The sequence below is a fragment of the Dermacentor silvarum genome, chromosome 8 (assembly GCF_013339745.2).
Source record: "Dermacentor silvarum isolate Dsil-2018 chromosome 8, BIME_Dsil_1.4, whole genome shotgun sequence".
NCBI lineage: Eukaryota > Metazoa > Arthropoda > Arachnida > Ixodida > Ixodidae > Dermacentor > Dermacentor silvarum.
Window position 1 is genome coordinate 24,801,346 of NC_051161.1, and position 72,089 is coordinate 24,873,434.

Sequence of the window (72,089 nt, forward strand, 5' to 3'; positions counted from 1 at the left end):
AAAGCAGACGAGGAAGCCCGCTACTGGCGGTGGCGATAGAGGTGCAACTTTGATCTAAAGCTAAATAAATGATTGCCTACATGACCACAGCCGACTCCGGTAAGTCTTGTCGGTCTCTGGTTGCATCCTGGCTAAATTAGGCACCGGTCACTACGTCTCTCTCCTAGCACAGGTGTTGGTGTTCAATTGGACAGTACACTTAACCGACCTTTACACCCACCCTCCGACCAGTCAATCGATCTGCGAAGCATCAGCGAAGAGCTATAGTATCTTGGGAAGAAGTAATCGTCATCCACTTGAATGTAGTATGAAGCTAAAAAAGAAACCCAGTACGGGCTTCTCAGAAGTAAAGTTTTGCAGTTGATCAAATATTCGTCCTCGCACAGGGAACAAACCATATACCAACGCCTTTCCGGGCCGGTCTGTCTGCGACCTGAGCCAACCAGAAGGCTAGCAGATCACCGCCAAGTGAGGCCGAATTATTCGACAACTACAAGAACAGAGACACACTGACCGGGTGTACCAGGAGGATTTGTTTTTTTCTGACTACGAACATTTCTTTATGAGAAAACTGTATGGGTTTCCTTTGTGGCTTCGTTCTACAGTGGGTGGATCATGAACCGTTTCATGAACCCTCTTCCACCTTGCGAACTTCCGAAGAACTGACTTGCAAGACTGTTCTGAAAGACAGGAGGCTGACGGCAGTGTTCAAGATGACTACGCAGACATTTGCAGGGGCTAACCGCCATCTTGTGTGCCGCTCCACCTGCGGCAAATATCTTCTAAATGCATTTTACCACGCCGCCTCATATGGGATTCACTTCCCTCCTCGATTTGATGACCATCGCATGCATTCGATCTCCACAGGTGTCCGTCGCAGAAATAGCGAAGTGTTTTGCGAGAACTTTATGAAGAAATAAAAGAAGAAAGTGCGAAGTGCCCCGAGTAAATTCCAACTCGGGTCCCACAGCGTTGCAGCCGGAGGTTTTACCTCTCAGCCACTTCCTCCGATGCAACAGCAGAGAAAAAATACGGCCCCTGGAGAGCGCTGTTACACCGACAGCTGCTATGATTGAAATATTACGCCACGTTATGCAATTTACCTCTATACAAGCACCGAGGGGAAAAAACATATATGAAGCCATAAAATGCGAAAGGCAGTATGGGAAAGAGGACAAATAAATCACCGTGTTTCAATGCTTCACCACCGGGGAGCGCCCCTTCCACAATAAATGAGGGTGTTTTGGTTCCTTTTTGTTTTCCTTTTTTTCCTCTCTACTGGAGATTTCTCCACGCACATCTGCGAATGTTCGCTTTTTCCAATAGCGCATGAAACTTCGATAGGCTTAGTGCGAATAATTTAACCTCCTGAGACCCGAACACAACTATGTGGTATAATCGCTCTTCTAGGTGACTTTTATTGTCTACTGGTATGTTAGGAATTTGAAAAAAAATTATTTAAATACCACGGTTAGATGCCAAAAACTGAGTCTCCGTGTACGTCAACATCTCATCTCCGCATGTGTGCTATGGTAAAAAATGCATTTCATTGCTTAAACGCAGAGATGGAGATGGAACTGTGCATAGTACATTGTCATGTTGTTGGCACGTCCTGTATTTTCACGCAATCTTAGTGATTTCGAAACACACCTCAAAGTTGCTTTTGGCAGTCTGAGACGACACAGAGGTCTAGATCAATTAAGTGTCAAATTCCTCGACAGCGGATGAAGAGAATATGAGTAAACCACTTCGTTACAGCTACGCATGCACTGTTCTTTATACCCATAATTTATATTTTGCGTAATCACTTCCGAGTGAACTTATTAAAAAATGTAGAAGACAATGTACAAGGGGCCTTCAGAGGTTAAACGAAGTCAGCGGTAAGAAGCGACACGTACGTTGTAGAACCACCTTCATTTCACCTGCGACAAAGAAACGCACAAAAAACTGCCGCACTACGGTGAAGTCTCGCAATAAAGGATGCTGCACATGTGTGGGGAAGACGAGTGTCGAATCTAAGAACAGTTTCCTGTTTTCACTAGCGAGACGTCGCTTGACGAAATTATCAAAGTAAATATGGTAGGACAGCGCGAAGAACAACAACAGACTCAGTACGTAAGACGAGAAATGAAAAAATAACGTTTCACTGTAGTGGGTCAGCAGAAGAACACTTTCCGAATCGCCTTAAAAAATCTGGAAACAAGGTATATATATATATATATATATATATATATATATATATATATATATATATATATATATATATGGGCATAACAAACTGGACAACGGGATGAAGCCCCCAAGTGAAGTGACGCGCGGACTCGGAGAGCAGCCAACGGAAAACAAAAAGTGTAAAAGAAGTATGAAGGTATACGCGAGACATAATTTAGCAAAAGTAGGATGACGCTGAAACATAGAAAGCCTGCGCCGCTTTGAGACCTTGAGGTGACAAAATGAAACTGATTCTCTGTTCTGTACGTATTGGCGTGTCGTTTTATTTAATATTTTGGGGAGATTCAGGACATTATTAAACGCATCGAAATTCTATACTTCCGACATGGCTCGCTTGTGTTGAAGGCGTTTTGCGCTCTTCAGGGAATCGAATCGAATATTATCAATAAATTAATTCCACTTTCGAGGACAGACGCCGCAAGGCAGCTTCGACACCTGGCACGCAGTCTCTCACTGACCGAGTGGAACTCGCCAAACTTACGATTAACACGACTGCATCAATTAAACCCGTCACTGCAACTCCGACCTCCATTCGGACTTCCTAGACGTGAAGCTTCGCTTCTTTGTCGCCTTTGGTTAGGAGTTGCCTTCACAAAGGCATACTCTACATTAATTGGAGTGACCGACAGTGCAGCATGCGAGGTCTGCGGCACCGACGAAACTATTGACCACCTGCTGTGCCACTGTCCACGATATGCCCAAGAAAGACAAGAACTTGCTAACGCACTAAAAAAACTGGACAATCGGACGCTTTCCGTGCAGGTGCTGCTGGAACACCGCCCCCATCGCTCGTCGGCCCATAAAGCGGTGAAGGCACTTTTGTGCTTCTTGAGGACGACGGGCTTGTGTCAACGTCTGTGACTATTAGTGCACTAACACACGCGTCAGCGAACTAACCGCTCATTTCTCTTCTTTCCTTCCCTCCTCTCTCTCCCTGTCATCTTTGTGTTCCCTCTTCCCATTCCCCCGGTGTAGGGTAGCCAACCGGACGTTATCCTGGTTAACCTCCCTGCCTTCTGCCTTTCTCTTATTTCCTCCTCCTCAGGGAATCGACAACTATATAGGGTGTCCCAGCTAACGTTAGCCAAGCTGCTAAAGAAAAAAAAAGAAAAGAAAAAAAGCTTTACAAACTACGGTGCAAGATACGATCATAAGACCTATGGTGTCGGGGAGTCGGACATCTGGTGAGCGAGCACCGTAGTTCGTATATTCCTATCTTGCACCACATCTTTTAAATCATTTTTTTTAACTAGCTTGGACGCACGGTATATTGACGTCTTTGATATTAGAAACGCGTTGTTCTGCACGGGAGCCCAGCTAAAGTTGAAACAGCTGGGCTCCCAGCTAAATTGAAAACATAAAAAGAAAGCAGTTCGTTTTGTTTACGATAACTATGGACGCACATCAGTAACTGATCTGTTAAATAGGGCTGGTTTGACATCTGTATCCGAAAGAAATCACGTTTCCCGACTTAAGTTCTTATACCAAATAATCAAAGGTAATTTCAAGATTAATATTGACGGACTAATATCCTTTTCTTTAGGTTACACTACAAGACAACGTCATAATCTTGCAATCACCCCTTTTCATCCCCGCAATAACTGCTTTAAATATTCATTTTTTTTCCAAGAACAGTAACGGAATGGAATCGGCTTACTAACGATCAAGTACTACAGAAATCTCTGACGTCATTCACCAGCAGCCTCAGTGTCCATTCACATTTATTTTCACATGTATTCATTCCCTGCTGCCCATATAGTTGCTAATTTCTTATTGTTATCAACTTTATGCCCCTTACAATTTGTAATAATATATTCACTCAATATGTTATGTGTTCCTGAATAATTAAGATATGCGATGAACCGTTGCTGTACTCCTATGTTGCACTGCCAACATTGAACTTTTTTTTCTCTCCAATGCTGATAAATTCTCTTTGTTTACTAATCATTTGCGGTCTTTGTTTTTTCTGGCTTTTTTTTTCTAAATATTTGATCCATGCTTGTATCTGTACGCCTACCCCGCGAAAATCGCTTCCTAGGATTGTAGTATCAATAAATAAACATAAATAAAATAAAAAAGTGAACCAAGGCCATACGGCGTGTGCTGTCGCAGAAGAAGCAAAGAAAAGCCAAAGATATCTGAAACTCTTGTACAACACAAAGGTTGCAGCAAAATCCGCACTGTTCCGCGATTTCTCGCAGAGCGTTTACCTTGATTATACTGCCTTTTTTACCAGTTGCATTTTACAGTACATACTGTATACCGCAATATATTACAATTTGTGACTGTGCACTGTGTGAAGTCGAACGTATTAATGGGGAATTTACGCTGTGTATGACTATGTGGCACCTTCGCAGACTGTGTGACAGCGCCCACGCAGAAAGCTCTGCAGCGATTTTTTTTTTCTGTTATCTTTCGCAACCCTTTCCCTCTTCATCGGTGCAGGGTAGCCAACCGCAGATATCCTCTGGTTATCCTCCCTGTCCTTCCTCTCCTTTATTTCCCTCTCTCGCTGTATCTGCATTGATTGTATGTATTTCTATTTATTTGTACTGATTGCATATGCAATCATTATATTTACTGTACTTACTTACGTTGTTTTGCCAACTAATATTTACTTGATACAATATTCATTTATCTACCGCTGACATGTAGATCTTTTTCTGTATACTGTATGCTGTTCCGGGTGCTATTTCCTTGGCTGTCGTTCCAAGCTGTCTAAATGCTCTATTTCGGCGCTTCAGAAAAGACTTACGAATCAACTCCTTTTTTACAGAAAAACCATAAGTTCTAGGCTATAAACGCTGGTAGTGCCGGGTATTTCAAAAATAATTATCCCAGCCAATCATACATATTCTGAAGTCTATACGAGAACAACAACACTTGAGGTTTGGCTTTTGTCAAAGACGGCTACAGGCTCGACCTTGCTTGGGGGATCAAAGGCAGTAACAGCGATCAGTTCAAGTGAACTTAGTGCATTCAGTTTACCCTGGTTGTTAAAAGCCCAGATAACTCACATTGTGTATATAGTGAGCAGCGCGCATTGTGCAGATACCTACACTGTCTTTTACAATTATACTTTATTTATTATAAGCATTTGACTCCCTCGTACAGCACATTCACTGGCAAGCACATATATTTATGGCTCACAGGGCAATACGTAGCAGTAGGCACGCAAAGAGCGAAAACATCAAAGATACAGCGTGTCTGCTTCGGCAGTACCCATGACAAAACTGGAGTTTCGACGTTAAACGCCGCTCGTATAGCTAAAAACGGCGCTCACGGGGCGTGATTGAACAAGGTGGTGGGATATATCAGAGTAACTCCAAGAAGTGAAAGCCAACGTACCCAACGCTAGTCGTTAAGTAGATACTTACACAGACGCGGCGTAGTTTTCAGGCACCTGAAGTGTGCAAGTAATCATGAATAGCTACCGTGTGGTAGAGACTAAGAAGTTAATCAGACGACAGAATCTAATTGTCTCTCTCAGCTATATACTCCCTTGATTGTACGTATGTGTCAATTTCTTTCTCACACTACGTGCCATTGCGCTGGTTGGTGCAAGCTTATGCCTCACTTTTATTAATTCCATTATTCGGCCATGGATGAAAGTTCTGCAAAAGTAAAGCCGAAGTGGAGAAGCTGTTCGTTCTGCAAGCGCTGTTTGCCACTGCATGGACTCCGATGATACTACGCTCCAAATCACGACTGGCTGGCATCTTCTATTTCGATCAATTGTAGAGTAAGAACGTCTTTTGTAAATATGGGCCATTATTCTTCTACATCGCTGTCATTTTGGGCTACCAAGACTGAAACTGAAGCCACTGCCTTACAAGTGTAACACACAATGGGGTTTTGTGCAGTGCAAAACACTTGAGAAGCACGTGTTTACACGGAGCTAGGCGACGGTTCATACCACATGCATGGTATGTGTTTCTTTAACCATCAGCGACAACCTTTACCGCAAAAGCGTTAAGGGCCCCGTGTCGCACAAAATCTGGCGCCGGCGTAGGCGCCCGCATCGTTGGCGGAAATAATCATGCCCTACCACATCATCCCGAACCACCCCGACCTGGCCGGCCCTTCGCGTGGCGCAAAGTGTTAGCGAACAAAAATTGAATTTCTCAAGGTAAAATCCGTCAGAAAAATCGTAAAGTACGACTTAACCACTACCGACAGACGCGATAGCGTCGTAATGTAATTTTAATGAACCAAAAAAAAAAATGCCTGATAAGCAGCCTGTGATCTTTGAATGCTATCTCGTTCCACTCTTAAAGACGAAGCTTAAGTGTCCTCCGAATTTTTGTTTTCGGGACAAGCTTGCAATCATGCTGTATACAATATACATTGCTAACGCGTTTGTTGGCTTTAGAAGAATGAAGCACTGCCACCTATGGTTCAGCGCTACTATCCCTTGAGAACCGTGCCACCACTTGTATCGATCCCACCCAAACATCGCCAAACTCCGGCGCGGTCTTGTACTGAGCAGCCGAGTTGCTTCCAAGACACGCCGTGCATCAGTTATCTTCGTTCCTGCGTTTTTTTTTTTGTTTTTTTTTTCTTTGAACGCTGTAGATAGACTGCAACGTAAACTACTCGTCTCTTTCGAGCTTTGCTCGGTTCTCTCTGGCGTAACATAGTGAGCCAGAGAACACGACGCTACACGCTACCTTCGGTATTTGTTTTGATTGCGATTTTTTATTTTGTGCCGCCCCGCCATCCGGAAACTGGCGGCGACGCGTCGTTATTCCCCTTTTATGGCCGTGACGTACGAGCGTAGCGTTGACACAGTCTCGTTAGACGCTCGTCCCTGCCTTGGCAATGGTCGTCTCGGTGAAAGCACAGCCGTTCTCGGCCCTCCTTTCGTTCAAGTCCCCGGGATACGGCGTCCCTTATCTTGTGAAGGTTCGTCCTTTCTGAGCCTGTGACGCTACCTATGCACCGCACGGAGAATCCGCTAAAATAATAATACCAGCAATAATCAGTTCGTCTTCCCCTCTATATATACTAGATCAATCGCAGTCTTGGCCCTTTTTTTCCCCGCTGCTCACCGTGTATGGTAGCAAACTGCACGCTCTCCTGCTTAGCCTGCCGAAACTTCTTATCTTTACCTTATCTCTTTATTTCTGTCTCACTCTTGGCATCTCCTCTGGTTCATTTTTACTGGCTACATGGCCGCCTATTCGCAACTGTTTGAGAAGACACGGCAAACTTTAGTTACGGGAGAACAACTTCCCTTACCGGTATTGGTTGCCCGTGGTATTATCGCGTTTTACCTATGACCGGCCATTTTTGCCCAGTCAGCAGTAAAAGTTGGCAGACATGAAAATTGGCAATCGAATCTTCTCGCTGCTCCGACTTTGTTTAGGAAGCTGGATACGAATATCCCGGCAAATTTCTCCCCAACGGTGCAAGGTGGTCTCTACAAGTTTAGCTGATCGCATGACCTCTCGGCAATAATAATAATAATAATAATAATAATAATAATAATAATAATAATAATAATAATAATAATAATAATAATAATAATAATAATAATAATAATAATAATAATAATAATAATAATAATAATAATAATAATAATAATAATAATAATAATAATATAGATAGGTAGATTAGGCAGTTCTAACGCACACAGTGGAATAAAGGTGAAGCGAAGCTATCCCCCCCGTGAAGTGGTTATTTAAATGCCTCACGAGTAAATGCCTTGCATACAATTATCGTTACTTTCATCTCACGCAACGTGCAATCTCATCCAACGTTTATGCACTGCAATGGGCACAATCTGCTGAAATGCAAGAGAGAGAGAGAGAGAGAGAGAGAGAGCAAGGAGAGGAAAGGCAGGGAGGTCAACCAGAAGAGCGTCCGGTTTGCTACCCTAGCACTAGGGGTGAGGGAAAGGAGGAATAGAAAGAATAAAATAGGGAGAGAATGAGTAGTGAGTAGTGAATGAGTGAATGAGTGAATGAGTAGTGAGTAGTTTTCCCACGTGCTGAAATGCAAAAAAAAAAAAAAAATACGCATACGCACTGTGCCACATGCGCATAGAAAGTGCCACACTTTCTGTTTTGCCTTCTGGTCCTCTGGACTCTATTCTGGGTCCCCGTCCCCACCAAATATGTGCTACTATAAACAGTACGGGCCATGGTACAATTTAAGTACGCTGCTGTGCTAACCAGCAGTCACTGCACCATTATTCTTGTCGGCATCATCATCCTTCATCCCTCTTTCGTTTCCATTTCTCCCTTCCCTAGCGCAGGGTAGCCGGTTACAATGCATAAGGTAGCATGCAGTTTTGACGTTCACAAAGGGAAACAATAAATCCGTTCATTATGCAATCACAATAACCAGGACACAGCTCTAAAATTAAGAAGTTTGCTACAGCATTCGTGCAAAGTGTCACAGAAGTATATGGTTCAATCCCCATAGAAACAGTGTTCGTTTGACACACCACGACAGAAATTCAGGCCTACAGCATCGTTCGGTAACAGACGGAATATGAAAACGAGCACTGGACAAATTGTTCGGGGGCAACATAAGCTGCTTCACAACAAACAACATCGTGAGCTCTAGCCTCCACCGCCGCGTATTCAGCTCTTTCTACTAAATGACCGAATTGCACAGCGCGAGTTACAGCAATGTGGTCGGTACTTTGCGTCAGAACACATCAACCGTGGGTCGCTCATGGCCCTGCTTAATTGTTAGACTAAACAGAAGAACGCGCGATGCGTGATTAGGCACAGCCTGCCTTCGTTCAGGAGGTCGGTGCCGCTTGGAGCGCTGTAATCGCTGTCGACTGTTGTCGTAACGACCGACATATCAGTCCACAGCGACTGCGCTCCGGTTAGAAACGCTGGTGAGACCGGGCGAGCTCATTGGAGGCAGAATCTCGTTCTAGATTCCTTCGAAGTTTCCAAGAGTCCTGTACGGTGGCTTCATCCTCCCTTATGGCCCCAACAGATGCGGCAAACTCGAAATGGGCCATACGCTTGCGGAACAAACGAGAATGGTCTACACTTTAGAGGCCAGAATTGCGCAAGTCGCTACAGGCAGTGCTTATTGATCGCCACGGAAATAACCTGATTTCCATGCGGAGTTGTGATGAAGCAACACACTCAGCGTCTCGCTCGTCGTCATAATAATGAGCACGGCTGATTAGTGCAATCAATAGGCCTTGGCATGAACTTCTGTTCCCCCGTATCAGCGTGCGCACCTAACCGCACAAGTTTGTGTTTAGTTACTTCCAAACGGTTCGTATTTGCAGGAAACATTTAGTGCAATAAGGGAACGCGAACAGCGCCGGACACCCTACTTTTCACAATTCATTTGGAACTACTGCTTTAGAATAATGCTGATTGAAGTTGACAGGTGCAGCATCACATTCAAGTAGAGTACTCGCTGCCTAGGCAAGACACGTGCAAGAGGCGTGTAATGCTCTCTCTCCAGCTAAGCTAATTTCGTTTTCAATCGAATACGCTATAGCGAACAAATTCCCGTGATACTTTTAGTGACTTTTAGAACCACTGCCTAACCCTAAAATGACTGCTTTGTCGTAGATTAATACGAGTGTAATAAGGATCGAAGCACTCAAAGTCTGAAAAAAGAAAATACTAAGTAAAACCAGAAATAAAACAAGAAAATCATATCTGTTTGTTCTTCTCCTAGTGCACGTGCTGATCACGCTTCATCGTCACGTAACAATGGGCACCGCCACCTGAGATACGCGTTATCAATGATGCGATGTAGAAATTCTCGGCAAAATCGTGATGATGATATATGGGGCTTTCTGGCGCAAAGCAAAATTATCTCCAAAGAGTGCCAGCGAAATCACGCAGCTCTCTCATGCTAAAGCACCTTTGTGAACTGGAAAGGCGAAAGGTGCCAGCTGAACTGATTGCCTTGAGGGAACCCTTGGATCCAGAACCGTTACTGTCCCACCCAAGGCGGGCCACGGAGCCTGTAAATGCTGGCGCATGCCGTCAATGTAGAGAGGGCAGGGGAGGCAGCTGCTCAATGAATCGCTTTCCCCTTCATTGTATCTCCTCGTTCTTTTCTAAATGTCTTTTTCCTTGGTGTTCTTTGTCTTCTCTTCCCAATAAAGTGACCCCTCCCTCAGCCGCATGCAATGCAGAAGGGACGTTTGAAGCATCAACTGTAATATGGGAGTGCTGACAGAACTTATTGGGACGGCTGTTTCCTCTCTTCGCCGTTTCGTTCATTTCCCTGACGTGAGCCGCTTCTAATCTCTCGTTGACTACCAAAATCAGCACTCTAGGGCTTAATAGTGACACTATTATTGGGGCGGCGCGGTTCTGAGTGCCTTATCAGAACTGCAACTAGCAGCGGCGAAATTGCAAACACCTCAGCTCATCAGCCCAGGAAGCCGCGCGAGCTCTTCTTGAATACCTGAAGGTGAAAGACTTGAGTTCCCTACTGTACAAATGCAGGATATCGTTCAGTGCAAGCGCGTAATTTATGCTATTGTCATCACTCACTCGTTCATCTGTCCATCCCCCTTGTCACATGTAGGGTAGCCGACTCTACAAAGCCTAGTTAACCTCGCTTCCTTCCTTCCTTTCCTTCCTCTCTCTACGGCACACGACAGCACACGGCGTTAGAGTTCTTCACAAAGCCCGAGAATAGCTTAGCCTCCCTGCACTAGTTACACTCTACTACTGTGATGAAGTGAAGCACCGTAAACACTTTGTCACTTTGTGGATAGGAAAGCGAAATATCTCTAAAGAATGGCCTCAACTTCTTTATTCATATTTGAAAGGAATGTCATTTGCGCTCTTTTCTTTACTGTGTAATCTTTCTTTCTCTCTTTCTTTTTTTTTAGCGAGCGCCTTTCTTGTTTCTTTTTAGCGAGCATCTGCCACAGGAAATCATCAATCCTTTTTTTTATTATTTTTGTGTAGCGAATTTCCGCCGGTCAGCGTCAGAACAACGGTCTTCTACTATACCCTACCGTTCCTCTGGAGTCAACCGGGGGTATCAATGCTCACGCCAGCTGCTGATTTTGTTGTTCTAATTTGTTTTGTATTGTGCGTTGTTTGGCGTCTCCTCTATTGATGTTTTCGTCTCCTCGTTATTTTGTTTTACGTGCGGGACTGCCCTATCCTTCTTCGTGGCATACCATTCGTTCTAAAACAAGAAACAAGCTCGGAGGCTGCACCAGTGCAGAAAGTTCTAAACCTAAAGAACCGCAGCCGAATTCGCAGAGCTTTGCATTCGTAAATACAAATCTGCCATTGGCTGGTCAGCTTCGCCAATATTACGTCCGGCATCATAAATGGCTACAGCATTTGCTCTGACGGACAATACAAACAGACTCCTTCGCTAGAATTGTTCGTAACAGCAAATTCCGGCCAATCTTCACGCTCGACACACCATTAGCGAATGCAGCCAGGCAACGGGAAAGAGCCCTAACGGAAATGCTTATGAATTCGGTCACAACTTTTGCCGAATGGTCACGCTATGCCCTTTTTATTTCGTGCTGTCCGCTTGTCCAAGAAGGTCTATCGCAACACGTAGACGTTGTAAAGTACGAAACATAAAAAACAACTGCATCGATGAAAATGCAGTGACGGTGACTGGTGTTGCAACAGGCGGATTTTAGAGTGGCTTACTTGTCCTGCTATTTCTCCCCCTGAGCATCTCCGACGATGTTAACACCGGCTTTCACCAAGCGTTAATCCATGCGTTGTCTTGGAGAAAGGCAATCAGCAACAGCAACAAGTACAATGAGTTCGATAGCTATTTGTTATTTTTTGTAATTTTTTTCGCGGTGCAAACGGCCCACGGAGAAGGAGAGAAACAGGCAACTCCAAGCGCTGTCATTCAACAACGTTAATTTCGAAAGTGGCACGCGCTCTAGACACGTTTATGATGCGGTCTTCACGAATGGCGGCTGATAAGAAGACAAGGGTGGGCTATTTGATATTTGCAGCGCACGTTAAGCGAAAGTGCGACAAGCCTGTTTGTAACAAATACCGCTCTATGACGACATGATTCACATCTTGCAATAGATGTATTTGTTCTCTACTGCTGACTACAATTGATGGTACGTTAATGCATTCGTCCGTCCGCCTAGCTATTGCTGCAGCCTCGACTAAATGACTTGTGCCTTCTTCCATTTTTGCTGTTTTCAAAGTAAACATTAATTACATATCACTCAACGGACATAAGTAGTGTTCGCAGATCCACATTCAAAAGAACGTAGCCGATAGGTAACCGACGGTACTAAAAGGTGCCAACGTCTCCTAGAGATAATTTGTTAAAAAAACAAATGGTTTTGGCGTACAGTTACAGTTCCCAGTCAAGACGACCAAAATGGATAATTTCCAGCAACAAATAGGTTGCGTGCACTCGCCCCACTGATAGTTGTTTTTGTTTCTTCCTGTGACGCACTCCACCGGACATGATGAGTTGTACGAGACCGTCAACTTGACAGATATAGTTATGAGCGCTTGCCATCGTTCCCTTCCTTTTGGTTGTGTTTCCCGCACTATTATTCGCGACAAGTTTGTCTTACACACTAGTCCGAGAAAGAGCATTACTACAGCTTGTGGGAGAAACTCCGAGTCCGAGAACTTTCCCACGAAGCGAAGCAGAAGAGACCACAAGCCCCTGCCTCAGCTATACATCGAGAAACCGCAATATGAAAGTCGGAAGTGAGGGACGTTTATCAAGAGGAAGCAAAGATAAAAGAGAAAGTGGACGAAAAAAAAATAAGGTCTATAGCACGGCGTTAGTCCCAAACCATTTTGTCTCCACGAAGCACATTAATCACTTCTCGCTGGGAACTATCAGAAACATTCCGCCACGCAACACAGGAAGAAAGAAAAAAGGAAATACAAGCAAACACGGTAATCGAGTGGTGCAAACAACGGACACCGGCAGCAGACGGTCATCAACCGCATAAGCACAGGATGTGTTGCGTTGGCTGTGGTGACAAAAGTTTCCAGTAACACCTACCAAGCAAACTAGAGTAACTTCATCCTATTCCGCCGGCTTTCGTCCTGCACGCGCAATCCACATCGTAGCTAAATTATTGCCGACTGGTGGTCGCAGCGCCTGTTTTGTCGAATGATGAAAACGTTTATCTCGTGCAGCCAGACCTCCCAAACATTCCTTTTTTTTTCTCTTTTTTTCTCTTCTTTTTAGTGGCCATGTACGTCGCTTTTACGGAAATGAACAAGAGTGTTGCTACAGGTCTTCAAGTCGACAAGTATCTGTGACCGTTTACCGACTCGGTCTATATTTTTATGTGTACCTGCAGCTCGTTCTATCTCTCTCTCTATATTTTTTTTTCTTTCTTTCATACCTTACTTCTTTTTCACGTCGAGGGGTAGCAAACTGGACAAACGTTTGTTTAACATTCGCGTCTTTCTTGTTCATTTCCTTTCTTTCTCGTGGGGCACGGAAGCGTCACGTGGGGGTTCATCTTTGTATCCAGACCACCGCCTTTGAATGCGAAATTAGTTCCCATGAGACGTTCGTAAAGCACATCGCCCTGAAGCATATACTTTTTTAGTACTGAGAGCGCATAACACACACAATCGGCTGGGTCCCCAGCCCTGCTGCGTTGCAAGGAAAGAAAAAAGGAACGCCATAAATAAAAAAAATAAAAAAAAACATTGTCTAGCTTGATTTAATTCACGATACCAGGCCTTAGCCTCCGTATCCGGAATACTGGGATCGCAAGCTGAAACTTCCGTTGAGGCATGAGGTAGGAACGTTGTCCACAGGAACAGATCAACAAAGAAAAAAAGAAACAACAAACTTGGAACGCAGGCGAAAGTTCCTTGTGATTCATTGGCGTGGCCCACAAAATCAAGATCGGCGAAGAAGAAAAGTTCTGATAGGCCGAGAAGATCGATCTAGCGCCGCCAATACTTTCGCGTGCCTTTCTGTCCTTCTGCTGCAGCACACAGCTGCAGCATACACAGGCTCGAGAAATATGTGCAGCACCGTGAAGGGTACAAACTCAGTGCCCGTAAACCAAATACCGAGACCAAAGGGCTCGCTCAACAAATAACGAAAGAAGAAAAGAAACAAACAAAGAAACAAACAAACTAAGAGAGAAAGAAGACGCGACTATCACAACAGCCGTCGTTGCAAGAGCCGTACTACCGCCAATGTCGAAGGAGTCCATTATAGTGAATATCTGGTTTTTACCATTTCGATTGATTGATTGATTGATTGATTGATTGATTGATTGATTGATTGATTGATTGATTGATTGATTGATTGATTGAACGACTCAAGGCAACACCGGGCCAACGGGAGACGCCCAGTGGTGGCTCTGGCCTAGTTCAGACCCTGTCTGCTTTTTTTTAGCCTAAATCTACAAACGATTCTTCATTTGCATTCCAATCCCATCAAAATACGCTTCCACAGACGAGATTCGAACCCACAACTTTGTACTCAACAGCCAAAAATCATGGCCACTGAGTCACCACGGCGTGTTGCACGGTTTTAGGATGACAGGATGTGGATGCGGTGGGCCCTATATACAGATACCGCTCATCTTTTTCTTCGCTCTTTCATTTTTTTTTCTCCCAACAAGCGCGCCCTCTGTCTGCACCCACTATCAGACCACCGCCTTTTGTAATTTATATTCCTGACCTTTCTTGTGATTCCGCTCGACGGAGACCCACGTGGGTCAGCGATGCGATTCTCTGAAATCGTAGCGATTCGAATCTTTCGTGGAGAGGAATCGAAACTCGGAGCGGCCAGAAAACGAAAAGGTCGATTTAATAATGTTTCGGACCGTGAATGTAAGAACAACGCTGCAGAAAAATGAACGAATTTTTTTGGACAATTTCGAACAAAAACTGCAGCGTGATCACGATCGCAACGAACGCGTCTCTTTCATGGTGCTTCAGCGTAAACTGGTGTTTGCTTTTCGGCCTTTGTGAACGTCCGTATAGTGCATCAGCAAAAACACTGCATGACATGGCAGAATGAACATAACGACCATTGCACACACCGCATTTAGTTATATATCGATTATTTAACCACTTCACCAAAACTTCTCTAGATGTTAACGCGTGCCTTGGATCTGCCTAATTTTCCTTTGTGAAATTTTATTCCTCCCATGTGTACGTGCCTGCTTTTCATAACCTAAATTCGTTAGGTCCGCCCCTCGTATCCGATGTAAGGGCGGCTGCTCCCGACAAGCTACCTGTAGCTGGCATCTTTCGTGGACCACCTATGTTCGTGCTTTAAGAAATTAAACTACTACTTGACGGCTATTCCATGCTTCACATGCTTGCCAAGGAAATGGTTTAATGGTTTATCTTAACCAAAGGTTCTATCTCGCGCGAACCATCGCCAGACGGCACGTATAAAGGCCAAGCTATCCTGCAAAAAAAAGTATTAATAATAACAACAAAAATAACAAAAAATATAGTGCACTCAACCTCTGATGCTCAGTAACCAATCATTTTGCGGAACGAAATAAAAGAGAGGAAAGTAATCAAACAGAAAGGCTGAGCATGACTGGCGTCGTCGACAGGTAAACATAAAGAACAAAGAAAGCTGCCCAGGAGGGAAGCAAACGGTGGATTGCGAACACAATAGAAACGCGCGAACAATGGATAGCACACGTGAGCTGTTTCCTCGGGCTTTATTTATGAGCCAGGCCTTCGTCCCTTTGGGTTAGGAATGATCCACCGACCACGGCGTTTCTATCGAGGTCTCCGTTGTGTGCGCCATGTATGTGCATTCAACCTTCCTCCCCGCAATGTGAGGCTAGCCGCAGTGTCTAATCTTTAGTTCTTTCGCTCGACGCAGTGTCCCACGGAGAGGATGGTGAAGAAACGACACACCAAGCAACATTATAGAAAAAAAGGAGGTATCCACGGCCGATGGGAAGCAAAATCTGGAATTGAATTTTTTTTTCTTCCGCTTTCGACTGGTCGTACTCTTTAAGACTTCCTGACTACATACCAGTATTTTCAGGCGAGTTTCTGACGGTTACATTGGCTCTACGAAAAGTGAACTCATCAATATCGGAAGCTGTAATAGTAACGGAGACTTCGCCTTTATGTTCAGCTCTCGTTGTAAATATTGGGTCACATATTTCACGGAATTGAATTATGGGGTTTTACGTGCCAAAACCAGTTCTGATTATGAGGCACGCCGTAGTGGGGGACTCCGCAAATTTGGACCACCTGGGGTTCTTTAACGTGCACCTAAATCTAAGTACACGGGCGTTTTCACATTTCGCCCCCATCGAAATGCGGCCGCCGTGGCTGGGATTCGATCCCGCGACCTCGTGCTCAGCAGCCCAACACCATAGCCACTGAGCAACCGCGGCGGGTACATATTTCACGGAATTTCAATGTCTACTACCCTCTCACTTAACAATAATTGATTAGCATGGGTGCCTGGTCACAAAGGATTAGTTATCAATGAATTAGGGGCGGACAGCTTCTCGAGAGCGACCCTTAGCGGTCCAATTCTCCCGATCATTCCTGTGTCAGCTTTCATAACTGTTTCTAGGTTCAGGAGGCGTGTAGTCATGAAATACTCTTGTAACCTATATATGATTAACAAATTTAACTGATTACCAACGACACCTCCTATTTCTTTGGAACAGACACTTCTGCCGTAATAGAAAGGTTGAAGTCCTGTTTACCAAATTCCGATGTCGAATAGCTACATTAAACTATTATCTGCATCGATCTGGTCTGGCGCCCTCCTCCTTGTGCTCACACTGTGGTGAGGATGAGACAATAGAGCACGAATTTCTGTCATGCCGTTTTAGAGCGCAGCTCTTGGGCGCCCAATTGTGGCGGCGAGCTCGTAACCGAGCGAACGAGCACAGCAAAAGGATGAAAGACGGCGATGACGAAAAAAGCACGAGGGGGAAAGCGGAGGAGGAGGGTATGGCGAAAGCGTGAAAAGGAAAGCGTAGTGCCGCGTACGACGGGCTTTGCGACGACGATGGCTACGAGATGGCGCCAGAGCAGCACGCGTCGTCTGTATGGAAACAAAGCGCTGCATCAGCGCAGGTCTGTCTGCAATGGCTGCTGTGAATCGCGCCCACTCGTCACGATTAGCGATGCAGTCGCGCCACACTTCGCTCCATTTGCAACGTGCCGCACGAGACAGATTGCCTGCGCCAACCAATATAACGCGAAATGAAGACACGTATATAGCTGCGCTCAAATTTCGCATTAGGGAGTATTGTAATCATCGGGGAATTTTTGTATTGTAATCGCATTAGGGAGTATTGTAATCATCGGGGAATTTTTGTATTGTAATCGCATTAGGGAGTATTGTAATCGTCGGTGTAATCGTCGATGAAACATACTTTATAAGGACAATTTCAGGGTGCTGGATTGAATATAATGATTCCCGATATTCTCTCTTTGGGAGCCTCTTCTCTGAGACATTGTCAGAGGGATGTTGGTGTAGCTGTTGTGAGGTTATAACTGAATCAGGACGATTTCCTTGATAAATTCCTAAATTCTTATCTAACTAATAGTACTTATTTTTAGAATCGTATAACCATTTTCTTAACTCAACCGATCCTTGGCCAAACTCCCATATGGTTATGAGCCACTCTTTGAGGCAAACAAACAAACAAACAAACAAACAAACGATGAGAAGTAAGGTGAGTGTACCCTGCTGTTTTCCCTACACTGCGGCCCACATTTACCTGCTTGTGTGCGTGCGTGCGTGCGTGCGTGCGTGCGTGCACGGTGCGCGTGTTGCAAGCAAACCCACCATCAAGTTGCAAGCTGATGAGAAATACCAGGCGCATCAGTGGATTTCGTCAAATATATCGAAGACGTATTTCTCGAAATTGGGCTAAGCTACTTGGCTTCAGTTTCTCAAATGGGACGTGCACGCTAATGGGAAAAATTGAAATGTCAACTATTTAAAAAATTGGAGGACGCTAAAGCTTCGCCTTTAAGAGTAGAACGCGATAGAGTTATCGGGACCCGTTCGCATCGCATCGTTCGCATACGGAAAGTAGACTTAATTCACTTCAACACTGAACGTGGGAAAGCCAGCTTACAAAGACCAAGCTTACACCAATCCCCTTGAAGTCAGCTTCACTATTAAACTGAAATGCATTGCTGGAAAGACATTCTTCCAAGGGCAATATAAGTGGTGTTATATTAAAATGTGAAGCCCCCCCCCCCCCCCCCCCTAACACCTTTTTTTTTTCAATATTTTATTCATTGTTTGCTATTGCCCCGACGCGCGCAGGTCTGGTAGAAATGTTTGAGTTTCCTCGTAGCAGAATTAGGTTTTCTCGTACATTGAAATTACAATCCGAGGCCGATTGGTCAACAATCCGACGGCGAATCCAACGCCGAATGGTAAAGTCGTACTTTACCATTTTTCTGACGGATTTCACTGTGAGGAATTCAATTTTTGTTCACCAAAACCTTGTACCACGTGGAGGACCTGCGCGGTTGATGTGGTTGGATGATATTCTCCTCCACCCGCGATCACACGCCGGTTGCCGACGCCGGATTTTCTGCCACACGGGGCCCTAAACGCGTTAAAAAACCTCATTTGCTAACTAGCAAACTTCGCATTGCGATTTGTCGTGCTGGTATTTTCTACTGCAGCTACATGCGACAGAGTACCGCTTTCTTCCACGCAAGGTATTTATTTGCCTCTTTTCATTACAGATCACTGACCCGGAACCAGTTTCTCTGATGGTCATGAACGTCGCTGGCATTTATCACTGTATAGCTCATCCTGCAGATAGTGCTCTTGCGTGCGGTTCCACTGCCATGGAATCCTTTTGTACCATTATCCAATATGTAACTTTCCGTCACTTGTGAATAATGGTCCCAAGCATCCTAACACTAGCTGTACACCTTCCTTGAGCCCATTCTACTGCACACCCATCATAATTCTTCGCACGGCCGTTGACAGAGTGAAATGGTCTTGCCAACAGTAAGCACCGCTGCAACCCTGCTCAGTTGAAATAAATAATTCAGAACAGAATACAGACTCTTCAGCTCACTAGAGTAACACAAGAAAATTAAATCTGCGCCTCTCACTGCACCGTGCTTCTTAGCCCCACTGCGAAGTCGGGACCCAAGATTTTGTCGATCAATAATAACCCCCAACTACACCCTCGTGTCGTTACAGAACACTGAAAGTATCGATCATTCGTTTTTCACGCAAATCCTTGTCTTAGTGGCATCCATTCAACTCGCTTTGTTCAGCAGCTCTTTTAATCATCGCGCAACATTGTTTGGAAGAATCGTGCTCATTCCTAAAACGTATGAATTACAGAGAACACGACATAGACTAAAAGCAAGCCGTGTAGGTAGCACGCACACAGACCAAATGTCCGTGCCATTTATTGATGGCGATAGAAGTGCCTGCCCAATTCAGTACGGAAGCGGGAAACGATCGACGTCTCGCTACACGACTTTATTCGTTCACACTTTCTATTTCATTATTTCGTTCCGAGCTCCCTGCACGCGATAGCTAGCTTCCGATCATTAATCACGGCGGCACAATGCAAATGCACATAAACTCTCCGTTGAACAAAGCAAGTGGACATTACAGAAAGAGCACAAACAAAACTTGAGGTTAGTGGGCACATCTGCGACTTCGAGTGGAGAAGAGAGAAGAGACGAGGGCAAGAGAAGTCTGCAGCAGCGAGTTTGCCAAGAAAAGGCAACGCGACCACACGACAGAATTGAGAACAAGACTGACACCGAGCAAACAAGAGGGGGCAGAGGCGTTTATGCGTGACTGCGCGCGCTTCTTGCTAATGGTGCTCGTGGTATTTGGTGGGGCAAGATTCACTGCATCAACTTATACCACACGTTTACTTTGTGCTTTGGTCTTGAACGCAACCCTGAGCAACGGAGAAGAAAGAATGAAAGAAAGAAAGAAAGAGAAACAAAGAAAGAGAAAGAAAGAAACAAGGAAAGAAAGAAAGAGAAACAGCGTTGACTTCGTTACGGATCGGCGCTTCTGAATGTCTCGTGTACCCTACAATGCCAAGGATATGTAAAAAAGAAAAAAAAAGGAGAATTTTTCCCGGCGCCGTGTCAGATATTTTGTAAACGCCATATTTATTCATTAGAATCATAAGTGTTACAAATAAAGCAAAAAAAGAAGGATACTGGAGGGGAGTTATAGGCGATTCTGTACGAAATGATGAAAAAATGCCCAGTGCGATCGCACAAGTATACTTGAATGTGCACTCCTACAACTAGAAATCAAGCAAGCCACTTTCGCTGTCTACTGGGACGCAGTTTACAGAAACTGAAGAATGAAAAATGGAAGAAGTTGTGAAGCTGTCTACCGAAGGGCCGTCACGGCAGGGATAATAATTTTGTTTACCTTTCAATAAAAAACAAGTCGAGACACGGTGAAAATGCAAAGTCGTGACAACACCAACGCTTGCTCCAGTGGCCAGCGCCTATAATACTATATATATATATATATATATATATATATATATATATATATATATATATTCTTTCTTTCTTATGCCGCTGTTCAGGTTATTGTTCAAATAACGAAAGACCGACACGGACAGTTATATTGTTTCCCCATCGTTTTCAAGGCCACATAGTGAAAGATTTATGCTTTGACATGCGCCGCGCGGACAAATCCTTCAAACCACCGGCTCACCAAGATATCTTACAGCAAGCCTCTACTTTGCACCCATCAATCATCGCCTGACAGGCTGCCACTTTGGCTGAATTCGCCTGCCACACAACGAATGCACCGGTCGATGGAGAGCTTCGGCAGAGCATAAGCATTATTCTCTGCGTTTCCTGCGCGCGAGCTGCAGGTTCATTGATTCGTGCCTGAAGCATTTCCACATCCATTCGATACCTGGCAGAGGCGAAATCTCTTCGCCTGCATTTCCTCTCAATCCCACCATCTTGTCGATAACATTCCTCTGTTCTGCTTCTCTCAATATCGTCATCTGTCATCAATTGCTTACAATCAAACGTTCCTGCAGAGGGCACTTGCTGAAGTGCTAGCGACATCCCGTTGTTATGTGCAGCATCCAGAACATGAATGTGAGTCAAGGGTGCGGCGTTTGCTCGCAAACGTATCGAGATATCATGTGCCACGATGGCAACGATCTGTCGCGATGCAATGCCACTGGATCTGACTTCACGGCTACGAAAAGCAAAGACGGCCAGATAGGGAGAAAGAGAGTCGGGGACGTTAGGAGGGTCGTACCCGGTTTGCTACCCTATATAATGGGGGAGAAGACACAATCAGGAGGGGAATGAAAAGGGGCCTAATGTGCCTGTTCATGCCACACATGAGAGATAACACACAAATGCATGCGTTGACACATGCACATACGCACATGCACCTACAAGTCTTTGCCTCTCATTTACTGTTCAAAAGTGGCCGCACCGCTCACTTGTTTTTTAGAAACCATACCAGACTTCTATAGCTGCGTTCACGGATGACAACTGAGACGACGATCACAGTACATTTCACTTCGTGAACGGTCGATCGCCTGACTGGCTGTTATCGCCACGGACAGGGAATATTTTAGAGCCGAAATACCAACATCGACAGAAAACGTTGATATTGAAAAGGATCAGCGAATGCGGCTACCTAACACGCCATAAGGTAAAATATGACAAAGGAAAAATTGAAAACACTTTCAAAAAGCAATACTTTTTTCTCAAAATTCCTATATCCAAGCTTCTAAATGTACCCTTTAATACACCAAGATCGCAATATTTCCAGCCATAGCACGCTATGTGCCGAAATCGTGGTTGGGCACGACAAGGGTGCGAAATAAAGCAGCTCCTTCATAGGAAACGTTCCCTGCCTATCGCGACGCGAAGGCATTTATCGAAGCCAGAATTACACCCTCGGGCTGCAGCGCGGTTGAGGAAGTTTCAGAAAAAGAACTTCGAATGTGAATAGCGATCAATGCGGCAAAGCACGAGGCCCCGTGCAAAATGGTGCAGAGGATCGTTGATTATGCGTTCCGTACTATGACACCTGTGCCTCTCGGTCTGAATGCTTCCTCCCGTTCGATACGTGTCATCTGCTTTCGGGCTAAATATATTCTCGACACAAGAAGCACGTGACGGTATCTTAGTGAGGCTGTGTTCAAAGAAGGGGTATACAAAGAACCTACCAGATTGCCTAACAATAGAATTATTCGTGTTACTTTATTTAATAGCAAAGGGAAATTAAGTAGCCCTCCACAGCATAAGAGGAGAGACTCCTCATTTTATCTGAATATCTTTTTTTAAAAAACGAACTTTTATTTGTAACAAACTCAATCTGGTGAATACGCCACCGTCCAACCTGAAGATAAATTGTATTGATGCGCCAGCCAGTTACACTCATTCACTTCCGTAACGTAAAGGTGGAGGAAAACTTTTCAATATCGGTGTCTCTCGGGTTCAAGTGAATTCGTAAAACCCGCGTAAATTTTTGAGCTTTCTCTTTATTTTATTTTCCGAGGGTTCGAGCGTCTTATTACAAGGGGCCGTATGTTATATTGATATTTAGACACCTATCTCATAACTGCTTACCGCAGTAAAAACAAAAACAAAAAAAGAAAGACCCTATCATGCATTTTTGTTCCTATGTGCACTATTAGGGGCGAGCACCACCAGTGGAAAAACTGGCGCTGCAGTTGGTGTGACGTAGCATGCAGGATCACGTCGGTATAGTCGCCGCGGCGGTCGCTTTGAAAGCACCTGTTTTAAATGTTAATACGTCAAAAAGAATTCAGGAAAATGATTGAATCGTTACGAAGGGCTACATGTCCTCGTGGGCGACGATCGCAGTCTCTAGCTGTATAGCGAAAGTATTTTCGAACAGCGTCGCAAGCGTTCGCACAACAACGTTTGCTTGTGCCCTGTGAAATGGTCATACGCTGCGACCTAAAGAACACCGCATGGTGCAAATACGTGCATTACGAATAAAGTATGCCGCTTTCGTGACGCCAAAAAGAAAAAGAAAGGGAAAAAAACGAAAAAAGGAAAATAAAGTAAGCAGAATAAGGGACAAGAGCGTACAGAACACGCTGTTTTCATGCCCGTTATTTATCTCCCGCTTTCCTCGTTGTTTTCCTGGCATGAAGCCATATACCAAACTTAAATTCATGCGCATTTGCAATGTACCATGTTCCATGGATTGTTTTTACTTAGCGAAGATTTCTGTTTGTCGGAAATGTCTTGAAAGCGTTGTAATTCGGCCTATTTAGATGGCTTATATGAAGAGGCGGATACTGCTTGCACGGCAAATCGTAATGGCCAAATAGCTATAAGTGCAAATATTCCCAAATTAATTTTAATTAAGCAGTTTATGTTAGATGTTGAAATTATGAAATTGAGCAATTGTGAATGCCACGCTTGCGAGGCGAACGAGAAGAAAGGGAACCGAGGGGCCCGATTTTTATTAATCATATCATATTTTTGTTTGTTGGCTTCTTATGATACGCTTGCTTAGCGGTAATCCCAAGATGAGCACCAATCTTTCTGCCTGTCCTTAATTATCGTACGAAATACATTGGCATTCCTTTAAACAGTTTCACAAGAGCCTCCCTCTAAGATTTCGAAACGATAACAGGTGACTGCACTACGTTTCTGTTTCAATTTCACGATTTCAACAAGTGAATAATTTAGAACGTCTAGGTCATCTCTTTAGGAAGCTACATCACCGAATCAATTTGTCGTGAAAGTAATGTCCACCTGTTCATTCATCTACCTGAGTGGACCGAATTGCCTTATAGTCCACAGGTGATCACGAAAAAAGTCCCTGCTAACTAAATGAGGAAACAATGACTCTCACAGAAATGGAAATACCGCGACATATATCGCGCTGCGAAAATGAAAATATCCCTCGATGACGTACAGGGGCACGTACAACCGCTTGTTGAGAACCCGTGAGATCGCTGCGTTGAGAAGACATTGCCTGTCGTTATTGACAGCGTACAACCCAAAATATTTGACTGCTGCTTTCGGACTCCAATGCGACGACCACAAACCTTGGCCGGGCATTGCATTTTCGTGAAGATACAGTGTGTGTATACGGTGAGGTGTTCCTACGTTTGCACTTTGCCCACAGGACCGCTCACTTGGCATTTACAAACTTTCCTTGTTTTGAAGGTTCTTACAGAAATGTCCAGGAGGACGCCCGCGCGACGCTTAATTTGGGCACCTGCGGTGAAACAGTATATGAGGAGCACGCCGTGTTATCCCTAATACCGGCAATGCTTTTGCAACAAATTGCCGCGGGTGCTTCGCAAACGTTTCACATTCCCTAAAGAAATATTTTCCCAAAGGCTACCGTGGAAAGCTGCTCAAAATGGGGGTCGCCAAAACTGCGAGCGGGATCCACGTGTCGACACGATACAGCGGAGCGAACACCGGCGGGTATGCTAAACTTAGTTCAATATGACGTCCGCGTGTAAAAGCGAAAATGAAAACAAACAAAAAAACAAAACAAAAAAAAACACTGCTTAGGTAAAACATAACCATGCCACGGCGGCTCTCTCTAACACATGCGCGGCGGATAATCTCGTGCAGACGAGAATCGCGAAACGCGACTGCTAAGCGGAAAGCGACGACGACCGGTAGCGGAATATTACACCCTGTGTTTCGCCGACGTAGTATTGTGCTTAGCGCAGGAATTCCGCAGCCTTTCCTCTAAAAAACAAAAAAAATGGCAGAGACACTTAGGACTGCTTAATTGTGGCAATGTGAAACATTATAGTCCCTCTGGCGAAAGCTTTAGTCAGCCAGATGGCTGAGACGGGACGTGTGCAATGACGCGCGCACTAGTGCACCTTAGTAAGCCAGAACCGTGGATCCGCCGTGGCGTCGGCGAAGAATGCGCCAAATTTTCTTTTCAAGGCCATTAAATTACTTTGTTTACAGGAACTTCCCTGAGAAATTTGACGCCAATCCGATCACTTTTTACTTGTTTTTACTCTTTGCGGCGTCGGCCACTTTCGGTACCGTCACTCGGTCACGCCACCGACAACGACGCTGGAGTTTCGCGTAATGGCCATACAACGCCATCGCATAAAAAAAAATCTATTTGGAAAATAATCTGGCATCATCTAGCAAATGCGGGCAATCCTTTATCAATGGGGTCACATCAAACTGCTCTCATAAACAGTAAACGCCTCGCAATAATCCTAACAGCGTACAAACTGCGCGCAAGAACTCGAAGTCGATTGCAAAATAACGCACTCGAATGTTTGAGCCCGTGATATCCTTCGTGGTTGATCCCCTCGGATTTTGTTCCAGTTATCTGCAGGGACAAGAACACCAATCTCGCGGTCGTGTTATCTATAAGATGTTAGTTGTCTTAGCTCTTTCTGCGCGATCTCTCCGAATGAACAGCATGGCTGCTGTTCACTATAAAAGGTCGGATGCAGAACAAATATGCGTTATTCCTATAATCACTACCTTCTTCCCATCTTCCATTTATATGTTTTTGTCTCCTCCTTATTGAAGAGTATGTTCCGCCCCTTGCGGTGGCAGATGCCACCCTGCTCCTCGCTCTCCATTTCTTGTCAAGTGTATATATGTTTTCTAATCAAATAATAATAATAATAATAATAATAATAATAATAATAATAATAATAATAATAATAATAATAATAATAATAATAATAATAATAATAATAATAATAATAATAATAATAATAACGACTCTGTATACCATTTTGATTACGTTTTGTTAAAACTACGCCTCAGCTTTTCTTTTTCTGTTCTTTATGTCATCAGGAATACTGCACCATGCAGAGTTGAAATAGCGAGGAAATTTAGATTTATATAAACTTTTCCCCCGCGCGCGTGTGCGTGTGCATGCGTGTGTGTGTGTTTTTAACGGGCACCCGATTCACGGTACACGAAGCTCTTTTTGATTTCCGCCCCCATCGGAATGCAGCAGCCGCAGCCGGGAGCGAACCCGTGACCTCGGGCTGTGCAGCGCAACGCCACAACTACTGATCTACCATATCGGGTGTCCTCTTTCTATCCCCTTTCTATCACTCGTGCAGGTTGGCCAACGAGAACTACGTCTGGTTATGAACTGAAAGCCGGGCGAGTTGGTGTGGACTCATAGAGCGCTCTGTGTGTTCACTTCGTGTTTGTCTTTCTGTCGCTCTGTAGTTATTAATGTACGCCTGGTTAACCTCCCTGCGTTTCTAGACGTTCTTTCTCTGTCTCACCTTTCTCTTTGGTCCTCTGCAAACGCAGCTTGTCACGACCATTGGCCTCCTATTGAGACTTTTCAAAACATTAAACCCATGATTTCGCGGCCAACATCCTTTTCTTGAGCCAGCTATCCGTCATTTCTAAATCTGCTTCACTAAAAGAAAATGCTCTCGCTTTTAAAACCCAACTATACTTTCCTTTGAACCCGTGCTGCCATTCCGTTAGAACAACTTCAAACTTTTCTGCCACCATTATGGCGTTATTTTTAATCGTCGCTGCAGCAGAACTGCGGAAACAAAAGTGTGACAGAACCTGCTGCGTTGGAAAGAAATATGACGCACTGCGACGGCGTTTCACCAAACTGCCTGCGGTTGGCCTTCGAGCGAAGCTCAAGCGCCTCCTATAGTGGAGGCAATCTTTAAGTACACCAAATTCTTCCTTTTCTTACTTTATTTGCGGCTCATTCGTCTTTTGAGTGTCTACGATAAATTGGTGCACGTAAAGAAGTCGAACTACAAACTGTTCCATGACGCGCTTTTCTGCAATATCCGGATGTATGAGGCACACTTCCTCCTAGGCGGGTGCGTTTTCTTTGGAAAAGTGCCAATGCCGGCTTTATAGTCAGCCATGAAAAGACCTGTCGTCATGAAAGGAAAAATGGACACCGTTTGTTTTCTAAGCGCTCGGACTGATCGAAATCATAAGATGAACCCCCATATTCTAGAACGTTTCCAAACTTGACACTGAGCTCGTCCCCTTTGAAACGGGGTGGTGGCGGATGCCACCACCCAGGTCGTCATGTTGTCACTATATTTAGAGTCTACCGTCTACTAATGTTCATTTTACTTATTTTATATAAATTGTTCACTGTCTGTTCCAATAGCTATCGTTTTCTGAGCAGCCAGCTGCCGTTGTGGCGGTCAACCTCCCCGTTCTAAAATAAATATTTACATATCGCCCATTTTCTGTTAAAAAAGAGAACGCACGCCAGAGGAAACACAGCGACCGAAAGATGAATCTGGCATAGGCTTAAATTGCAGCGCAAACCAGTTAAAAAGCAGATAGGAAGCCCAATTTCGATCGACAAAGCACTGTAACGCTGAGAATATGTAATCTCATAGTATAGACAGAGAGAGATAAATAATTGGACAGGAGGTTGGTAGGGAGGTTACTAAGCATCCGGTTGGCTACTCTGCACAGGGAGAGATAAAGGATGGAATATAAATATCAGAGAAAAAGAAAATGTTGCACAAGAAAATTGCCATTTTCAAAGACGAACATGCGAGCCTGTTAATATTCAAATGTTAAAAAAAAAAGACGTAACTGTGCCTTCGGAGCCTTCTGTGCTGATGAACGGTGCACAAGGCTTCATGATATTGCTATCTTTTCTTGATAAAAATATTCTGTTGTCGGCTAGCCCTGAAACATCCTCATGTCAAATCGTTCAAACAGTAGGCGGAAAAAATGAATTTTGTAGTAGGCCGGCAAAACACATGGTTGTTCCGATCTTGGCCTATCGGTTCATAATCCCGCTACCTTTCGTCGCGTACTAAACGACAAAGGATTCTGATCAAGTAGAGCGTTGTAATATATATATATATATATATATATATATATATATATATATATATATATATTGAACACAATAAACGACATAGGCTTGTGGTGAGCAACATGTGTCCTTGTTTCTCCTTCTGTCCGCTTTTTACAATGCCGCTACCTTTACTTTTGAACGTGATAGCGTTAAGGGACCCCTGTCGCAAAAAATCTGGCGTCGGCGTCGGTGTCGGCGTCGGCGTAGACTCGCCGGCGTCATTGGCGGAAATAATCATTCCGAACCACATCATCCCGAAGCACCCCGATGGGGCAGGCCTTCCGCGTGGCGCAAGGCGTTAGTGAACAAAAATTGCATTACTCAAAGTAATTTCCGTCAGAAAAATCGTAAAGTACGACTTAACCAGAACCTACAGACGTGATAGCGCCTGACTGTAATTTTAATATACGAGAAAAAAGCCAGACAAGCAGCCAGGGATATTTGAATGCTATCGCGTTCTACTCTTGAAGGCGAAGCTTGAGCGTTCCTGCAATTTTTTTTTTTCAGACATGTAGAAAACCAGTCAATCTCACTGCTCTTGTGATGTCCCGCAATTACAGCAGCGTCACCGCTGCCAGTCTTTCTTCTGCGAGATTCACGAAAAGTTACGAGCACGCGACGAGCTTCGCCTCAGCCTTCCTCAAAGCGGCGAAACAGAATTGTCGGGCGCAATTTTCCATTGCTCCGTATTCGCCCCGACTGCCTGCGCTTTAAAGCTGAACCAATTTAGGCGGCAGCGCGGTCCTCGACACCTAATTTGGATAGCGGGGAATTTTTCCTTTCCGAACGTCGCACTCATTTTTTTTTTCGTCTTTTGAGGTTTTGTGGCGCATACCTTATTGCGTAGGCAGCAGCGTCGTTTCGTGCAGTTCATTGAAACAAAGAGGATGAAAAATGTTCTCTTACGCCGCCTGGCGTTTCTAATCACGAACACGCGCTAGTTCTTTTCTCGGATTCGAACAAGGCATCATGTAACCTTGGCCCTAGTTTCGTAGCGTTTAAACTTTTTTGAGTATTTTCTTTAAGGCGACGTCATTCACTTCATTTTTTTCCTCGGCGTATACATCTTCATTCTGTACAGGACACGTAATCCATCATAAGACTGGTACAGTGAGGTGAACAAATATGTGACACGCGATTTTTCTTTCTTGATTCATAGGTGATTTTTGTAGTAAAAAAAAATGTGGTTGATCCCTCTTATATAGGAATCGGTATAGAACACGAAAGTGAAACTTGTCTTCACAGAAGTAGTGTAATGTTTATTGCACATTGATATATAATGTCTATTGGTGTTTTGTGGCTAAAGCGCCCTTAGGCGTTGATGCACCCACGCTGACGCCTGGTGGCACGTCTCCTCCATCACGACTACCAACGTCGATGACCATGAGCAACCGTCGTGCATATGGAAGCTGCACTACGCTGCACACGCTAGCACAACGCGAAAGACGAAGCACGTAACTGACACACTAATACAACGCGCAAGACAAAGCACGTAGCTGAATCGTCACCGAGTCAAATCAGCGCGTACAGCGCGTCGTAATTGCAGCCTCCGCGATCAACTTCAGAAACATTTTCAGAGCTAATTGCGGAGGCCACGCTCCGCTGTGCTGAGTACGGTGAACGCCACCTAGGTGGCGTTGGTAGTGCTTCTTGATGCCAGCGTCCCTTCGAATGCTGGCATCGAGGCGTCGTAGTGCTGAGACCACCGAAGCGTTCACTGTCGGTGCGCGTTAGTGTCATAATGCAGTACTTCTCTTTTCTGCTCGTAGGCGGCGGCACCGCCCCGAGCAAGAGCGCGGGTACACGGAGGAGTGTTAGATATATAAGGCGCGTCTGTGTAGCTCTGTGCAAATGCGTTTGTGGCGCAATGGGTTAAACGCTCGGCCATCTATCGTCGCGGACCGAGAGGTCGTGGGTTCGATTTCCAAATTTTGCATGTTTGTGGAACTTTTTCTTCTGGTTTCTTTCTTTGTATTATGTTCTATGACGTATTTCCGTGACGGAAATACGTCAGTGAAGTCTTGGTGGACCCCGGCATAAAACACTTTCGTGTTAAAAAGTAATGAAAGGAAAAACGGTTTCTCTTCCTTTGCTCAATCGAAAGAGCAGGTCGAAAAAGTACAGCCGTGACCGCGAAAGTTTTTAGGAGCACGAACTTCGTGAAAAAGTTGAGTTTAATCGTTAACTCAAAGGTAAGCAGCGTGGTGGTCGTAAGGGAGAGCGTTCACTTTATATTTTGATTCGAAGGTGGACCTATTTATTGACTGCACCCACTTTTTTTTTCTTTGATTCTGTGTTCGGAAAGCTTTCACGGCATGGACTGGGAGTGCTTTTGTTAATCGAATGAACACGCTTACTGACAGTAAACCGTCGCGACGTTGCGAATAGTAAGCATTAATTCACATCTCAAACGCAGTTTTGAACACGCAGCTTTCGTTACGTAAGTGCACTGTAAGAATTTCCAGCGATAAAGCACTAAGGCAGGAAGCAAGTGGACAGAAAGAAGCTCGAGTATGGTCTTGTTTTACAGCGAAGCGGTTAGCCTCTAGTTGGTCGGTATTTTTTGTGTACGCGTGCGCTACCTTTGCTCACACAAAAATGTGGGCCGATCCTGGCGACAGTGCAAACAAGCGGGAAGTGCACAGTGTGCTGCTTCTCCAAGAGGAATCACATGATGTCATCAGGTGACATCATCACTTGACGACGACGTCATCGCGTGCCGTCACGTTTGACCTGAGGACGTCATCAGGCGGTATCATAACGTGAAGATGCCGTTACCACGTAACGTAAAGTTTGGTGATGATGTTATCAGGCGACCTTTGGTGTGATGACGTTATCACGCGACGTTTGAGGTGACGACGTAATCACTTTTCGTCATCATATCAAACAGTGGCGTCACACCTTGTTCACATGATACCATCGGATGCTAACGCCGGTTTTTTCGCTTCATGGGCCACATAATGATTTCGTGTTTTAAAGAATACCCCCCTCTGCAGTTGGAGTGGCGGTTTTCCACAGCTTCGCTGGACACTCACTTTCACAGGGCCGAGATGGCGAGTGAATTTTTTTTTTACATTTTTGTTTTATTTACCCTACCACATTCTTGGGGAGCTGGGTATGCATGCGCGTGTTGCGTTTTTGTAATCACTATGACATCGAACGCGACGTTCTTTGGAGTGTGTTAAACATATTAGACAGTAGACCACTTTCAGAGACAAATATTCTTGGACCATGGCCCCACGCGTAGCAGGCTTCCAAAGCGATGCGGGCGTTGCTGTAATTCACGAACTCGACTGGCCTCAGTGACCGATCGTGAAGTGTTGGACGACCGAAGGTGTTCACACTGAGAGTACCTTCTTCCCTCTCTCTTCCCTCTCTTTCCTTTCTTTCGTTTCTTCCTTTAAACCCCTTCCCCAGTGTAGGGTAGCAAACCGGACGTGCGTCTGGCTGACCTCCCTGCCTTTCCTTCCTACTTTTCCTCCTCCAGCTAATTTATAACTCGCCTCTAGTTAACCCCCCCCCCTGCCTTCCATCTCTCTCTCTCCCCAGCTAATATAGCATGGAATTTAGACTCACAAAGTATTGCGTGTAAGGCACCACCTCTGTTCTGCCTAATCAAACAATAAATCAGACCATTTTACCTACACAAATAATGTCTGCGCATAGGTAGCCCTATTGCACATAGGCGTCTTAATAGAATAGCGCATGATATCGAACAGCTTGTTTGATTTACTTGATTTTCCTGGATTAGGCCATTCGGTATGTGCGCCCAGGGTATGTGCCCATTATTTGTCAATTCCGATGAATGCGTATGCAATACTGCGTTGCAAGGCGCACAGGCTCCTTAATTGCACATGCATATGCGTCGTACTTTCATGCTAATACAATCAATCAGTCAGTCAATCAAACAATCCACCAATCAATCAATCGAGTGATTGATTGATTGATTGATTGATTGATTGATTGATTGATTGATTGATTGATTGATTGATTGATTGACTGATTGATTGATTGATTGTATTTGCAGTGCAGTACGACGCAAATTTATTTGTATATGCAATTAAGGAGCGTGTTCCCCTTGCATCACCTCTAATACCAATTAATAATGCACCTCTAATACACCTGAAATCACCAATTTTCCCTAAGCGATTTCCCTAAAAATTTTCCTGGCCTCGTGACATCTCTGCGTCGACGTCTCACAGTGCGCATGCGCGTGAGATTATGTTTGTATTTCATCACAGCTTGTGAACTGTGTCGAGCGTAACCGTAAGCATTGCATGCGACTAAAGTTGTGACCTGTGAAGTGTACAATTGTAAACATTGTATGCTTGGTTACAGGTTGCATAGGATTAAAATATACGCAACTGTAAGCAACGCTTTAAGTTGTATCGAATTTTTTAACCACTTCGCTTCACATAGATTCCAGCATCGTGCGTTGTATCTGCGTTTTGAATTCTTATTAAACTGAGAACAGGAGAGGGAGAGTCAGCTAACAATGGTGACAACTACGCCCTCTCTGATAGCAGTAATGAAAAGCAATAATAATGCAATGTTAAAAGAAACGGCCACGTTCTTCTTTGTTGGGTCGTCCTAAAGGAAACCCGCCCATCATGGCGATACATACCGTGGTTTCACGCAAGGTTTTTCAACTGGGCTTCAGAACGCGTCGGAAGAATGGGATGCAGGTGTAGCCATATACAACGACCTGCTAGCGTGTCTTCCGGTCGTTGTTCGCAGACGCAGCGAACTTACGGGTGAGTCAGTCGCTCAGCAAGCGCCCGTCGGTTTCATATATCTTGCTTTGTTACACCTTGTTCTCGTTTCGCTCATCGTCTCGGTCTCCCCCTTCCCCTCGTTTTCCCTTACTTTGTCACAGAGTTACAGCAGTATAATGGCCACATTGCGGTCGTCAAGTGGTTGTGATGATGGCGGCCGTAAATCTCGGGTGTGCCTGAAAGCAGTGCCAATTATTTCTAGCGTGTGAAGGCTTCAAAATAGTCAGTTTAGTTGTCAGGTATGCTTTTCAACCACCCGAGCAGTTGAGATGGGTGATCTCAGGCCTTCCACGAACATGTTGTTTTGTTAAAATTAAAATTAAATTATGGGGTTTTACGTGCCAAAACCACGATCTGATTATGAGGCACGCCGTAGTGGGGGACTCCGGAAATTTGGACCACCTGGGATTCTTTAACGTGCACTTAAATCTAAGTACACGGGTGTTTTCGCATTTCGCCCCCATGGAAACTGCGGCTACAGTGGCCGGGATTCAATCCCGCGACCTCGTGCTCAGCAGCCCAACACCATAGCCACTGAGCAACCATGGCGGGTAACATGTTGTTTGGTATGTTAAATCCAATAGATACATGCTGCAACAAAGAAGCAATGAGGAGCAATGGGCAATGAGCTCCTTCAAGCAATGAGGAGGAGGAAAAGGAGGAGGGGGAAACGGGGAGGAGGGAAAGGAGGATGAAGAAGGGTGTTACTAGCTGCAGGCGAACCTAGCTTGCAGACGTATACCAGCCCGACCGTCTCCCTCTCTCGTGCGGGGATAATCATGCACGTGGAGAAGCAGTCCATCGCAGCCTACAGAAGTAGAACGCCATCACTCGATTAATTTCACTCCATATCCAATGAGGCTATCAGCTGCACTACGCGATTGGTAACGCTTAGCACTAGTTTTGCTAAACTTCACCACTCCTCGAATAGGTCCGTGCGCAAAGCGAACACCAGATCCTGCTGTGTCGTTCATGCACTAACCTTTGTTTTGGTGCATTCCTTCGAAAAAGTGGTCGGTCGAAGGCTGTAATCGATATTGCGCATGATATACGTTACAGTGAAGTTACAATTGGCTACTCAATGGCGCCAGCGTGCGCTACAAAGTACGGTTACACACATTATTTTCGGCAATGCTCGTTTATTGCTGTAAAAAGATGACTGCAGTGTCTTGCCCTACATCTTGATATACGGGGTGTCCCAAGTATCATGCACCAAGATTTAAAAATATGCAAATGCCACGTAGCTGGACAGAACCAAGGTAATGTAGTTTGCCGTCGCTTGGAGATGCACAGATAATTTTTGCATTTCGCCTAATTAGATCATTAGTCTTAATTAGTTATTCAACTTCTCAAACATTATAGTTAGATGAAAACTGTCAATGAGAAAACTGTAGAGCAACTTCAAAAACTCCCGATACCGCTTTCTGTTGCTGAATACGGGCTGCATAAAAGTGTTTTTCCGAGCGTGAAAGAAGCCCACGAATATACACGAAAAATTTCAGCGCGACTGGCCGCTGGAGGCACATTGCGTATATGTGCGGGCTTCTTTCAAGCTCGAAAAAACACTTATGTAGCACGTATTGAGCAACAGAAAGATCTATCGGGTGTTTTTCATGTTACCATACAATTTTCTCATTGGTACTTTTCATCTGAATATAATATTTGAGAAGTTCAATAATTAATTAAGACTAGTTATGTAATTAGGCGGAATGCAAGAAATTATCTGAGTATCTCCAAGCGACGCCAAAGAACATTACCTTGGTTCTGTACATCTACGCGGCATTTGCGTAATTTTCAATACTGGTGCATGATACTTGGGACACCCTGTATACTCTTCATTATTAACACTTTTCGTACATAGTTTTGTTTAACGTTATCTAGAATTATCTTTAATTATCCGCTAGTAAACTGAAGAAAATCAAGTCAACTTAAATCTACACGTACGTCGTTGTGTAGCTGCATATAAAGAACTTTTTATAACCGTCTCTTAATTTGTCATTCTGTTCCGTTCCTTCTGTTTCTACCTACCTCACTTCATACGAAGGCACGCGTATACTTTCTTAATTAGCGCCCTCCCCATTCCTTAACACCAGATTATAGCTTCATATTAAGAAAACCGTAAAATTCCAAAGCACCCACAGGCTAGGCCATGGCAAAGCGTATTTTGCCCGCAGTTGGTCGCCTATCCTGATTGTCCTTTATAAAAGAAAAGGCGCGCCTGCTTTCCTGTGGAGCTCTGTATGGAAGTTAAATGCGCCCAGAGGTTAAATTAAAACCTCCACGGAAGCGAGACAGAAAAGGAAGAGAGGAACTTGATATCAGCGTGCCAGACGGACACTTTTCACAAATTATATAACAACACAAACAAAATATTTGTGCCACGGATAAATGAAAAAAGAAAAGACTCCACGACAAAAAGAAAACCAACGCCGAAAACAATAGACAAATGAGTGAGAAGAATACGGGTCCCGCCGTTTCGTCAACTCAGCTTTTCTCTTTAAGCTTATCTCACGTCGACTTTAGTGCTGGGCTGAAGACAAAGAGACAGATAGCAGGGGGGGAGAAAAAAGAAAGCAAGGAAGACTAACACACGAATGGCTGCATTTGAAATAGTCGGAGCGTGCCACAAAGATTAGGAAGTCGGCTGATGATGTAGCGGTATACTTTAGTTTTATTGTCCCCGCTTTCCTATTGTAATGCAAGATGTCTTCTCATAATATTTTTTGTTCAGGACGTGTATAATAACAAAATTGCCATTTAGTCGACGATTCCGAGGTTTCTGCGTAATTCCGCCCATCCCAGGGTTCTCTAATTAGGAACGAAGAAATATTAGCGTTCGGATTTTTCACATTTTCAGATCTCCATTCTCTACGCTTGATAATTTGCATACATCTGCTACAAAAAAAATTACATTTTCTAACCTAACAAGCGCTCTCGGCTTTGCAATTTATCAACGTTGTTCAATTAACAGACATATGGCTCCAGATACCGCAGCAACACCCAAATTTTCATCCAACCAGCCTAAAGACGGCTAGAAACTCATGCGGCCGATAAAGCTGTTCCACGGGATGAAATGCTCAGCATGCAGGAATGCATGCTGAGCAGTCACACGTACATCAGTCACGTGTCAGTTTCTAACCACACAGGTTATGAGCACTTGTCACAAGAAAGTCAACTTCGAGTTCAAGGCTGCAGCGTCGGACTAGCAGCTTGAGGCCGTCGACTTTATCGATAAACAGCGCCGACTAAAGAGCCACAGACAGATGGACAACACGGAAAGACGCAATGCATTTGCTTGCGCGTATATGGATTACACAATGAGCTGTGACCAGCCTCGATGGCTCAGCTTCTATGACGTTCTGCTGCTTAGCACGATGTCACGGGTTCGAGGCCCGACCGCAGAGGCCACATTCCGATGTCAAACGTATTGTAGTGACGCTGTAGGCACGCGGTAAAAGCACAAGGAAGTCAAAATCAAGCCTCAATATTCAACTACGGAGTCCTTCCCAACGCACTTTGCTGCTTCGGGACATTAAAGGAACTGGACGAAAATTAGATTGAGCTGCATTTGTAAAGCACGCTGTTTACAAGCAAAGTTTACGAAAGATTTCCGAGTAAGCCCGTTAGAACAACACCAAGTTACAATAGCTGATATCTCCAGCTGGCGCCAGTTTTGCCGCGCAGTTACAATGTTTGACAAGTAAATTTTACTGCTACGTGTAACAACAAGAAATCTGCATACATGAGCACGGCGTACCATGGTGTGCACTTTGCTCATACCTGAACACATTCAAAAACATGTGCCTGTAGTATACTATGGGAGAAAATACTTTTTTCCCCTTCACTAATTTGACTGTCAAAAATGCATGACCGGAAGTTTGGTGGGGTCATGAACCCATTGCTGCCAAAGCGCGTACAAAATGTGTCTCTACAATACCAGAACAGCGACTCTTACCACAGAAGAGGAATAGAACGCGAGAAAAAAAGAGAAGAAAAAAACTGAAAAACAGGTAGCAACCTCGCCTTCGTGTTCCAGCACTATAGCTCGCCGTAACGACGTGTATTGGACGGATTCCGCACTGTAATTATTAACTTTTTATCGGTAAAGATGTACCACGCAGTATTATTCTACAAGAGCCAAAGGCTGAACTTAGCCAGCTCCGAGAACGTTTACTGTTCCTCTTCGGACAAAATACAAGATGAAACGTTAACATTCATGACGTCCCAATGGCGTATAAGAGTGAGATTTCAGCACAACGTTCAAATAAAGAAGCTTTGGCCATCGGTTTCCACTGTAGTAATCAAGCTATTACCTCCGGGAAAAAACAAAACAAAAGAAAAATGAAAGAGTACCTTATCACTGCGAGCAGAGAGAGAGAGAGAGAGGAACGTGGTGGGAAAGGCCGGGAGGTTAATCGGAAAAGATTCTGGTTTGCTACCCTGCACTGGGGGAAGGGGAAGGAGAAATGAAAGGTGGAAAGAGTAGGGAAGAGAAAAAGCAGTCACGAAAAAAAAAATCAAGGAATTAAAAAGAAAAAAAAGAAAAAAAAAGAAAAGGAGGAGGTAGGAAACGTCTGTGTAGTCTGTCAGATAGTCCACTCGATCGCAAAAACTTCAAGAGTGCCTTGACTGACTTATTGTGTGACGACTGTATAGGCCGGCGTTCCAGGACTGTCTGCTCCGAAAGCGGCCGGTCGTCAAGACGTGCCAGCGCGGTCGCGAATGACTGCCTATGTGCGCTGTATTGGGGACAGTGACAAAGTACGTGCTCGATTGTTTCCTCGTCGCCGCAGTGTTCACACGCAGCACTATCCTCCCATCCAATGCGGTAAGCAAACGACTTTGTAAATGCGACACCAAGCCACAATCGGCAAAGTACTGTTGTTTCGAGTCGGGATAGTCCAGGTGGAGGTCGAAGTCGAAGACAGGGGTCCAGTCGATGCAGACGTGTGTGTTGCAAACTAGGTGTGTTCCACAACGATTGTGTGGCATCGTTTGCAAGCACTCGAAGTTTCGCTGCTGCATCTGTTCGTGACAGCGGGATTGGTTCCTGCGCGCCGTCTTCATGAGCAGACCAAGCAGCTTCATCAGCATATTCGTTGCCCATTACGCCACAGTGGCTAGGGAGCCACTGAAAGGTGACGTCGTGTCCTTGCTCGACGAGGCAATGAAGGAGCTCTCGGATTTCGAGGACTGGTTGTTCGTAGGGTCCACGGTGTAAGGCGGAAAGCAAGCAATGTAGCGCTGCCTTGGAGTCACTGAAAACACTCAATTTGTTAGGTGGTTCCTCACGAATTATGCGAAGTGCGCTACGAAGAGCAGCAAGCTCCGCGGCTTTCGATGTCGTCTGGTGTGATGTCTTGAATTTCATGGTGGAGACTTTCGCAGGAAAAAACACTGATCCTGCAGAACCGTCCATGGTGGTTGAACCTTGAGTGTATAGATGGGTATGATCACTGTATTTTTCGTAGAGCATGATCAGCGAAAGTTGCTTGAGAGCTGGTGATGAGAGTTCGGCTTTCGTTCGAATTCCAGGCACTGTCAGTCGAACTTGTGGCTGAGCCAAGCACCAAGGAGGAAACAAAACTCTCGTTGCAGCTGTGTAACCTGATGGAAGGTATATACGATAAGGCAGTATTGTCTGACAAAAAGAGGCACGTGGTCGGTCTTCTGGCAGTGAGGCTAGATAGTGGGAAGGGGCGCGAGCAAGGTGCCTGACGTGTGCTCTGAGCGCTTCCATAATAATGTGAATCTTGGCTGGGTAGTCATGTGCAAATGCAATGGTTTCTGATGTTGATGCACATCGTGGCAACCCTAGACAGACCCTAAGTGCCTGTGCCTGAGCACTTTCGATTGTATGAATGTTAGTTTTACAGGTATTGGTCAGCACTGCCAAGCTGTACCTCAGATACCCGAGAAACAGCGTCCTGTAGAGTTGCATCATCGCGTGTACTGAAGTACCCCAGGATTTTCCTCCAAGAAACTTGAAGAGATGAGAGATGGCTGTCAGGCGCTTCTTTAGGTTGGTGACATGGGGACTCCAACAAAGATCACGATCGATGATTACCCCTAAGAACCTGCGCGTTCTGACGTAAGGGATATTTTGTCCATCGATGGTTATGGTGTATGGTGTCATTCGTTTCCGGCTAAATGCGATCAATGCACATTTTTCCGGGGAAATCTTGAGGCCTTGTTCACTGCGAGCAGATTTATTGTTCTCTTTACGGTACCTGAGGTATCTAAAATCTAAAACGACATTTATTTTATAACAAATATTCATTTCTTGTGTTTTGTCGAGTTAGATGTGCTATTCATTGGCGAAGGCTAATACAAAAATTATGCTCCTGCGCTGTCTCTTTTAAAAGATAAAGCGAAACTTGTAGTGCCTAATGATGTCCGTGAAACCGAAACTGAAGGTACTTTTTTCAAATGTAGCATAGAACCGCTGGAATTTAGTAGCGTTTTCTTCCTTCTTTAACGTTTATACAAAGTTCAAACAAGTCCCGATGGCCTGGAAGCGTTGTCAGCATGTTTCAATCAGTAATAAACATAATCTCTGGCATAGAGGACGCAGTATGCGCTGGTAACATATTGCTTACACTCTCCAGGCCTTTCGCATTGTTGAATAACAGTGAATAGCATTTATTTGTTATGTTTAGACGCTTTAGTATTTTAAACAAAATTAAATATAAAAACTGTCAGCCCTGCCACTGGGGTGGAGATGGAAGACCAGCCAAGCTGTACTATGGTGAGAATTATGTATTTCCAATTATGACTATTAAGATGTGATGGTGTAATTGGTTATTTGAATTATTAAAGAATTAGAAATGTATATGATCCGGTGACTTTCATTTATTTAGTGGCCATAGGGACCATGGCCTTATGGTCGCTACGGTACACCGCCATAGGGTGTACGGCAATGGTTGGCACGTTCTTCATAAACACGTCACCAACGCCGCGCGCGTTCGGTGCGAACGCGGGCAAGACGCCGCCGCCGTCGACAACAGTTCTGTGCGTTTTTTGCGTGTGTCTGTGACCACACAGAACCGCTGTCAAAACGCTGGCGTGAGCAAGCGCGCCAGCAGCAGCGGGCGAAGGTTCATGAGGTCTATCGCTTCAACGGAAACTGAGCGGCGAAAGCACAGCGCATACAAAGGTAGGAGCCGTGCTGCAGATCGCTTTTAGGATACGGTGCGTGCGACCACCCGGCGCCGAGCAAAGTACAAGTTGCTCGCACAGCAGAAGCCGCAACCCCTCCCTCCCGCTCTGCCTTCCCGCTGTCCTCCTTTCGCGGGGGAGATTGAGTCGCCAGTTCCCCGTCAGTCGTTGCGTTGTTCCTCCGAACGAACGGCACGCGGCCGTGCCATGGCGAGTCGTAAGGGCAACTGATAAGAGGGCTAGCGCGATGTCTACGTGACGGAATGGCTAAACGCCGTTGCCGACACTGTTAGGGGAGAGGCGGGCGAGAGCCCAGAGAGAGTCAGCGGCACAGGCGGCAGAGGCCCGCAGGGCTGCGCGCATGCGCCGCAGTGGTAGAGCGGGCACGCACAAGCACAGTCTGGGTGCCTCGATGCCCTCCTCGCCCACTACTCCCCTTCAACTGGAAAGGCGCGCTTGCTCTCCGCCAGTGCGTTCGCTCCCCGTGACAGCGCGCGTCCCTCGCGCGCTTTCACTCGCACATACAGCACACGTCCAATGAGTTTTTTTTTTTTTTTTCTACATCCGGACGCGACCATAGAAGACTGAGCCCTCAACAGCTTCGCTGTAAAAAATTCTGGGTTTTACGTCCCAGAACCACGATATGAGTATGAGGCACGCCGTACTGGGGGGACTCAAGAATGATTTTGACCACCTGGGATTTTCTAACGTGTACTCAATGCAGCTGAAGAGTGTGTTTTGCATTCCGCCCCATCTAAGTGCGGCCGTGCGGCCGGGATTCGATCCCACGCTCTGGGGGTTTGTATCGCAACGCCAAATACGCCACCACGGTGTGTCGCTTTAGTTTCCTCGTTTATACTAGTAGCTACAGTATGGTGAAGTACAGTGCGAAGGTGAGGGAAAGAAGTTTCTTTAGAATCATACACAAGAGTGAATGTGCGCGAAGTACCCGGTGACAAAAGTGGTTCAGGAAGTGCATTGAAACTTGGTAATTATTGCGGAGAGCGCCTGCCATACTCTTGGTTCAAGCTCTTCACTGCAAGGATAAGATGATAGATCTTGGCATAATGTCAAATGTTGTCTAGCCTTGAACGAGTGCTTCAATGGAACGAACTAGGGAAAACTCAACCGAAGACACCTACGTGAGTCTTTCGACTCAAGTTTGTTATATCTGACACTCTGCCATTTCAGCAATGACAAGAGAGGCACACTTGATATACAAAAAAAACTGTTCGAATAGAACCTGGTCTTCACACATTCAAAACTTGTCTCACAATTCGCCAGTCGCACAATGCGAATGCATTCCGTTGCAGTGCCGGTGCTAGAAAACAAGTTAAAAGGAACAGTTGAGGCGTCCCATGAGCAAAATTGGACAAAAACAAGAATCAGGTGGCGACAAGCTACAAATTTGCTGAATTTCAGCTCTCCCGAATGATATTTGTGAGCGCCGGACGCGTTTACATTTTTTTATTTTTTATTTTCCTTCTTTTTTGATATTCTCAGAACCTCCTTTTTTTTCACATTCCTTTCAATCGCCACCTGACCATAACACTCTCTCTAAAAAGCTTTTTAAGTAAAACTTTGTAGACTTATTTTTAAGTAGTTTGCCGTGTAATGAAACTCCAAAAATAAAATCGTAAGACAACTTTTAATATGGCTCCATTTTATAGCAAGGCGTACCTATGAGACGAACATGCTCTTTTTGTTTGTGTTTGATTTCATTATTTCATTCAAATCATTTTTGAGATCTCATTCGTTTTAGTTCACTTCCCAGAACAATGTCTAGCCTATGTGACTGCCAAAAGCTGTTTTGTTAAGGTGAGCTAAATTTAAGTTATTAGTGCTGGCGTGAGACCCACATTTGTGAACAATTTATTTTAAATTTAAAAAATCAGTATTAATCTTTTTATGCGTACGGCTTAGAAAAATGCGCTCTAAAGAACGACTAATAGCTATGCATTCTTACTCTTCTAAAAAATAATCTCTTTTCCGAACTTGGCGTCACTCCTTTTAAAGACCTTATTAAATGGTGAAAGAATATGACAAGCTGTTTATAAGAAGGTCACCTGAGGTTACCTTGTTTAGCCACTTTATCTCACTCTGCTCTAGACGTCTTGAACGTGTCGCGTTTCTTATGTTATACTATTTGTTTAGTAATTACTATCATGCGAATATGTGTAGCTGTCGTAATTATAGGGTGCCTATAATCACTTATTTTCATTTCGATAAATAAATAAAGGTCACTTGAGCAGCAGCTCCTTTAAGCAGACGTTTTATGACACTACCATGAACGTCGACAGCAGACGTCAAAATAAAAGGAGGGCAGGTAATCCTCACATTCGCGTACGAATGGTGTTCTTATGTTCGAGAAACTACGGAAAGTTCTACAAACATTCTAGGTGCCGGTTCCCACTTTATTTCTTGTTCATATCAATAACGAATGGATGACAAAAAAAAAGGTGGGAGCACGCTTGGACCACTCACATCACGCACGCGAAGCGACATCTACAAGTTAGAACATTTTATTTTCTCTGCCCCTCTTTGAAAACTCACTTCCAAACGCAATACCCTCGACCACATTCATTTTAACGAGCCCGGCGTCCAAGGAAGGTCCCAGGGACGACCGACGTACGTGCCGACGCACTTCAAAAAACTTTCCCACCTTATCGACATAGAACCAACCGACTGCATTTTTTTTCTTTTCCAAACACAAGAATACAAATGCACGGAACAGCGGATTCCACAACGTTGACAGTTCCCCACCGCCACAGCGGCGACCCAAGTTGTACCCGCACCAAAGACGACCCATTTCCCGTTTAAATCACTCAACCTAGTTTCTGTCTTTTTATTACGACTATTTTTTTTTCACCGGCGTGTCGAGTTTCCGTTGCAACAGTTCATGCGGACCTGTCACCGCTCCTGCCTCTGCCCATATATCACCTGCTTCGCGGACTGGTAGACGAGTTCTCACTTTCATTTTTTGGTTTGTTTCGCAACCAGAATTCGGGTTCACGTTCTCTCTCTCTCTCTTTGTCAATTTATCTCATTCTACTCTCCCCCTCCCCTTGTGTTTTGCATAGCTAACAGATGCATCACATTTAGGCGCTCGCGCACGGAAGCGGGGAGTCGTACGCACCGCACAAAACCACAGCAGCGCTGCTCACCTGAAAGATGTCCCGGCTCTAGGAAAATTTTACGATTACACTCTTTCCTCTCTCACGTGGTACTGCCTCCTCCTCCTCATACCTGTCGCCGACGAAAAGGTTTTCTTGCTGGACCACGTGGAACACCGAGAAAAAAGTATAGGATATTCAACAATTTTACAAAGGCTGTCGTCGTTCCAGCCAGGAAAGACGCGTCGGCATGCCGAGCAGACCGACCAAAATTTGCATAAATGCCCGAAAAAGAAAAGAAAAAAAGTTGGTCCCAGAGAAATTTCCAAGCCCCGGTCGACTCTTCGGTTCTCCCCAACCAACGCTTCGCGATAACACCTGTGTCGCTTCTTTCGAATTCTTTTGTTCTGCACGCTCGGAACCTTTCCTCGGGACGAAGCCCTATCTACATGCCTGCTTCCATCTGCAACAGAAGCGTGCTTTCGTGAATCACAATTTTTCTGTTTACGAGGCATTGTTTTCGTTTAGTTACCGAAGTTACAGCGCTAAGTTTAGCGTCCGAGGAATTCCAGGAATGCTCGATATTTGCATCGTACACTTTGGAAAGGCATCCTGGAAGGACGCCAACGAGACCAACTCTCGCATTTGATAGCGACAATGTGTGCTGTCACGTCGCGACGGGAAAACAAAGAACTATCAAAAAAGAAAAGCGACCAGAAAAAGAAAACGAAAGGAGGACATTGTACGCTTTATTGACAAAAACAAGAAGAAGCGGGGTCACAATGCACATTTCGCGGAAGCTACAACACGTTGCAATCGTTTGCTGCATCATATCAAAGAGCCATGCACGTAACGACATGCTGTTTGCATTAATATTACAGCATTCCAGAAGACGCCAGCGGCAACTTCGTCTATGCAGCGTGTTTCGAATGTTACTCGCGTACCACGCTGGATAGTTGCATTCAAACGTTCGTAAAGATGCAACGTGCGGAGAATGCGACGCGAAGTTTCTGCTTCCAGGTTAAGACACATTGAGAGAAGAACCATTTCAAACGGCGACCAAAGGGTAATTGAGAAGGAAAACACAAGCGCGAAAGAAACAGGGATGAGACGAGTACACAGGACTGGCGCTTTTCCTGTGCACTCTTATCGTCCTTGTTTCCTTTGCGCCTCTGTTTTTCTTCTCAGATATGAACAAACTCGCCCAATAAAATGTTCTACAAAGGTTAATGCATACCTTAGGCGTCAAGAGAAACGAAGGAACACCATTGGCTAGGCGTGTCAGAGATGTGAAAAGTAATAATCTGGCGAAATGAGGCGATGAAAAGAGAGAGAAGTTTCCTTTTGCCTTCACAGAAATATTTAGTGACTATTAGCAATTCGAACCACTACCTGTGATGATGTAATGCAGCCGGTGTGAACGTAACCACGAGACCTTCCCTCAAGTCAGGATGCTTCTGATGACTCCGTACAACCACAACATCACTAGAAAATTATAGGCCTAAATAAGCGCACAGGCTGTTCACTAACCGTTTTTTTTTCTCCTATTTGCTAAATATCGAGACATATTTTGCTACGTCCAAGTAAACGGTCACCGGACTGAAGACGACAACGCGTCTCTGTCGCTGCGTGCTTCTATAACATCTTTGGTGGAGGTCTAACTTACGTACCGAGAATTTTGGAATAAAATCGACGGTGGAGCGTCAGAATCTGCGCAGTCTAGCTTTTCGGCGAACGAAGTCAATGCATTGCAGGGCACTCGAGGAGGTTGGTCATCGGCGTACGATAGCCTCGTGCAGTAGTTTCTCCGCGTACATGACTTCCGCCGTAACAATATAAATACTTCAATTCAGCACCGACTAAGTTTTACGTTCCTCCTTAATATAAGGCGCAGTTGGAGAAAAGAGAGAACAAGGATGGCCACAATGCGACTACCGCTAAGCTTATTTCCCGCACTCTTCCCGCCAAGCTGTGTAGGTGCTGAGGTTATTAAACCGCAAGCGGAGGCGTGACCACCGCAAGTAGAACACCGTTATGACACCCCCTCGTCCAACCAACCCACCCACTCCCCCCTCCCATCCCCACACGAAGACAGAGAATAATATATTAAAATTATAACTCTGGGCCTTTTCGGGCAACCGGGCAAGAGGAAGGGAGCTACTACGTGCGCCTCCGTATAAAAAGGCTTCACCGGCGGACCTCAATACCCTCCGCACAATGCAGCCGTACCTTACGGAGCTCACACATAAAAGGGACGGGACGAACAAAGCATGCAGGTCGGACCTCCTGCAGCGGCGCGAGCCCGACTCTGTAAATGAAGCGCTCAAAATTACGCGGCTCCGGCCGCAGCAGCGCGACGACTACTGCGCGGTCAGCTTCTCCGCACACACAGGACGCCTTGCGGGGAGCCGTGCTATTCGCTCGGGAAAGGAGACGAAGCCGACCGCGTAGTTCCTTACCACGTGTGGTCCGCATGCGTAATCTCGCTCTTTCGGAGGGGAGAGAGAGACTAAAGTGAGCTGAGTGAATATGAGGCAGCTACTGCGGTTCGGCGGCCGTAGCATTCACTCCGCGGAAGCAGATGCTTCGGAAGAAGCGGTCAAGAACGTCAAGTGAGAACTTTGACGAGTCAAGGCTGTGAGGATTTTCTCTGAAAGCGAAGAGTGGCAGTTCCCACCAGTTACGCTACAAAGAGAAGACACCAATATTTTTCAACGATCACAGACAGCGCGAACGTCACCTCGGGATGGACTGGTTTGTTGTGCTCGGCTTGACTCGTCATGGTGCTGTCTCGATTTTTTTTTCGGCGGAAAAAGATGATATATAAGCGGAGAATACCACAAGTGAAAACGGGATTTGCCTAAGCGGGGGAAGCAATTATGTCGTGGGCAATGTCGAGGACTTAGTAATATCTTTGACGGGGTAGGATCTCTGCGGGCACACTAAACTGACAAAGAATCTTACTTGGCAGTGTTGCAACGTCAACGGAATTTTTGCATTAGCCTACTAAACAAGATTTTGGCATCTGCAAGAGCCGCCGCCAATTTATTTTGTATTTCTTTCGTGGTATTTATTACAGGGCACAAATGACTCTTTCGGGTAACATAAACGGACAAACAAGCTAATGAGACTCTTCCACTTGCACGGCGACGCAGGCAGATGAAGTTCCTATTCATCTTTGAGACATGCTGGTCAAGCAGTGGTCAAACTTTACAAAAAGCACTAAAATGATGAACAGCTTACCAATATAAAATGCCACTCTGTACGAAATTGAACTTGATCATATAAATTCTCGCTGGCCGATCATTTGACTCGGACGAGTTGGTGAGGAAATTGTAGATTCCAGTTTTCCCTCCAGCATTGTTCGTGCCTTTCACGGGCTGTGCAAGAGGCTACGTCAGCTCCTTCTCAATAGACTTCGATAGCCTCGACAAGGTGTTGCGCAATCTGTGCACACCACAGAAAGCTGGTACACGTGACCTATTTCTGATTTTCCGATTGTGAGATATCAAAAGTTACAGAGCTATACTTTGTAGTTTCTATTAGTGGTCCCTTAACATTCGTTACTGCAGATGGACAATTTCAGACATTAAGGCTAATATATTCAACCTGTGTGTCTGACTATAAATGCAAATTAATTCTTTCTTCGCCAGCTAAAGCACGTCACTATAATAGCATAAGTAAATCAGTTGAGTGTCGCAATCAGTTACGTTTGTCTTTCAAACCGAATAAAGCGAATAACAATTTTGTGCGTTTTCTTGGTACATTTCGCATTTCCCTTACGTTATGAAGCACCAGCTGCCGAAAATGTTTTTCGCTGTCGATAGCGCCCAAATGCATTTGATCAAAACAAGTGATTCACACATACTCAAAAGCAAGATTTTGATTTCAGATAAGTTTCAACCGCTTCTAAATGCTAGATGCGTGTGTTAACACAGGTTAAAAAATGAGCACCGGTGGCCTCAACTATTGTAGACCCGAATAACCAAATGAGTTTCGCCAAAATCTGCAATGCTGAGCAAGTTTCACGAAAAAAAGAAAAGAAAAAAAAGTTGTCATCGGCCTAAAGAATAGCTAGAAGTCACGCGTAAAACCGGTACAGGTTCCTGAAAACCAGTATGTGTTAGACTTCTTGCTTGTTTCTACAATGAAGTGAATGACGTCTTTTCTGTCTGTACGTTCTTTTTTTTTGTACTGCGGACTTGCAATTGAATTGAAATTTGCATCATCAACAGCCTGAATCAAAGCTTAGTTATGTAATGTCTTATATTTCGCAAATGTTCTTTCTGGCTTTGTTTTCGCTTTAACGTTTCTTTTTTGTCCTTTGTTACATGACTTAGTTGCTGGGATTAACTTTTGTTGATTGGAATGTCCGGGTCCTCTGGGGCCTATTTCCGCATGGACTCATCACTTATTAAACAACAACAACACAATAACGCAGGCACAAATAAAGAAAGCAATTGCGCCTACTAACCTTCGTCGCACGGTGACTCCAGCGCCCGGCGTCAAATCCGCATGGGTGAAGACAGAGTGGATGCTGCTACGACGGGCCCTGCGGTCGGTTCGGCGGGAAGCACAGGCGCACGAGGGGGGGTGGAGCGAGCCGTCACAACACCAGCACACAACAACAACACTGCCGCACACGCGAAGTTGGACGCAGGTGGACGTTACCGCGTCACCGACGCCGGCGAGCGCAGGCCGCAACAAATCCAGGGAAGCCGAAGAGCGCCCGACGTCGCAGCATCCCTCGTGGAACACCGAGAGCAGGATGACCGGCCGGCGACGGCGACCAACCGCGCGTGCCGGGCCCCCTGAAAGGGAGAGGGCGAGGGATGAGCAAGAGAAAAAGAAAAGGAGGTGAGACCCTGGCTTGAAGGCGAGAAAGGATGCGAGGACGATGCGGGGAGAAAGCGCGGGAGTTGGGGAAGGATGGCGCGGGACGCTGGGGAAATGAGGATTGGGGAGAGAGAGAGAGAGTCGTCCCTGAAACGGCAGAAGGGGAGGACCGAGGTTGAAGAGCAAAGGGTTGCTTCGCTAACGCCTTCTTTCTGCTCCGCGTTTCTTCGCAGTTGGGTCTCTCCCGCCTCCTTCCTTTTCGCTCTCGCCCTCTTTATTTCGCTCTAGTTTCTTCGCGCTTTTCAACGCGAAGTGTGAGGGTCACGTGACGTGAGTCGCGACGCGCGTGTGGGCGCGCTTCAGCGGTGGTGACAAGGCGCCATCTGCCGACGGGGTTGGGAAGACGAGTGATTCGCCGCTGGCCGGCTTATTGCCCGGCTCGCGTGCGCTCTCACAGTTTCAGAAACCGCGTTGCTGTGTCTCGACATAAAGTAGCTGCTTCTATAAATTGCTTAAGAGCCACTATCAGGTTTCCGTGATTGGTTCAATATTTTTTTTTCGCTGCCTCAGCGTTGCGAGCAGTCCCCGCCTAAAGAAAGCGCGGAAAGCTCCCCAGTCGTTCCGTGAGAGGAAAAAATGCTTTTGTGGCCAGAATAGCGGAATGGCGACACAACAAACGACAGGTCTGTGTGGTGCTGTATATTCAGTTACTTTTTATACACAATTTCAGTGCTGGTAGACTTTACAACTCTCTATACAGGGACCTCAACCAAAACTAATGGTAATCACAACCAAAGTACGCAATGAGTCAGACACGCAAGCCATTTCTTTTTGTTACTTTTCGGCTTCCAAATAATTAGAGGGTCTGACATGCTGGGTATTTCTACATGACACGTACAGAATGTAAGTTGCCCACAGCACTCTAAAAATAAATTTCCCTGGAAGAAATGAAGCTGTCTCGGTGTGATCGAAGAATACATTCACGCAAGGCAACATTTCTCCAGGGTTCATCGTGGAAAGATGAACCGGTTTTATTACTGCGCGCACTACTTGTCTCACGAAAATCGTACCATGCATTCCCTGCCTATACCTTGAAAAACGTTTATAGGTGAGTTATAGTTCAGCGGGAAATGCTTATGGGTGGTTTATGATTTCTCTCTGGTCTGCGTCATCTCTACAACTTGGCCATCTGTCAGCGCTTTCCTCCATTCGGAAGCACGCGAATAACGACGGCTCCAGTGGGAGCATATCGAAGTAAGCCACTCGCTGCATTGGCTTGGTGCGCTGTAAAGAATGGCCGCTGCTGCAACGAATGGACGTACGAGACTCTTTGGCTCTGCGGGTGATGATCACGAAGGAATCAATTCGCGTTCCCAATTAGCCGCGATCAGCGATTGCGCTCATAATCAAGCATCAAAGGCGGGTTTGCTATTCTTCTCCTGACGAACCTGAATATAAGAAAGAAGAGAGGAACAAGTAAAAGCCGGGAGCTCAACCAGACGCTGAACTGGTTTGCTAGAGAGAAGTGGTTATTGTTGGGAAGAGGAAAAGTTGCCACTGTGTTCTGCAGCCTTTCAGGGAGCCCGGCTCAGCGCCATCAGGGTGGGGCAGCGTGTGCGGACGGTTTGCTACCCTACGTGGGAGAGGGAGGTGAATGAATTAAAGGAGAACAATTATTGTTACAGCCCTGGAGGGAGAAGTTAGCGCCAACAGGGCGCGGAAGAGTGTGGAAGCGGTTTTCTACCCTATCCGGGGGCAAAGAATTTAGGGAGAAAATAGAGATAAGGGGAGAGAGAGGGGGAAGGGGAAGAGCGAGAGAGAGAGGGAGGCACAAGTATTGCGCGTACGTGGTCAGATAAACACGCCCGCAATCGGTCACTGAGCCCAGTCGATTACAGGAATTGCAACAATGCCCGCATTGCTTTATGAGACATAAGCTCTACACGAGTCCTTATTTCCTATAATAATAATAATAATAATAATAATAATAATAATAATAATAATAATAATAATAATAATAATAATAATAATAATAATAATAATAATAATAATAATAATAATAATAATAATAATAATAATAATACAACTTGCAAGTGTTTTTTTTTTATCAGCGAGCGCCCTGACTTTAGCTGAACTCACTTCCTCACACGATGGTGTTGCATGGTAAATATTGCAACGCATCATCAAGAAGAAGAAAATGTTTAGGTTATTACGACTGGATCAAAGTCTCTTTTTTTCATCAAATCCAGCCATAACTGCAAGACAGCAGATGAAGAAAAGATACGTAATTTTTTCCGATTTAGACAAGTACGTTCTTCAAAGTCCACTTCAAAATTTAGAATTCGAACCGACCTGCTCCTTCCATATGAAGGCGAAGTTTCTTTTTTCTTTTTTTTTCCTAGCGTTTAGTATGATCGCTGTTAAAGTATCATGTATCGAGCGTTTAAAACAAAAGCACAATCGTACACAAAAAAAAATCGGCTGCGTCTTGGACTGCTTCTCGACAGCACGCCGGCCTCGTTAGCGCTGAGCGAAACATAACGAAGCCAAGCCGATCCGCGATCCGTCCGACGCGGGTGGAACCTAATTTGCTTGTTAAACTGTTCCTTCTCATTACCAGGTTCGCTTAACGGCGGCCCAGAATCGGAAGTTTCATTCTTTGTTCCCTCGCGAATTTCGCGACGCACTCGAGAGCTACGCAAGTTCCCGAGCTTCATTACGCAGTACGTCAAGGACCTCAAATCTCGCGGGCGCCGCTTGGAATCATCGTCGCGTTGAGACCATTTCGCCCTCCAGGCAATCTTACCAATCACGTTCAGCGAGTCTCGGCACTCTGAGATTGAGAAAAAAAATGGGACGCCATAAGCTATTTACTTTCCGACAATATTTTTTCCCCCTCTCGTCGTGGTTTATTGTTCGAGCCATCCGCTAGTGCCTGCACTGTTTTAATACCTAACAAATCTCCCAAATTCCTGCTTCCCACAATGAAGATAGCTTTTGAGCTGGCAGCCATAGTACTGTGCGCTCACCAAGAAGCTTTAGTAGAGATTTCAACGAACACATATTCCGCATGGTTAAGGTGGCGAGAACAGCAATTTATTCGGACAGGAAAATCTACAACGAGGTAACGCTGCGATGAATAGGAGTCTTATGCGGTTGTATAGTTCTTTTCTTAGTAAACACGAGTGGTTCGGTTTGAAATCGTAACAAAGGCGAGCAAGAAGACAGAGAGAGAGACGGGCTGGGAAAGGCAAAGATGTTAACCGGAAGAGATTCCGGTTTGCTACCCTGCAGTGGGGGAAGGGTAAGGGGAAATGAAAGATGGAAAGAATAACGGACAGATAAAGCAAATGTGAGCGCCAGTCTGAATTGCTAGATGGCAAGATAGATGCACTGAAAGATAAGCAGGGTAATGTCATCACCAATTTCGATGACATAGTAAAAGCAGTGGAAGAATTCTATACTGACCTATATAGTGCCCAGAGCAGCCAAGCTACTTTCATTCAAAGTAGTGATGAACGGATACAGAGGCTTCTTCTATAACGAGCGATGAAGATATAATGGCCTTGCAAGACATGACCAGGGGGAAATCTGCTGGAGAAGATAGAATAACGGTAGATTTAATCAACGATGGCGGAGATATCGTGCTTGTAAAAGCTTGCGGCACTTTATACGCAGTGCCTCACGACTTCAAGTGTACCAGAGAGCTGGAAGAACGCCAACATTATACTAATCCATAAGAAGGGAGACGTTAAAGAATTGAAGAATTATAGAACCATTAGCTTGCTTTTAGTATTGCATAAGATATTCACCAAAGTAAGTTATAATAGAATCAGGGCAACACTTGACTTCAGTCAACCAAGAGAACAGGCTCGCTTCAGGAAGGGATATTCTACGATGGATCATATCCATGTCATCAATCAGGTAATCTAGAAATCTGCGGAGTACAATCAACCTCTCTATATATGGCTTTCATTGATTATGAAAAGGCATTTGATTCAGTAGAGATATCAGCAGTCATAGAGGCATTGCGTAATCAAGGAGTACAGGATACATATACGTGGTGTCTGTTAGAAAAGTATCCGACCCGTTTTTTTTTTTCTTTTTTTTTTTTTTTTGCGAACTCCTGATGGATATGAAAGCAGCGCGCTTGCATCAGCCGGCCTTGAACCTTCGTGCGCATGCGCGCATTTTCCGTCTGCCGATAGCGTTAGTCGCTGGGACGCAGCGTTTGGGTGAGGTAGTGCGCAGTGCTCTCGTGGGTCTTTTTTTATTATTATTATTATTGCAAGGACAATGACGGAGCGACTGGAGCAGCGCTACTGCATAAAATTTTGCCAGAAACTGGGCGACAGCCAAGTAGAAACCATTCGGAAGATTCAGACGGCTATCGGTGACGATGCTATGAGCAGCACACAAATTAAGGATTGGTACAACCGGTTTAAAGACGGCCGAACATCGGTGGAGAGGGAGCCACGCTCCGGTCAGCCATCAACATGCCGAAATGACCAGGTCATTGCCGAAATGAACGCTGTGGGGATGCGGGACCGTCGTGTGACTGTCCGAGAAATTGCGGAAGAGGTGGGCATCAGCACTTTTTCTTCACATTCTATTATGACCGAAGATTTGGCCATGAAGAGAGTTGCGACGAAATTCGTGCCGAAGCTGCTCAAGGTGGAGCAAAAGCAACTTCGTGTTGAAGTCTCACAGGACATGCTGGATTCCACAAACTGTGACCCCGACTTCATGAACATCATAATTACTGGTGAAGAGTCTTGGGTGTACGGGTACGACCCGGAAACCAAATCCCAGTCGTCACAGTGGAAGCATTCCAGGTCACCAAGACCAAAGAAGGCCCCCCAAGTGCGCAGCAACGTCAAAGTGATGCTGACTGCTTTCTTTGAGTCCCGCGGTGTGGTACACCACGATTACGCACCAGAAGGTCAAACAATCACCAAAGAGTACTACAGGGATGTCCTCCGTCGCCTACATGATACTGTGCGGCGCAAGAGACCGTAGGTGTGGTCAATAGGAAATTGCCGCATCCATCACGACAATGCTCCTGGACATTCCTCGCACTTGATTCAGTCTTTTTTGGCGAAAAACCAGACTCCTGTAGTTCAACAGGCTCCTTACTCTCCTGATATGGCCCCCTGCGACTTCTGGCTGTTCCCCAAAATCAAGAGGCCATTGAAAGGAGCGTGATTTCAGACAAGAGAGGACATTATGGCTGCAACGACAGCTGAGCTAAACTCCATTCCGAAAGAGGCCTTTTCGGAATGCTTCCAACAATGGCAGCACCACTGGGAGAAGTGTGTGGAGTCAAAGGAGACTACGTTGAGGGTGATTAGGTTTCCAACGCTCCAGTTATGCCAGTTTTTTTTTTTTTCTGCGGCCAAAGGTCGGATACTTTTCTAACAGACATCTAAAAAGATTCCACAGTTACCTTGGTTCTCCACAAGAAAAGTAGAAAGTTACCTATTAAGAAAAGGGTCAGGCAAGGAGACACAATCTCTCCAATGCTATTCACTGCATGCTTAGAAGAAATATTCAAGCTCTTAGACTGGGAAGGCTTAGGAGTGAGGATCAACGGTGAATATCTCAGCAACCTTCGATTTGTAGATGACATTGTCCTATTCAGCAACAACGGGAACGAATTATAACAAATGATTCATGACCTTAACCATGAAAGTTGATTGTAAGAGTGGGTTTGAAGATTATTATGCAGAAGACAAAGACAATGTTCAATAGCGTGGCAAGGGAACAAGAATTCAGCATCGCCAATCAGCTTCTACAGTCTGTAACGGCGCACGTTCATCTTGGTCATTTCTCAAAGGGGACCCTGACCATGAGAAGGAAAGTTACAGAAGAATAAAATTGGGTTAGAGTGCATATGACAGGCATTGACAAATCCTGACTGGGAGTTAACCACTGTCGTTGAAAAGAAAAGTGTACAACCATTGCATTCTACCGGTGCTAATATGAGGCAGAAGTTTGGAGGCGAACAAAGAAGCTCGAGGACAAGTTAAGGACCGCATAAAGAGCGATGGAACAAAAAATGTTAGGCCTAACGTTAAGAGACATGAAGAGAGCAATGTGGATCAGAGAGCAACCGGGGATAGCCGATATTCTAGCTGACATCAAGAGGGAAAAATTGAGCTGGGCAGGCCACGTAATGTGTAGGACGGGTAACCGGTGGACCATTAGAGTTACAGAATGTGCACCAAGAGAAAGGAATTGCAGTCGAGGACGCCAGAAAACTAGGTGGGCTGATGAAGTTAAAAAATTCGCAGGCACCAGTTGGAATCAGCTAGCGCAAGAGAGGGGTAACTGGAGATCGCAGGCAGAGGCTATCATCCTGCAGTGTACGTAAATATATGATGATGATGATGATGATGATGATGATGATGATGATGATGATGATGATGATGAAAGCAAACTCACAAAAAATTTTGATTTGATAACCAGGTTTTGGGGACATAGTTCCTGCTGCGAATATTATCCGTATGGTATATAATATCCACGCATCATTTAATTAGTATATACAAATAAACATTAATATATTTAATAAGGTATACACAATGTTATATATTATAAAATTAATAGAGTAATTAGGTAACGGGACGGGCGGACGGATGGATAGAGATGTTTCCCCGACGTGAGGTCTGATGCGTCAAGCGCACCAATTTAAACTCGGGCCTAGAAAGAGACAGGCCACTACTCGACCGGCGCGAACCACAAGTCAATCGCTTAAGTTCACATATGCCGCCAGTGCGCTTTTAGCTCAACGCAAAGTGTGAAAACCGTTCTCAGATGCATCTTATATACGTATTGTTGCCTTTGAATGTCATGTCACAGGTTGTCACATTGCCTGTGGCTGACATTCTTTCTTGTTTTGGCAGGCATCGGTTGCCCATTAGTACATATTTCGGAAACTTGTCGGGCATATGTCACGTGATGAGTCACATGATCCGCGTAGAGAGGAGCAATTGAAGTGTGACGAGTACAGAGGATGGACGGTACAGAGATGGAAACACAACGGTTACTGTGTGGAGAGTTCGCACATCGCACGGAGACATTTGGTGTGCGAAGCGCGCCTACACCCCCATCTACACCCAAAACGGAGTCGCAGGTGGCTTGTCCCGCCGCTCGCATTACTCTTTGTGCACTACAGATCTTCGTAAAGTTGGCAGCGCAGGCAACAGAGCACAGTGCTAAATATCCCCCAACGAACGTTCATAAAAGCTTAGACCTTAAAATACTATATACTTCAAAGGAGTTCCTCGCACGGACAACTTGGCGACAGCAAAACTTAACTTCTAGAAGCTGTCCATTCTTTTCTTATCTACAGGAAAGCGAAGATCATATAACCTGTCATACATTACATTCCAGCGATTCTATCGGTACCTTTCCATGTAAAGCATGTCGTCTTCGCGAATGAAAACCACAGAAGCGCAAAAACAACCACTCGTACTCGGGCGACAGCCGCCAATAAACTAAGTCCTTCTCATCCTTTTTCAATCACGGCAAAGTGTGCCCGGAGAAAATTGCTTGCGAGACACAGAGGAACTCGGGTCTTTTCGCTTCAGTTCTGAGAAACTTTTCCTTGTCCCTTCGGCGATCCTTTCATTCCCTGCCCCGTTTAGGGTCTTGTTCAGGGGAAGCTCTCGAAAGAAACGTTGCCGAATAAAAAGGCAGGGCATCTACAGCCAAGGCAGCAAAGCTCGATCTGCTCCTTTGTTTCGACCCCCCTTCGCTCACGCCTCCATTCGTGTCTAGAAAGAACCGTGCCGACGGTGGCAAACCAGGGCACAGTACGTGGACAGAGTGCCCCACAATGGAGCCAACATGGTCCCTTGTTCATTTGGTGAAACCGCGGTGTCGTTTTTTTTTTTTTTTTTCTGCGGTAGTGTCATTGTTCCTCTTCTTCCCACTGCACTGCGCTTTCCGGAATAGTTCACCGTCCCAATGGTTGTATGCAGACTGCTCTGGCCGCCGGGTCTTGCTCATCTTTCTTTTGGGCTTTGTCTTCTCTCATTTCTTCGGGCGGGCAAGTCTTGAGCATTTGCGTTAACGCTGCGTCTTTCTCTTGCCGTACCTCAGAGAAAACTATACAAGCATGCACCTCAAGAGGCTTTCAAGTACACCTAAAAGTTCGAAATGCTGAGCATACGCTAACAGCACGGCCCGTACCTAGAATGCCAAACTCTAAGTCAGCTATGTGGAAGACCCTTCTCGATCACGTGATCTTGGAACAATGGTATCGCCAATCGCAACTTCAGAATGCCACAAGAGTGCCGCTTCGATTCCTAAAGTCAACCGAATTTAGTGATCGTTTATGACATAGTGCTGAGAATTCTAACGAGTCGACGTAACGGTGGTGCAATTCGATTCCTGGTCTTCTCTCCTCTCAATCTTCCCTTCTCCAGCCTAGCGAACAGAGTCTTGGGTAGAACCCCTTACCTTTAATTTATCCCCAACCCCCTTCTCCATCTCTCTCTCTCTCTCTCTCTCTCTCTCTCTCTCTCTCTCTCTCTCTCGCTCTGTTATGATACACACATACAAAAAAAATTACATGACTCTTCAAGCCATCTGGCACGAACGAGTCGCAATAGAGGGTTGTTACTGACGCGATCAGTTGATATACGGCAACACATGTGGATACCGCGAGGTTTAAAGTGAATTCTGGGGCGTATCATATGGATGCTACGGCGTCTTACGTTTAGAATGAATGACAGAGTGGACACTATTTCGTAACACGCAGGGATGTATGGTTGTTTCGAACGCTGCGAGCATCACTCGGTTATACGTAAAGCAAGGCAGGAATGACAAAGCACATCTCGCCGTTCTTTGAGGACTTTCTACCACACTTCCCGCCACACATGTTGCGTACAAGGACGATGTCGACGCACGTTTGGTGGTGTGTGGAAAATTTTAGTGGAATCCATGAGAAGTATGTGCCCAACCGTGTATCCAAGTCGCCGGTCAACACGACGCGGTTTTGCAGCATGTGAGACGTCGAGTTGCACTTTTAAGAACTCACTGGCGGTCTCTTGTGAATTGGAGGGTGAGCCATAAATGAATTTTATTTTCTTCCAGCTGAATTTCTTTTGTCCTCTGCTGACAATTGCGAAACATTGAAACGGTGGTGAATCCGTTTAACAAAAATCATTGCTTCGAGGGTGAATTTGTTAAAGAAATTGGTGATTATGTAATTAATGTGTACAGTCTGGTCAATACAACCATTTTGAGTAACTTTTTGTTGCACTTTGAGGCGTATGTTCCTTGCAAATGTTCTCGTCTTCTGCGCTGTTTACCTTTACAAGCCAACTTACGGTATTTCAAATGTTTCACTGTATTTTATAGGTGCTAAAATGCTGCATGATGCTTTGAGATATGTAGAGAACTAGTTATGCTTCGATTTCTGTGACCGAACCTGCTGAACAATGTCTCTTTTGTAAGGTGTTTTTTTCTGAGCGCATGCATGCCTATGCTGGTGTGTATTACAGACAAATCTTCACGGCGATATCGCCAAAGCCGTCCTGTATAATTTGCTCCGCCAATAGAAAAAAAAACGCATCAGCATGATACATGTGCCCAATTTAACCGAACCCCATAGAAAACTGGATAACTCCCAACAGTTTGTGGAGCGACGGCAATGAAAAACTTCGCTAAACATCACTGGGTAAATCCTTGACGATGAACTGACGAAGATTAAGCAAAATTCCTTGGTCTGGATGGGTTGGTTCACCTTGATGACAGGGTTCTAACGGCGCGAACGACGAAGACGAGAAGGGACGCATACGACAGACGGACGCTGACGTTTGCGTCTGTTTCTCGCAAGTGTTCCCTTTTGTGTTCGTCCTTAGCTCTGCTAGAACACTGTCAGAGATTAAGGAGTCGGGAATCAGACTTTGAGACCAATAAAGAGCACTTATTTTCTCTTACTTTCTGTTTTCTGTAAATTTTACAGGCACGAAAAGCAGCACGGGAGGAGAAAAAGGTGGGTGGAAAGACGCTCGTCGGTTACTGTCTTTTCCGGCTACATTTTGCACTTATTTCTTATCCTCAGCCGCACCGATCTGACCTGCGTTTCCTGGAGGTACTGAGCATCTTACGGCGAGCCCTCACGTAACGACTCTTCCTTGGACGGCCGTACGGTCCTTCCCTACAGCGTGAGCTCACCCTCGACGCCATCCAAGTGCGTCCACTTAGGTCACGCGACACCGGATCATTAAACGCTATAGTGAAGTGGTCTTACTGCCAGTCGAACACCCAGCCGTCTGGCTACGACTTCCTTCTTTCGTCCATTCGAACGCCGAGCACCATAAAATCTCGACGCCTATACGAAAAGGGCTCGCTCGTGTCGAATGGTTCTTGCATCGCGAAGACAGCGGAGATGCGGGGCCTTCTTAGGCCTTCATTGCCGGGCAGCTAAGAAACGGGCTTGAGATCGATAACATCAACGCGTCTGCTGTGGATAAACGACAACGCATGGAGAGACGAAGGGACTTATGTACCCATGGATCTAATATAACACGAATTCCCAGCACCAGCAATTGCATTGAGAAATTAACGAAAACGCAACATTGTACCTTTCATAGGCTTCTCCCGCCGAAAAATAGGTCCAAATTGGCAAAAACTTCATGAATACGCGACGTCATTCAAACATTAAAAACATTAGGCCCTAATTGTCTCCGATAAGAGGTAATTATTTGCTGTCAGAGAAATAATAACTTTTGGAAGTTTAGCGTATATAATAATACGACGTTATCGTGATTTAGTGCCGTTCAGTGCCCTCTTAGTGACGCAGCTTACCAGCTTACTATAATTTCTTTTTCATCAAATTTACATACGTATATGAGTAAGGGGGCCTCATTCCAGGCCTCCACTTTCAGCGTATGTCACATTGAATGTGACAAACGCTTTACTAGATGTTCTTATTCCTGGAACGGGTCTATAATCCTGCACAGACCACTTCGCCTAATATGTAGCTTTGGCAAGGCCGTTGCTGGCGTGCCCTTCGATCAAGGTATCTATGATTGTATTTACTAAGCTAATAGGCAACAGGCTTGGCCTATAATTACAACATCCAAGTATAGCCGAGCTAGAATATTGTCAATAACGCTTTAAACTGGGCTATGGTTGGCGAAGCTCAATCGCATTGCGCTAGCGTAAGGAAACACAAATACCAAGACGAACACGGGGGAATTTCAATGAATTGGTCAAGCGCGAGAATCTTGTGTTCCCGTAACCACCCTTGCGTCTCGTCTGGGGCATTTTGTGGACGTACCATGCCGTACATATCCCAAACAATCCGGCTCCGTTCTATTAAAGGCCTAAGGTTCCAGTGTAAGCAACCGAACGCTGAAGAATATAAAGATAAAGTAGGGAAGCGAGGGTGGGGAGGTGGGGGGTAGGAGTGTGTGTGTGTGTAGGGGGGGGGGGGGGGGGATGGCACGGTCGAGCCTATATGATGGCCTTCGCAAGACGAGAACTCGGGTACAACGGGGTCGCTTCCACGCGGAGTCGTAGATACAAGCTACGCCGCCGTGCCCTTGACACAAGCTATATGGCCTCTGAGCGAGCGATGATATCGCCGCGATGCAATCGAGGGGGGTCTCTGTTTACAAATCAGCGTCCGGGAGGGCCGCCGAGGCTCCGAGCCCCGAGATCAAAGCACACACGAGGAGCGGCGGGGAGGCAAGGCAGCGTGGCCAAAAGAATATTCGATCGCGTCGCCCTCCACGACGCGGCCCGGAGAGATTGTTTGCTCGCGCCCATGGGCGCGCCAGACCTGTATTTGACGTTCAGAGAAACAACTTGCCCCAAGTGTGAGCGACGCCCGGGAATAGCTTTCTTCGCGTGACTCCGTGTATCATACACAATATAGAGAGCCGGCCCCTCTCCCACCCATTCTGTCCCATACCGTCTTCTTACCCAAGCCCTCTCACTCTGACGGGCTCATTCCTTATAACAGTTTGATTTTTCTTACATGTAACGTTTCATGCGCTATATGCAATGTCTTCTCTTTCGGCGCGAAAGTGTGTATATCATACACGCGCCTTCGAAGCTACTTCCTTTATTTACAGCTGCGAGTATTCCTTTAATTTTATTTCGCGTATACCGTTTTGCTTGTAATATGCCGTTCTTCACTGTCGTTTCATTCACTGTTAGTATTTCTTCGAGCGAGAGAGACAGAGCTCGCCGCCGTCGAGACTCCTTGAAAGCAGGCTGATATTGGGGTCAAAAGCTGCGCCGGGCGTTCATAGATATGTGCAGTACGCTGCGAAAGCTCGAGCCTGTGTCAGCCGACGGCGGGTCGGATGTAACGCGAGCCTCTCCTCGGTCAGTGAGGGCTCACGATTGTCCGGGGATTGTCGTGCTGCAGTCCAATCGCAATAGCCCACTGTGCTTGGTATGACGTCGACCAATCAGGAACCGACGGCATGACCAGATCCAATTTTGTTTTTAACAGCGGGGCTGTTTAAGCTCTCGGTTGCGCCGCGTAGTGCGAACAAAAAGCTGCTCCTGGCGATGACGTCACCGCGCGTTGCCTAGCAACCACCTCGCAGTGCGGCGTGTTCTTCGCCTCCTCTCCGTGCCGTGCACATGTTTCCTTGACATGGGACGTTAACGAGAGGGAAGGAGAGCATGCGCGCGGCACGCGTTATGCTCGGAAGAGAGAAAGAAAAAATGTGAGAAAGAGAGAGAAATTGTAGCAGCACCAACGAGGCAACGCGCAGAGCTACTGCCGACGCCGTCCGCGTTTCCCCGTTCCCCGCGTTCGCGCTGAACCCGCGCGGTGTCCGTGATAGTCCGTGACAGCAGCAGGCGCCTCTGACGGCGACTCGACAGGTTTCGACCAGCCACGCCCCGGCAAGTGTGGAGGCGCAGCTTGGCCGTGACGTCACCGGGAAGGTAAAGCTCGGAGCCGCCGCGATGGCGGCATAACTCTCGTTGACTCTGTGGCGAGTACATGTAGCCTTGACATGGGACGACCAAGGAAGATCCGGACACCCGAAGAATAAGCCGCTCATCTTGAAGCGCATCGCGCGGCCAAGCGAGAATCTGCGCGTCGGCGGCGAGTCGATTCGGAATACCCTGCCTAGCAGCACTTAGCATTTCCTAACAAAACTTAGCCAAGCGTAGTAAAACCTGGAAGAAGCTAGGTCGATCCCCAGCTCCGCTGTTTACTCCAGCCTTGCACTACTGGTGCAAGCTGCTCACATTTTTTGTTTTCAGTGATTTATAGCAGATCTAGGATATACTACCGGCAGAATTAAAACGCGAACAGGCCCACAAATAAAACTTGAAACCACTGCGCGCGCGTGATGAATTCAACTTGAGAGAGAGAAAGACGTTTATTAAATCATAAAAAAAGAAAATTGTACATGTATGAAAATGCAACCCCAGTGGTCTTTCCGGTGTGGTGCCTAGATTTGAAAACACTGCGCGCGCGTGATGAATTCAGAGTGAAATATGCTATTACTAAGCATTGGTTTTTGAATATGCTGTAGATATTTCTGAACAATACATCTGAAGCTAAACCACGTCAATATCACGGACACTGGCGAACGCGTAAACTAAGACTGTTTTAATCGATATTGCTATTTCGCGTTTTAATTTATATTGACTGTACGCACACTGAATACTTGAAAGTATAACCCCAAGACTTGTTACGACTGGTTTCACCGGGTGTGTATCTTCAGTGTGGCTTTAATTTATCCCGCTTACACATTAAGCATGTCAGATGTACGTAATAAGCGTTGTAAGAAAACAAAAAAGTGGGTATAGACGGCGACGACAAGAAATAATGTATGCTAAAACGTCGTGTCTTATTTCCTTGCTCGTGCTAGAAAAGAACTATACCGTACAAATTTTACGGCAAAAGCACGGGTACTTAGTATGGAACAAATTAAACACAGAATATATGAAAGTGAACCTCAACACTAGGTAAGCGCACTGAAATGTAGTTTTGCTGAAGTAGCTCTGAAAAAACGTTCCCCACTAGAACGATATGTGTAAAAGAGATCGCAATTTTTTTAATGTTACTAACGAACAACAAACTTTTTTATCATCATTATTAAAGTTGTTTGCAGGATAGCTTAACATCAGGCGTGATGCCCGCTACTATTTCTCTCTTAGGCAAACAATACAGAGCCAGAAAAAAAGGGCTGGGTCAACGAAACAACTTATTAAAAAAAGACGGAGACGTCACATAACAAAGAGAGGCCGGCTAGAACAAACGAGATACAATGTAATATTACCATTAGAGGTATATAAAAGCCCGAAAAAGGCAACGCAGAGTTCATATTAAGTTCAACTCAGCATTTTGTACGCCCCAGTAAGTAATCATTTTATACAAGGTATACCTAGATAAATGAGCGACGAAAAGAAAAAAAAAGCAATGCAGGAAGATCAAACAGGACTTATTTTATAGCTGAAGCTGAGTTAACTCCGCTTGAGCTATTTTGCATAAATAAAAGCAGCAGGAGCTATAACCTTGCTCTCATTATTTTGAATTTTGTTTTTTAATGAAGAGTTACGTCCATGCCGTATTGTCGTATAGGAAAACACACCTGGCCTTGCATAGGGTAAGTCTGTCGCACCGGTCATGCAACATGCATGCAAATCGGAGGATTTACCGTATTACCGTTATGCGGCTCGTCCGGAACGTAACAGGTCTATATAGGCTATGCCACCTATAGGACATGGTTCCCCACAATAGCATTCCACGCTAGGCTTCCGATTAAACCGAGGCAAGGGCTACCGCCACAACGACTCGCCGCTGCATCCTTTTAACACCCCAGAAGCGCAACAGCCCCGCTGCTCTATGCGACCTGAAGAATTGAAAGGCTAACGCTGTTGATCCTGGAGACCCTTGAAAAGCGCTTCTCTCGAAACCACGCTTAGCCATCTCCGTTTTATTTGTATTTATTTTTATCTTTCTTTTCCAGCTCAACGGGGCAACAGATTCGTCCCGGTGCTTTTTGATGGAGCCAATAAGAATGTCGATACCTTTTTTTTTTTTTCTTGCACCTTCTTTGCATGTCTCCTTCTTTGTCATTCCCGCCCGAAAGATATATCGTTGTTGACACATGCCTGAATATAGAGATCTCCTGCAGCACAAGCTTAAGCCTGACTTACGCAAACACGACCGGGTGCGAGATGTGTGCCTCCGCTGGAAATATAGGCCAGGTAGAGGTAGAAATTGAAAGATGCAGAAACACAATTTGGGCTGATCCAACAGAGGTGCTCCCATTGGCTCGCGAAGCCGCAAGTAAGGTGTTTCGAATCTCCTTTTTTTTTTCCTTTCTTTCTTTCTTTCTTTCTTTCTTTCATTCATTCATTCTTTCTTTCTTTCCTTCTTTTCGAGGGGTGAGTAAATATTATATACGCGAAATAAAGAAACATTTCCGCCGCGAGGCCCTTTGCTGCATTTTCTTTCCTTCGCCAGGGTTGCTTACATTATTTGAGCAAACATCGTCGGCGCGATACGCTGTTCAGTTCGCTATGCAAATAGTGCGTACAGCGCGTCAGAGGTTAAATATTTGTGGTGGGAGTGCGTTGCGCAGGCGTGGCGATTTCGGGTTGCGACTGTACTTGTATTATAAGTCGCTACGCTACAACGTAAAGGGTGCGGGGTTCTGCATTGTGAAGACGGCGTGCTATTCCTTTTAAGAGGGCGCTAAAAAAGTAGAATTCAGTTCATTTCAATTGGTAAATTACACTTGTACATTATAAAAAATGTAGCCATTTTTAAGGGCATAATTAAGTTTAATCACTTTCAGGGAGGGAGGAGGACGCATTCAGGGAGGAGGAGGAGGAGGACGCAGGGAGGGAGGAGGACGCAGGAAAGGAAGAGAAAGGTACCGCACCGTAACTACCTCTCGCGAGAGGGCACCTCAACAGCGCTGCACGGCTAGCTGATTATTTGTCACCGCCCCGTTTCAAAGGGGGTGCCATTAAATCATCATCCTCACGGGGAGGGAGGGGATACAAGGAGATTAACCAGAGAGGAGAGTTTTCGATTCGCTACCGTGCACAAAGCTGGGGCAAATATGTTAGAAGAAAGTACCGAAGGGAAGGAGAGACAAAACTTGCCGCCTCTATTTCACCCGGTGAAAGTGGATGTTTTAGCGAAGCTGTTGCCGACGTCACACAAGCGCCACCACCAGAAGGTCTCGCACCGTCGCGATCAACGTAGCGTCCCCGACCTCGTTCACGCCCTTTTCGTTGGTGCTTCGACGCTGCGGTGCACGTTCACGGCGTCCATACGCTTGCGCGTAACCAGCATTCACGAAGTGAACGTCACTGTAATTTTTCAAGCGAAGCTTGTATTGGTTCACAAGTTTCGGTGGCGTTGTCGTGGTCACGCAAAAAAAAATAAAAAAAAAAGAAAACGCCCGACTGCTCTCACAGTAGAGCAGCTGTACCAGCCGCGCCGGCGCCGGATCACGTGGCGTGCGCGGCCAATCAGAGCCGTTTGGTATGTCGGGAGGAGGGAATGCGAAGGAAAGGGGTTCGCACGCGATCCGCCGGGCGTCCCTCGCCTCTGACCAGTCTCCGCGACCGGTTGGGAACGCCACGCGGCTGGGAAGGCCGAGGAGCAGGCAGCATAGATCCTCATTCTATATAGTAGGCCGTCCGCCTGGCGCAAGTGCATTATATAACTAATTCAATTTCTCAAAGTAAAGTGCGTCACAAAATTTGTAAAGTACGACTTACACACAACCTGCAGACATGATAGCATTGGATTGTAATTCTGATAGCATCGGATTGTAATTCGAAAACATAATTCTGTTACGCGGGAACTCAAAATTACACTAGCTCTGGAGACGATTTTTTTTTTCTTTGTCGACTTGATGTACACGCACGCACGCAGAAAATTTAATTGGTGAACCATATACAGCTTGGCTGTAAAAGCAAACAAACAAAGAACAGAAGGGTCATATGCTATCGAAACAATACTGCTTACTACAGCTAGCTCTTATCTATACAGTTGTTCGCAAGCTGTCCGCTTGACGAATCATCTTTCCTTTTCGAGATGTGGTTACGTCTTGAGTCGCAGTACAAATTGTTATCACCCCGTACTATGCGGCCAACGAAGTCCATGCCAAAACTCAGTTCCCTGAATCCTATACTCGTGTTTCCAACGTACATATTGACGGAAGATAAACAAAATGTGTCCTCCATCTCCTGGAGATTTCGAGTTACCTTCTAAGAAAGTTTTCATCCTCCAGTTCCTTTTTTTAGCAAATATATAACTGAGTTTGTTGCGAGACTTGTGGTGACAGCGCTTCTCCGGGGAGTGATATCCGAGCGTGTCCTGTCACTCGACGGAACGTTTCCACCACGCACGGCTGGCCCGCCTTCAACAACGACACGTGCTTTGCTTCCCACGCTGTCGGCGAAGTTAAGAAGGTCTTTGAAGCAACTGAGACATAGCACGGAAAGCTCTCTTCTCCCTCCGGTTGTAGTGAGCGTATACAGTTTCTGTTGCAAGGCTACCGCGAGAACGTTCAAGAAAAGGGTGAAAAACCCGGATTTCACGCTGTGTTTCACTGAGCCCCTGCATGGTACCGCAATGGATGCTGGTAGAGTGGTAGTGGTTAGCCGACCGAGTGACAACCATAGTAAGCAGCGCCATCTATAAACTCTGAGTTGCGGATTCTTTGTTTAATATTATCTTGGTTCAAGAATGATGTTCGCGCCTGTAGAGGGCGCTGGCTACGCCTGTTATGTCAGAGATGCACGTGAAACGGTCCAGTAGCTTCGAGCAAAGGACAGAGAAAAGAATGACAAATGTTCTAATGTTTACACACATACTGCAGCACAACACAGAACAAAAACCAATCTTCCTGAGCAGAGCGTCAGGCAATAGACCACGAGCAAGAAATGCACAGGATGAGCGCTGCTCTCGGTCAGTCGTCTGTGGCGCTCTTTAAATACAATCAACGTCCTTCAAAAAAGTCGAACAAGTCTGGTACAATGAATTATATTGAACTCTCTTCAACTGTAAATTGCTAATCATAAAACTCAGCCTTCAACCTCGTAAGAACTTCTTGTCGCTGACCGGTGGTTTTTTAGCAACAATTTGCCGGCGCCTGTTCTCATGCAAAGCGCTTTAGCGCTATACGTGCTTCGTGAATATAAGCATGGGGACGGTATTCACAAAACGCATCGATCCTTTAAAACACAACGCTTTCTTTAATGCACTATTGCATGGGTGCAACGTGTTTAAGTACAAGTAATTTTAAACCTATTGAACAGTAAATGTAAGATTATATACGACACAAATTCCTAGTGAAATAGGAGGTCCCAAGCTGAAATTTCGATGTCAGAATTCACTTCAGAAAGTGCGCGTATAACTTCGAAGGACTTACAACTACATATAATACATTTTTTCGCAGCTCTGCAAAGCTCTCAACAGACAAGCAAGTTTTAGCGCGGACAGAGAAGAGTAACACGAGAAGGCAAATAGAATCCGTACACACACACACACACACACACACACACACACACACACACACACACACACACACACACACACACACACACACACACACACACACACACACACACACACACACACACACACACGTAGAGCTACGTGTTCGTACTCTTCCTGCATTTCTTATGCTTCGCGGCATTTTTAGCTCATGCAACTGTAATATTTATCGCAAAACGCTTCGGGCGAAAGCTATGCGCGAAGGCGAGCTCTCTTGTTCTTTTTGTTTTGACAGAGAAGCTGTTTAAGCTATCTGTATAACCATGCTCGTCGACCGAAAAAACATCGCTGAGCCATGAGTAACCTGGGTTGCCTAGCAACAACCTCGTGGAGCGGCGTGTACGTGCTTCGCCTCCTCTCCGTGCCATGCACATGTTACCTTGACCAACACCACCTAGACTTGCGTTGACATGGGATGTTAAGGAGAGGGAAGGAGAGCATGCGCGCGCTACGCCACCTAGACTAGGTGGCGCTGGTGCGCCATAGTTTGGTTTATGCAGCATCGACAACATACACAGGATGTTTTCACCGAAGATTAATTAATATTTAAAAATAGTAATCTTGAAATAAAATGACGGTTCTTTGGGAGACATGTCGTCAGTGGTGGCCACCATGGGGTGACGGGTGATGCGCCCTTTTACATGCTGAACTCACGATCTGATTATGAAGCCTGCCATAGTGTGCGGATTATTTTTAACCGCCTGGAATTCTTTAGCTTGCAACCAATTCACGGCCCACGAGCACTTCTTTTATTTGCATTCCCCTCCCATCGGAATGCTGCCACTGCCGCCGGAAGTGAACCTGCGACCTCGAGCTCAGCAGCGCCACGCCTTACCCGGTGAGCTATATCGCGGCGGGTAACCAAGCACTTAGAAACGCCCCATGTAAAGGACATCTCAGTGTGAACCTCGAGGTTACTGTAGTACGCTACAGCTTTGTGAATTGCTATAGATCGACAAAAGAGCGAGAAGAAGCGTCGCTTTATTGTATTGTTGCAGTTAACTTGATAGTGTTTCAAACATTGCTTGACGCTTTAGAGATAACGAGACCTTCGAGGTTCTGGTGAAGCTTGGCCGGTGACGGCCCCACTGGAATATCGGGCGACATAGGTATAGGCATAAGAAGGGTGGTTCCTCTAGGCATGCTATTCTGCATAGATGATAAGGGTGACGCATACATATATAGTACGCTTATATTGCAGTTTGTGCAGCGCTCAGAGTTGGACGAAGGACCAAGAAGAATACCCGAGATATGTACGGGAAAGTACACGTCCCGGAAAAAGAAACCGTGTACGGGGAATCACGCGGTACATGGTTTCTTGTCCTTCGTCCAACTGTGAGCGCTGCACAAACGGCAACATGAACGCCTACCATCTCGCTCAGTTTTCCATCCTAATATAGTACACATGCCCACAACGTACGCTATCAAACAGGGAAACAGACAACTACTGTGTCTGGTTCAGGCTAGAGTCACTGGAAATTCTAGTTGAAGCCAGGGATCCGGGAAAAAAGACGTCAGACGGGTAAATTTATTGTCACTTTGAGCGAGTGCACTTCGTCGTTAGTGTCATTCACAAGCTGTCAGACGGGAAGGTTTATTTACACTTTCATTCGAACGCGCTCGCCAGCAATTGCGTTTGCCGAACTCGCTTTGTTTTGTCGAAGTGTGTAGCCTCAATAGCAGCGTCTGAAAATTAGATAAAATAATACTCTCCAAAGGGCTGGCACTAATTCTAAACCAACCTTTTTGTTATTTTAAAGTTTATAAGCATCCCCGTTTACGGAAACTGCCGTTCTTTTTCTGCCAGCCAAAGCCGTACCATTCCTTAGGCGCCGCCACTTCGCCACACTTAGCACTTGTAAAGGCTTAGTCGTCGCTCTGGCGCTCATTGTTGGTGACGACTGAACGTGTAAATGTTATTTAGCAAATACTGCCTCAAATAACAAATATAAAGTGCACCGGCTGATCTGCCGATCGACAGTGGCAACAATTCAAAACGACACTTTCCTTTCTCATCTATAGCAGGGTGCCGCCAATGTGACGCTTTGTCGAAGCGCACTAGCTCAAAGTGTCGCCTGTCTCACAGGGGTAAAAGAGTGCCTATGTTGCCTGCAAAGCGCAATCAAGGCTGTCCCAAGGTCCGAGAATATGTTGCAGCTCGAAGGAGCTATCACTCAAACTTGAGGCAGAATTGAACATAGCTACTGTGGCAGCAAAGCGTGTGCATACGTAGAAAACATGATTCTTCAATGCTGTAGGTTGAGCATATTATATACGACGGATCGCGATGCGAACACAGGGAAGGCGTCTGCATGCTTTTGATGCGTTCGCATTCTTTGGTTACCCCACGCACTTTCCGGTGGCTATCTACCTTTGTATGTATGTATGTATGTATGTATGTATGTATGTATGTATGTATGTATGTATGTATGTATGTATGTATGTATGTATGTATGTATGTATGTATGTATGCATATATGTATGTATGTATGTATGCATGCATGCATGTATGTATGTATGTATGCATGCATGCATGCATGCATATATGTATGTATGTATGCATGCATGCATGCATATATGTTTGTATGTATGCATGCATGCATATATGTTTGTATGTATGCATGCATGCATATATGTTTGTATGTATGCATGTATGTATGTTTGTATGTATGCATGCATGCATGCATGTTTGTATGTATGCATGTATGTTTGTATGTATGCATGTATGTTTGTATGTATGCATGTATGTATGTATGTATGTATGTATGTATGTATGCATGCATGCATGCATGCATGTATGTATGTATGCATGCATGCATGCATGCATGCATGCATGTATGTATGTATGCATGCATGCATGCATGCATGTTTGTATGTATGCATGCATGCATTCATGCATGTATGTTTGTATGTATGCATGCATGCATGCATGCATGCATGTATGTATGTATGTATGTATGCATGCATATATGTTTGTATGTATGCATGTATGTATGTATGTATGTATGTATGCATGCATGCATGCATGCATATATGTATGTATGTATGCATGTATGCATATATGTATGTTTGTATGTATGCATGCATGCATGCATGTATGTATGTGTCAATGTATGTATGTATCAATGTATGTATGTATGTATGTATGTATGTATCAATGTATGTATGTATGTATGTATGCATGTATGTATGCATGCATATATGTTTGTATGTATGTATGCATGTATGTATGCATGCATGTATGTATGTATGTATGTATGTATGTATGTATGTATGCATGCATATATGTTTGTATGTATGCATGCATGCATGCATATATGTTTGTATGTATGCATGCATGCATGCATTCATGTTTGTATGTATGCATGCATGCATGTATGTATGTATGTATGTATGTATGTATGTATGTATGTATGTATGTATGTAACCATTTTCCCGCATGCCTTGGTCACTGAGTATGTAGCAATGTTTACGTATGAGCTGCTCTTCAACGAACCTCTTTCACGCCTCCATGGGTCATTGTAGATGCGAGGCTGCGTAGGTGCCACTGTTCATTGGAACATTTTGCTGCCGACTTGGAGCACCGGGTATATGCCACTCGGTCTGTGCTAGTCTTTAATGAACCTCTTTGATGCCAACTTGGTTCACTGGGTGTATGTGCGAGTAGGTGTGGACCTCTCTTCACTGATTGAGCCGTGCTCCCATTAGGCCTGCAGAAGTACATGTCTCTTCGAGGTCTCTCGCGAGTACCGCGTTGCAGTACAACACTCGCGTATGCACCAACACAAAGGCACAGAAACCCGAAAACATGTAAACAAGAGTATGTGCTATTCCGAAAGAACAAGAACAATCATATACAGGCTAGAATTTTATTTTTGTACCTGCGGGAGCGTGCGCATCCTCTCCGGCGTTCGATCGCCGCGACTATACGTACGTGACTCGAACTTCAAAACTGGACTTTGGCCGCCGAGTCCGTCGGAATTTGACGATCAATGAAATCGCTTTCAAAGCATGGGAATGCTTTCTGAAATGAGCATCGTACCTCACTGTCTTTTCTGTTTCATATTTGCAGCATCTTAAGATATCTTCAAGGTGGGAGTGCCAGAAAATTCAGCTGCGGCTGCTGAGGTTCAGCTGAAAAAAGTAGAAGCCGTGCAAGGGAGTAAAACAGCGCGCCACGTTTGAAACTGCGCAGCTTCAAACCGCTTGCGTCGACACGCCTCCGTGAAGGAGGATGATTTTTTTTTTCTTTTTTGCTCGAATACGACAGCGACGGTTGTGCGATCAATTATTGCGCATGCCAATAATAGGAGGGAGACTTGCTTAAATTGCAGAGTGACGTAAGACCACACACGAGAGGAAAGTAGCTTGCAGTCGGTTCCGTACACGCAAATATAATTCTGCGAATCGCCCTCGTATTCGCGGGAAAAGAATGGGCGTGAGGGGACGTTTGAAGTTGCAACGAAGCTGTGTATTTCTTTTCCTGTTTTTTTATTATTATTTTTTATCTATGACCACGACCACTCTTCCGATGAACGCATAATGAGGCGCAGCAAAGCTTGATTACATGCTGTAGTATTCCACATTACATTGCTTGTTTGGCATTATGTCAAGTAGGAACAGACGCGGCCTTTCAGAACTCTCACATCAATGCAGATTCAACACACACACGCAAGCGCACGCACGCACACACACACACACACACACACACACACACACACACACACACACACACACACACACACACACACACACACACATTGCTTTTTTTTTTCGTCTGATATGGTGTAGAGTTCTGAAATCTGCCCAAGTCTGCATTGTTGTCCGATACAGTGCCAAACTGGTCCACTTTCTAGCTCGACATACGGTCGAGCGTGTCTCATTCAGACGTGTCTTCGTCTCCTCTGTCGTCCTGCGAGCCCTTCTGCGCTATACCTGAAGTTATGCAAGACCAACTACACCACCACTCTGTTCTTTTGACCAACGCAACATGGAATACACACAAATGAAGCATATGGGCGGAACCGACCTTGTACCCTGCAGGAGTGGATGGACCCGCCATCGCACCTCGGGCCCAAGGACTCATTCCAGCTTTGGCGTGCTTTTCTGGACTTTTTCGGGGGAAAGAAAGGGCCTGACCCAACACCACCTAGATAACACAAGCCTACGCACTCCGATCTATGACGTCATGCTACCTGGCCCGAAATTTCTATTGTCAAGACTGGCGTGACGAAAGCGGTGATGTCAAAATCACTGTTGCTTACGCGGGAGCATCCCCATTAGATTCTATGGCAGTCGGGCCAGGTACGAGTCATGTTAGAAAAGTATCCGACCTTTGGCCGAAGAAAAAAAAACTGGCATAACTGGAGCGTTGGAAACCTAATCACCCTCAAAGTAGTCTCCTTGGGACTCCACACACTTCTCTCAGCGGTGATGCCATTGTTGGAAGCATTCTTCCAACAATGGCATCACAGGCCTTCCGAGAAGGCCTCTTTAAGAATGGAGTTTAGCTGAGCTGTCGTTGCAGCCATTATGTCTTGTCTGAAATCGCGCTCCTTTCAATGGCCTCTTGATTTTGGGAAACAGCCAGAAGTCGCAGGGGGCCATATCAGGAGAGTAAGGAGCCTGTTGAACTACAGGAGTCTGGTTTTTCGCCAAAAAAGTCTGAATCAAGTGCGAGGAATGTGCAGGAGAATT